Below are 72089 nucleotides of genomic sequence, written 5' to 3'. Positions count from 1 at the left end.
AGAGCTTCAAGCTACAGGTCCATAAGATCCCCTTGGTAGCTCAATGGATTCAAGTTAAGAATCAGTTTTTGGGTTAGTTTGAAGTGTTCAAATTAACAAGAGGGAATTTGATTATATATGATATAATTAAATTGGTTCAATTATATGTGATATAATTGATTTGATGTATTAGATACGTTAATTAGAGAAATTAATATAAATATGATTTATGTTAAATAAAGGAGAAAAGAACTATGGTTTAAGTATTACATATGATGTGATATTAAAATTATAGATTAAAAATATAATATGATAAATTAGTTATTATATTTATTTATAATAAAAACAATGATGAGATAATTGTTAGTTGGTTATTTTCTTTTCTCCATTAACCGTGCAAGTGGGATGTTATTTTTAGTTTTAATAATTGAAGAATAAAATGAAAAGAGTTTTCATTTTTTGAATAATCGCATCATTATTGCATACCAATCGATCGAGTGAAAGAAAGCTATACAATAGCCCTTTCGAGAGAGTAAACGACCATGCGAGTTTGCTAGATGATTGCTCCTTGTTTCTAGACAATCGAGTACCCAGTGTCTATACGATAGACTAACACTTTCTCCCACTTACTCGATCTTTTAACTCAATCTTATACATCCTCCTTCCCTCAACCAAATTCACACAAAGCCCACACCTCCTAGATTCTCACTCCGAGAATACCAAGATAACCGAGTGGTAGTGTCAAGTGTTGCTGTTTGGGATTGAGGATATGACTGTTCGTGATTTCACTGGTGGTTCGTTGTGTTTGTGCTCGTGATTGAGTTTGCTGGGACGCCTGACCAGTGTATATCGAGGGAATCCTTAAAAAAGTGTTCTTCAAAGGTATGTTATTCCATTCCCTTTGTTTTAGACAAAAAACATGCTGTAACTTTTTCTATAATGCATAACTTGTTGTATATTTGTAAATGCTTTGTTCTTTCACAATGGGCTTGAAAAGATCTTACTTCCGCTCAATGGTGCTTTTGAATAAGAGTTCCTTCAAAGGCTCATCAACATTTTGATCAAAGCTATAAGATTTGATTGTAGTATCAAATCTTATATTCCAAGATCGAGAAGCTTGTTTCAATCCATAGATGGACCGATTAAGCCTGCAAACCTTTTGCTCTTGACTTTGGGTTATGAATCCCTCAGGTTGCTGTATATAAATGGTCTTCTCAAGATTGCGATTTAGAAAAGCAATCTTGACGTCCATTTGCCAAAATTCATAGTCATAAAAAGAGGCAATGGACAGGAGAATTCAGATAAACTTTAACATGGCAACAGGTGAGAAAGTCTCCTTATAGTCGACTCCCTTAACTTGGGTATAACCCTTTGCTACGAGTCTAGCCTTAAAAGTTTGCACCTTCCCATCAGCACCTCGATTTCTCTTATAGATCCATTTTCAACCTATAGATTTAACCTCATCAGGTTGATCTACAAGATCCCAAACCAAATTGAAGTACATTGACTCCATTTCGAGATCCATAGCTTTAATCCACTCATCTTTGTCAACATCATCCATTTCCTTCTTGTAAGACAATGGATCCTCAACATTGCTATCAGCTACCATAGCTAGGATTTATGTTCAACTCATATAGTGAATAGAGGGGTTCGCAATCCTCCCACTACGTTGAGGTTCCCTCAACACTTGAGGTGGATTTGACCTACTAGATGATCTAACTTTAACAACTCTTGTTGAAATGTTGGGTTCTTCAACAACTCTTGTTGAAGTTTCAGTAATTTCTTTAGAAATTTCATTCAACACAATTTTACTGTGGGGCATGTGCTCCCTTATGTGGTCTTTTTCTAGAAAAGTAGCGTTTTTCGACACAAACACTTTATTTTCTTTAGGGTCGAAAAAATAACCACCTCTCGTTCCTTTGGTGTAGCCTACAAATAGGCACAGTTTTAAACGATGTTCCAGTTTCTTAGGATTTTCCTCAAACACATGTGTTGGGCAATCTCAGATTATGAAATGATGTAAACTAGCTTTGTGACCATTTCATAACTCCAAAGATGTTCTCGTAACACTCTTGGATGGAACACAATTCAAAATATATGTTGCAATCTGTACTGCAAAATTCCAAAACGAATCAAGTAAGGAAGTGTAACTCATCATAGACCGAACCATATCCAATAGGGTTCAACTTCTCCTTTTTTATACACCTTTTTGTTGAGGTGTACCAGGTGCTGAGAGTTGGGATACAATTCCATGCTTTATTAGATACTTTTGGAATGTAAGATAAAAAAACTCTCCATCTTGATTAGATCGAAATGCCTTAATTGTTCTATTTAATGCAATTTCAACTTCGACCTTAAACTCTTTGAACTTTTCAAATGATTCAAACTTATGTTGCATTAAATAAACATACCCATACCTTGAATAATCATCAATAAAAGTAATGAAATATTCAAACCCTCATCTTACTTTTACATTCATCAGACCACAGAGGTCTGAATGTATTAGCTCTAAGGGTTTTTTGGCCCTATGATGTTTTCCAGTAAAAGATCTTTTAGTCATTTTGCCTTCAAGGCATGACTCATACACATGTAAAGAATTTTCTTTTAAATCACTTAGAAGTCCATTCTTTACCAATCCCTCAACCCTGTTGTTGATGTATCCTAATCTCAGGTGGCAAAGTTAGGTATTTTCTTTAGGAGAAATTCTAAGTCTTTTGTTTTGAGTTACCACAGTTATAAACATTTCAGTGTTAAGGAAGGCTTTAGTTGCTAATGGTCTTAGCACATAAAGATTGTTTTCCAACTTAGCAGAACAAATATTAATACCATTATTTGAAATAAACACTTTATTTACAGAGAAATGAATACAATAATATTGTTCTACCAAACACTTTACATAAATTAAGTTCCTTTTCAAACCAGGAACAATATATACATTTTCAAATAAAATATATTTATTCTGTAAAGCCAGCTAGAGACCTCCATCTGCCACAGCTGAGACGATGTGTCCAGTTCCACCCTGCATCGTCATCTACCTAGTTTCTAGTTGCTGCCATGAACTAATTCCATAAAATGAAGAACAAACATGGTTAGTGGCGCCCAAATCAATTATCCAGGCTGAACCATCATTCTCCACTAAACATGTTTCCAAAACAAGTAAATCATATTTACCTTGCTTAGCCTTCTTCTTTTCTGCCAAGTATTTGGAACAGTTCATCTTCCAATGTCTTTCCTGGTTGCAAAAACAGATTTTCCTTTACAACCTTAGCCTTCTTGGCCATCTGGGCAGCAACTGGTGAGTTAGCTTTTCCCTTTATACCATTCTTCTTCTTTTAATTTTTGGTGTCAGAAGAATAAGGCACATACTTCGTCCCAGAGGTCGAACCTCTGAAGAACTTCTTAGAGGATGAAACAACATTTGCCTCACCCTTTTGTTCCTTGGCTTTCATCAAGGATTGAAAGGTTTGTAGCTCATTAAGCAAGGTGGTCGGGTTGTAGTCAATCATGTTCGTAATAGCATTGTTATGGAATTGTAGGAAACTTTTAGGTAAAGTTTCTAGGATGAAGCTAACCTAACTGGCTTCATCGATGATGGACCCATTCATCTCCGCCACATTGAAGTGGACCATCATGTTGAGAACATGTTCTCTAACACATGCCCCTTCTTGCTTATGGGCATTAAAGATGTATTTGAGAGTGTCGTGCCTGAGTTGTGTGGACGGTTGTCCGTGTTGGGGTTGATGCCCTAAAGTCTCGTGTCCTGTAGTTTGTAAACAGTTTGTACAAATGCTTGTGATGTATAATATATGATGTTTTACTTCACTTCTTGTTTTTGCTTAGTTGAATGTTTTATTTGCTTTATCACAAACCAATAAACCTAAAATCCTTGGTTATCTTTATGTACCTTAAGCATGTATGTGGTGACATACAAGTGGATCATGTCTTAAGGGATAACGAAAATGGTCTGTAGTATATGGATATAGGAGGGTAACATTATCCTGGTAACGCTACGGATGTGGCCTGCTTTGTGGAATAGTTATAAGTGTTGTAACTTGTCACATATGGTATAGTCCTGATCATTCATGTAGGGGACATGTGAGCGGAGGCATCCTATACAAAGAGTTTGTATAAGACCAGACCATGGAGTGTTAACGTCTCATTATATAGCACCATTCATGACAGAGACTTCACTTCACTAGGATGACCATAGGTAACATGATCTCAATCTTGAGTGAGTTGGGAATTCTTGCCATTGAGGGTAGTCCTTTGATTTGCATGGGTGCGAGCAGGTCGCCAACTCAAACTTAACACTTTGGGGATTCATCTGATTTAGGAGCTGGGAACTCAGCTACACAAGATGGAATTCACTTCTTCCCCGAAGCAGGGGTAAATAGATAGATAGCTCCCTTAAGGGCTGATTCTAGGGCTTGAACGATGTGACGCCACACACCTTCTCTTGGCCCGAGAGGTGTTCACACATAGTTGGACTATGTTGTATTGTTCATTAGAGGGATCAGTGGTACTTAAAGATTGAGATGTAACTATAGGGGCAAAATGGTAATTTGGCCCAGTTGTATTTACGAGCATCTGTAAAGGGTTATTGTACCCATGATTGGTTATATCCGATGGACACAGAAATATATCCATGGTAAGAAAAGTTCAGCTATTGGTCTTTAATGGAATGTCTGGCAGTTAACGGATGGGGGATCTCGTGGTTGAAGGGTTTAGTCTGTTATTCACGTACTGTTGGAGCTTCGAGCCATATGCCCATAAGGTACCCTTGGTAGCTTGGATAAATTTGAGAATCAGTATTTGGGTCAGTTTGAAATGTTCAAATTGACTAGAGGGAGTTCGATTATATATGATATAATTGAACTGGTTAATTATATATGATATGATTAACTAAATGTATGAGATACATTATTTTTTAGGAACTTGGATATAAATATGATTTATATCAAGTAGAGGAGAAAACACTATAGTAGATATATGATATCAAACTATATTTTAAGAATATAGTATGATTATATTCATTATTTAATTAATTAGGCAGTTATGAGATAATTGGTCGAGTATTTCTCTGGAATCGTGCGAAAGTGGGAAGTTCGAATTCAGTTATTGTAACTGAAGTATAAAATAAATTTTTTTTTCATTTTGTTGGACAGGCAAAAAAATCGCTCAGAGTGTGAAAGTATACGATTGCATAGTGTTGAGAGCCTATACGATAGTGCCTATCTTCCTAAACAATTGCACACTCGCGCACTAAACAATCACCCGCGATTTCTAAACGATCGCTTACGTTTACTACACGATTGCTTAGCATGCCAAGCGGAACTAAACGATCGCTTATCATTTGATAGACGATTGCTTAGCTAAACCTACACGATTGTGTACCTTTTTCTAAACGACAAGCACCTGACTATACAATAGTCTTCTACTATCTCCCACTTATTTATTCATTCAACACGATCGTTTTTCCTCCGTCTCTCTCTCTACCAATTCCATCAAAGTCCACTCTTTGGATTCTCACTCCGAGAATACTGAGGGCTTTGAGTGGTGGTGTCGTCCCCGGTTGTTGTTGGTTCGTGCACTGCCGATCGTGTAGACGACCGTGGTGCTGCTAGATGACTGTTTGCTGGGCGATAAGGAGCGTAGAGAAGTTCGCTTCCGCTGGACTGAGTTTGATTGAAGAAAGTCTTCAACTGGTACATTTCTTTCCATCTTTTGTATTTTATTTGTTAAAGCATGTCAGTAATTAGTGTTACAATGCATATCTGTATTAGAATGTATGTGTGGTAATTCTATCACAATGAAATCGGAAAGATCCGTTTATGCTCTTAGATACTCTTGTTTAAGTGTTTCTTCAATTGGTATCAGAGCCAGGTTTCTGATATTCCAATTTCATTGATGCAAAGAATTGCAGATACATTCGCGGTGGGTACAACATATCTACTCTTTGTTTAATTGTTAAATTGTTTGTGGATGTGCATATTAATGGAGTTTTCTAGGATGAAACCTCGGTTTGATTAATTCTTTTACATTTTCGGTTAATTGTAAAGGCCTATGCGTTTTTTGGCATAATTAATTGTTATTGAGTTTGTAATTAAAAGTTAGTTTGAGTCTTGAGTCATTCGTGAAGAAGTTCGGAGCAAGGGTTACTGTTCCTCGAGGAAGAAGATGATCAAGAGTTGATCGGGTCGTGTAGAGGATGGGTAGGCGATTGTTGAGTATCAAATGCTTGGGTGTCATTTAATGCGCACGCATTAGACGATCGTTTAGCTCAGCAAGCTTCATTGCTTAGTACATGACTAAACGATCGTGGAGTAATGCATGGTAAATCGTTTACCTCTTCGCACGTTAAGTGATCGCCTAGACAATCAGGCTTCACAACCTCGTTGTCGTCTAAGCGATTGTTTAGTTTTTTGCGCTATCGTCTAGTGTGCGCCAAGCGATCATTTACCTGCGGTGTTTACTAAACGATGGAGCTTCGCCTAGTGGTTCAAGACAAGGTTCGCCTGTGAACCGATTTGCTTGATGAAAAATGTAATAGATAGAATTTTTTCATTCCGATTTTTTTTAAAGGTTCATCCCGATCCATTAATCTTTGGTTATTACGTGAGATGTATGGTTATTTATATGTCATTTGGTATGCACATATAGGAAAATCCCATTTTAGGTTATGTATTGGTCATGCATCATCTCTTTATTATAAATGTTATAATTTAGAGAAGTGTCATATAATTACGTAAGAGCATGCTCATGCATCATATGATATAAAAGTTATATTTATGTATGTATACAAAGCATTGACGTGCATCATCTTTATATTATAATTGTTATAGTATAAGGGTGTATGGAAAGCATGTTTGCTTGGTTATTACGTGTATATAAAAGTTATGTACAGTAATGACCGGACATTGCATGAAGCATGACACATAGGTTTCTTTATAAGTGTTATAAACACCTAGTTATGCACAATGTTTTTAGTTGTTTCTTTTTAAAGGTTAAAGAGAAATTAGAACTAAAAGTATTAAGAAAGACATGCATGCTCACTTAGGTTTAATTTATGGTTTTAAAATGTTTAAAACTTGGATGACATAGACCAAAGATCACGGTTTTAATATGATTAGCAACCCTTAGGCTTTAATATTTTAATCAGTTTAATAGGATTAAATTGACTAATAAAAGATTAAAGTGTAGCAAATATATCTATAAAGGATCTTTTGTCTAAGGCGGGTTCTAGCTAGGTTGGGGTATTTAAGTTGACGAAAACGTAACACCTCTACCTGGGAACCTACCTGGAAAGGTGAATTAGATAGATTTGATGCATGCGTGCAAGTTAAGAATAGTCCATTAAAGTGTTTAAATGTGACTACTTGAACTTGTTTATTTCATAGACAAACGTTGTTTATGAGCGAACTTAAAAAGATGACTTAGACTAAAATTGGTAGCCGGATTGTCTAGGTTAATAAACTCCTAGGTAGAACATTCAGTGAAAGGTACTTGGGGCATATGATCTTCATTTAAACTTTCATGTTTCTTCGTTATAGTCCACACTGTGAGATCTACCCTGGGCCTCGTGGCACCCTGGGAGTGTCCCCCTAAAGGATGGTGTTTGGGTAGGTCAATATCAAGGTGGATGGAGAGAGTGTTCATAGTAAGTGGGAGCAGAAAGTGTGACAACTTATCCCACGGTCTCCCTCATTAGATTGAATAAAGTTTCTGCGCTCGCCTCGAGGCACCCTGGGAGTGCCCCCTATAGGATGGCAGTTTTGCGTGTTTCTTTATTTGATCTCCTGTAAGAGGATAAAGTTACTTACTCTCTTGTCTTAATCTTTATCTTCCCTACGGTGGGCTCATTAGAGCAGGACTCTGGCCCCGAAAGCGAGGGGTCACACTTACGCGGAATTGTTAAAGTTTAATAGTTCTGGACCAAATAAATGGTGGTTGCTAGGTTCAGTTCCAAGAGTTGGTTCTGCCTAATGGTTGAGAAGGTCTCATCCCAGTGAAAGGGCATCTGATCACCTCACTGGTGACGTTTGTCCTGCCTCGCTGGGGCATCATTGAAAAATAGAAGTCTAACACTTAGGGTACTTGAAACTGTTTTGCTAAAATTAATTGGTTAATGTGGTTTAGCAAAATCTTATATAAGTTTTTTCGTTTTTCAACAACAAGTTTTTGAAAATGGCCATAGCCACAATAGCTTTGGTAAGCGCCGAGAAACTAACTGACGATAATTTTTCAACATGGAAACATATGATCACAACTATTTTAATCATTGAGGATCTAATGTTTGCTCTTACGGAGGCTTGTCCTCCTATTCCAGCTCAAAATGTTCGAGAGGCATATAAGCGGTGGACACGGGCAAATGAGAAGGCCCGAGCCTATATCTTCGCAAGTCTTAATGACGTCTTGGCCAAGAAGCGTGAGCCCATGGTCTCAGCACGTGAGATCATGGAATCCTTATGGGGGATGTTTGGACAATGGTCTAAACAGCTCAAGCACGAGGCATTAAGTATATATTCTAACTCTAAAATGGAAGAAGGCACCTCTACTCGTGAACATGTGCTTAATATGATGGTTCACTTCAATGTGGGGAAGTTGAATAGGTCTACTATCGATGAGGGCAGTCAGGTTAGCATAATCTTGCATTCATTGCCGGAGAGCTTCCTGCACTTTGGTAGCAATGTAATTCTTAACAAAGTAAAACACACCATTACAACTCTCCTCAATGAGATGCAGACATACCAATCTTTACTAAAAAGTAAGGAGAAAAAAAGGGTTGAAGAAAATGTTGCTTCATCCTCTAGGACGTTCCATCGAGATTCGACCTCAGGAACGAAGTCTACACCTTCTACTTCTAACTCTGCAAAGGGGAAGAAGAAAAATGGTGGTAAGGGGAAAAGGAACGTGCCTGCTAACCTGCCACATGTCGCCCCAAGGAGGCGTTCATCGTCGGTTGAAAAAGGAAAATGTTTCCACTACAACCAGGATGAATACTAGAAGAGGAATTGTCCTCGCTGGCTGAAGGAAAGGAAGGCTGCCAAGGCCAAGGCAGATAAAGATAAATATGATTTACTTGTACTAGAAATATGTTTAGTGGAGAATGTTTATTTTTGCCTGGATAATTGATTCGGGCACCACTAATCACGTTTGTTCTTCTTTTCAGGGGATTAGGTCATGGCGATAGTTGGAGGTTGGTTAGATGACGATGCGATAGGCACCGGACACGTCGTCTCAGCTGTGGCAGTGGGAGGGATTCAATTATCTTTACAAAATAGGTTTCTAGTTTTAAAAGATGTATATGTTGTTCCTGAACTAAAGAGGCCTTATTTCTGTAAAGTGTTTGTTACAATGTAAATATTCGTTTTCTTTTAATGTGGATAAAGTGTTTATTCATAAAGATGGTGTTGAAATTTGTACAGCTTATCTGGAAAGTAACTTGTATGTGCTAAGACGTTAGCCATAAATTCCCTCAATAACAGAATTGTTTAAAACTGCCATAACTCAATCCAAACGTCAACGAATTTCTCGAAAAGAAAATGCCCAACTTTGGCACCTTCAATTAGGGTACATCAATCTCAATAGGATTGAGAGATTGGTGAAGAATGGAATTTTAAGTGAGTTAGAAGAAAATTCTTTACTAGTGTGCGAATATTGCCTTGAGGGTAATATAAGTAAAAGTCCTTTTACTGGAAAAAGTTATCAAGCCAAAGAGCCTCTTGAGTTAGTATATTTTAACCTTTGTCGTCCTATGAATGTGCGAGTCTAAGGTGACTATGAGTATTTTATCAGCTCTGAACTCTAGGTATAAGTATCTTATGCAACGAAAGTCTGAATCCTTTGAAAAGTTCAAAGAGTTCAAGGCTGAAGTTGAAAACGCATTGGATAGACGGATTAAAACACTTCGATAGGATTGAGGTGGAGACTTTTTGGACTCGTCATTCTAGAACTATTTGATAGAACATGGAATCGTTTCCCAAATCTCAGCACCATGTACACCTCAACAGAATGGTGTAGGGAAGAGGAGAAATAGAACCTTGTTGGACATGGCTCATTCAATGATGAGTTACGCTTCCTTACCGGACTCGTTTTGGGGTTTCACAGTAGAGACTTCGGTTTACATGCTCAACTGTGTTCCTTCCAAGAGTGTTGTAAGAACACCTCTGAAGTTGTGGAATGGGCGTACATCTAGCTTATGTCACTTCCGCATTTGGAGTTTCCCTGTACATGTGCTTGAGGAAAATCCCAAGAAGTTGGAACCACGATTGAGGCTATGCCTCTTTGTAGGCTACCCCAAAGCTACACGAGAGGGTTATTCTTATGATCCGTCAGAAAATAGGGTGTTTGTTTCCATGAACGCTACTTTTCTTAAGAAGGATCATATTAGGGAGCACAGTCCACGTAGTAAAGTCATGTTGCATGAGCTTTCCAATGAAACTACTGAAACTTCAACAAGAGTTGTTGAAGATCCTATTTCATCAGCAAGAGTTGTTGATGGTAGTTCATCTAGTAGGTCGGTTCCACCTCAAGAGTTGAGGGAAACTCGACGCAGTGGAAGGGTTATTAACCTGCCCATTTGCTATCTGGGTTTCATGGAAATCCTAGCTATGGTAACAGATGGCGACGTTGAGGATCTATTTTCTTATCAGAAGGAAATGACGGATGTTGATCGGATGAATGGGTCAAGGTCATGGATCTCGCGATGGAGTCAATATACTTCAACTCAGTATGAGATCTTGTAGATCAGCCTGATGGGGTAAGACCTATAGGTTATAAATGGATCTACAAGCACAAATGGGGTGCCGATGGGAATGTGCAAACCTTCAAGGCTCGACTTGTGGCAAAGGTTTATACCTAGGTAGAGGGAGTCGACTATGAGGATACTTTCTCGCCTGTTGCCATGTTAAAGTCGATCCGCATCCTTCTGTCCATTGCAGCTTATTGTAATTATGAGATTTGACAAATGGACGTCAAGACGGCCTTTCTGAATGGAAATCTTGAAGAGGCCATTTACATGGTGCAACCCGAGGGATTCATAGCCCAAGGTCAAGAGCAAAATCATATGGCTTTGACCAGAACGTTGATGAACCTTGTGTCTACAAGAAGATCGTCAACGCTTCAGTAGTTTTTTTAGTGTTGTATGTAAACAATATACTACTCATTGGAAATGATGTAGGTCTACTGACTTCAATTATGAACTGGCTAGTGACCCAATTTCAAATGAAATATTTGGGAGCGGCTCAGTTTGTTCTGGGTATACAAATCTTTTGGGATCGTAAGAACAAAGTCCTAGTGCTGTCTCAGGCATCGTACATTAACAAGAGTTACTCAAGTACTCGATGCAGGACTCCAAGAGGGGCCTACTGCCATTCAGGCATGGAGTATCTTTGTCTAAGGACATGTGACTTAAGACATCTCTAAAGGTTGAAGAAATGAGACAGGACCCATATGCGTTTGTCGTTGGCAGTTTGATATATGCGATGCTCTGTACTGGACCAGACATCTGCTATACTGTGGGCATAGTCAGTAGGTATAAGTCTAACCAAGCCAGGGTCACTGGACAGTAGTGAAGAACATCTTCAAGTATCTTCGGAGAACGAAGGACTACATGCTCGTGTATGGATATAGGGATTTGATCCTTACTGGATACACAAATTCTGACTTTTAGACTGATAGGGACTCTCACAAGTCCACTTCAGGGTCAGTCTTTACTCTTAACGGAGGAGTTGTAGTGTGACGAAGCACTAAGCAGGGGTGCATCGCTGACTCCACTATGGAGGCGGAGTACGTAACGACTTACAAAGCTGCTAAGAAGGCAGTCTGGCTCAGGAAGTTCTTGATAGAACTGGAAGTTATTCCAATATGACTAGGCCCATCACCTTCTATTGTGTGCCACGATTTCAGACGAAAAGGAAATAAGTGGGGCTGTGGCGAACTCCAAAGAGCCTAAGAGTCACAGGCGAGACAAAAACATAGAGCGGAAGTATCACCTGATCCGCGAGATAGTACATCGAGGGAACGTGATCGTCACAAAGATCGCTTCGGAGCACAATGTTGCTGACCCGTTTATGAAGGCTCTCACGGCTACAATGTTTAAGGGTCTATAGGTTCGCCCGCGCTGGACTAAGGCAAGTGGGAGATTTTCTTGTACTGGACTTTTATGCCCTAGTTTATTGTTTTGTACTAGTTTTTGTACACCCCACTTCCCTTTAGGACAAGTGGGAGATTGTTGGGGTTGATGCCCTAAAGTCTCGTGTCCTATAGTTTGTAAACAATTTGTACGAATGTTTGTGATGTATAATATATGATATTTTACTTCACTTCTTGTTTTTGCTCAGTTGAATGTTTTATTTGCTTTATCACAAACCAATAAACCTAAAATCCTTGGTTATCTTTATGTACCTTAAGCATGTATGTGGTGACATACAAGTGGATCATGTCTTAAGGGATAACCAAAATGGTCTGTAGAATATGGATATAGGAGGGTAACATTATCCTGGTAACGCTACGGATACGGCCTGCTTTGTGGAATAGTTACAAGTGTTGTAACTTGTCAAATATGGTATAGTCCTGATCATTCATGTAGGGGACATGTGAGCGGAGGCATCCTATACAAAGAGTTTGCATAAGACCAGACCACGGAATGTTAACGTCTTGTTATATAACACCATTTATGACAGAGATTTCACTTCACTAGATGACCATAGGTAACATGATCTCAATCCTGAGTGAGTTGGGAACTCCTGCCATTGAAGGCGGTCCTTTGATTTGCATAGGTGCGAGTGGCCAGGTTGCCGACTGAAACCTACCACTTTGGGGATTCGCCTGATTTGGGAGTTGGGAACTCAGTTACACAAGATGGAATTCACTTCTTCCTCGAAGTAGAGGTAAGTAGATAGATAGCTTCCTTAAGGGCTGATTCCAGGGCTTGAATGATGTGGCGCCACACACCTTCTCTTGGTCCGAGAGGTGTTCACTCATAGTTGGACTATGTTGTATTGTTCATTAGAGGGATCAGTGGTACTTAAGAAGTAAGATGTAACTACAGAGGCAAAACGATAATTTGGCCTAGTTGTACTTATGAGCATCTGTGAATGGTTATCGTACTCATGATTGGTTATATCCGATGGACACAGAAATATATTTATGGTAAGAAGAGTTCAGTTGTTGGTCTTTAGTGGAATGTCTGGCAATTAACGGATGATGGATCTCGTGGCTAAAGGGTTTAGTCTGCTATTCACGTACTGTTGGAGCTTTGAGCCATAGGTTCATAAGGTCCCCTTGGTAGCTTGGATAAAGTTGAGAATTAATTTTTGGGTCAGTTTGAAATGTTTAAATTGACAAGAGGGAGTTCGATTATATGATATAATTGAACTAGTTAATTATATATGATATGATTGACTAAATGTATGACATACATTATTTTCGAGGAAACTGGATATAAATATGATTTATATCAAATAGAGGAGAAAACACTATAGTGTTGAGAGCCTATACGATAGTGACCATCTTTCTAAACGATCACACACCCGCGTATTAAACGATCGCCCGCGTTTTCTAAACGATCGCGTATGTTTACTACACGATCACTTAGCGCGCTGAGCGGAACTAAACGATCGCTTACCATTTGATAGGCGATTGCTTAGCTAAACCTACATGATCGTGTACCTTTTTCTAAACGACAAGCACCCGACTATATGATAGTCTTCTACTATCTCCCACTTGCTTGTTCATTCAACACGATCATTTTTCCTCTGTCTCTCTACCAATTCCTTCAAAGTCCACTCCTTGAATTCTCACTCTGAGAATACTGAGGGCTTCGAGTTGTGGTGTCGTCCCCGGTTGTTGTTGGTTCGTGCGCCGTCGATCGTGTAGATGACCGTGGTGCTGCTAGGCGACTAGTTGTTGGGCGATAAGAAGCATAGAGAAGTTCGCTTTTGCTAGACTGAGTTTGATTGAAGAAAGTCTTCAACTGGTACGTTTCTCCCAGTCTTTTGTATTTTATTTGTTAAAGCATGCCAATAATTAGTGTTACAATGCATATATGTATGTTAGAATGTATGTGTGGTAATTCTGTCACAATGAAATCGGAAAGATCTGCTTCCGCTCATGGATACTCTTGTTTAAGAGTTTCTTTAGTCCAAACATTCCCCTCAGGGACTCTATGATCTAACGAGCCTTGAGCATGGGCTCATGCTTTTTGGCCAAGACTTTAGAAAAACCTGCCAAGATGTATGCTTGAGCCTTCTCGTTTGCTCATGTCCATCGTGTGTATGCTCTTCGAACATTTCGAGCAGTATTTGGAGTAGGAATAGGAGAAAAATTCTCTATTAGGAAAAACCAGAGGTCATCGATGATCAAGATAGTGTTGATTGTGTTTTCCAAGTCCTGTAATTATTGCCCGTTAGTTTGTCAGTCGTGAATAAATTAAGAGTCGCAAAAGTCATAATGAATAAATTTGCTAAAACCATATAAATTATTTATATTTGTACATTTGCATTAAATTGCTTAGAAAAACCAATCAATTTTAGCAAAATAATCTAATGTATTTTAAGAGACATCTATTTTACAATGATACTTCAGTGAGACAGGATAAAAGCCATTGTAGGGTGATTAGGTGCCTCTTCACTGAAATGAGACTATCTCAACCAGTAGACAGAACTTGTTAGGGAAAATAATTTGTTTGTTGATGGTCATGCGATGATCATATGTTGGTCTGAAAAATATGCAGAATGTGTTAATCGTGTATGTGATGATCATGCATTCCTGTCACAAGTTTTCTTGCTCTCTCGCAAAGTATAACAAGATCACAAGTTTCTCGGGATGATCCGAGGTCGAACACGGGGACTTGCAACTAAAAGATGATTGTAAAGTAATGTGTTTGAGGTGGAGAATAAAAAGAAAAAGAAAGAAGCTAATTAATTATGCGCTACTTCTACTCCTAGCTAAACAAACTGAAAAATTGAAGTTTTACTATGAGAATCGGTAGAGATGCAGCAATTGTTAACACATAATGAAATGCATGGAGAAGTAGAGTTGTGGAGGAAATATCACTAAGTCCTTAAGTTTGGTCGCAAGGGTAATCCCAGCTCGCCACACTAATGCATCACACTCCTTTCGGTGATCAGTCACATGCTTTATATCTCTATAACGCATGGTTGCGTTGAGCATAAGGTTACTCATATCTCTAGGAACAATGCTTACTTTGCTTAGTGAGTTTCACTACTTACACTCTCGGGCAGTTGGTTATAGCTATTCTGCTCATAAACAAGCATTGCAATAGCCTAACAGGATTGACTCATTATACTCGCACAACACACACCTCTTGGTGGTTTGCTACATGCGTCATATCTCTATGCCACATTATTGAGTATGCGATAACTCTTGCAATATGCACTTCACTCATTGTGGTGAATAAAAAAAGATGATAAAGTAGAAGAAGATGATGAAATTGGTGTTGAAGGAATAAAAGGGATGCATTGATTACAAAATGTATTAATGTCTTAAGCCAAAATGTAATACAATACAGAGGTGAGAAGAGAGATAGGTGGCTAAATATAGGCAATATTTTGCTTCCATCATATGTATGTCGAGGCTGCTGCTGGTGCAATGGATGGGCAGTGGAGTAGTCCCTCTCAAGATTTATCTTCAGCGAATCTTTGATCATCAATCGAAGGAAGTTGTGCAAGTGAAGAACTCTCAAAGAATTTCTTACTCATGATCTTGTCTGTGATCACAAGAATCTACCCAAGGCAGAAATCTTGGATGCTTGAATTCGGGCTTTAAGGCTCTATTTATTGAGCCAAATGCTGACAACTTTGATAATCCCACTCTGAATCACCTCCATTACTGACGCAGTAGGTGAGAATGTCAGCACTGCATCATGGTCTGACTGCATTCATACTCATTTCTTCTGTAGGATCAGTGCATTCCACCCAATCCTTGCGATCATACTTCTATCATGGCTTGACTCTGTAGTTGTAGCAGTTCATGCGACCAACATAGCTTCATTGAGATCAACGCATGTGATCAACTCCTGCGGTAGCTACAAAATAGACATTTTGACGCAAAATAATGCATGATATGGGGTTAGAGGGGATTTTTAGTGTTGATCAACATAAGTTCATTATTCCACATGAATTCTTAGCAATATTAACGCATATTCTGCTCATCAACCCTCATAATTCTAAGTAAAAGACTACAATAGCTTGTATTTCTGCAAGCTATCAAACTTCTTGTTACTGTAACTATCAGTCACCATTGTTCGGTCTAGAAATAGTTAAACTCGCTTAACATTTCTTGTAAGTGTAATTCCTCATTTTAGATTCTAGAGTTCTTTCCCAATGAGCCAACTGTAGGTAAAAACCAATTAGGGCAAAAACTAAAGTAACCCTTATCCATTTCTGGAGTTTGAATAAAGCGTCATGCAAAAATGTCATCCATATGGGGACACTCAAGGTGCCACAAGGCCGTGCATGAAACTTTACTTCAAACTAATGAGAGAGATCGAGGGATGTGTTGTCACACGTCCCACTCCCACTTACTATAAGCATTCTCTCCATTCACCTAGATCTTGATCTATATAAACACCATCCGTAGAGGGAAATTCAAGGTGCCTCAAGGCTGAGTATAGATCCCAGGTGTGAACTTTTAGGGAGAAACGTCAAGAGGATAAAATGAAGTATATTTCATTTTCCTCCCACTTAGCGTTTTACCTAGAGCTAATTAACATAGGAAAATCCGGCTACTGATTCTGACTAAGTGATTGTTTAATTTGCCCAAAAACAACATTTGTTTTGAATAGTTAAACAATTTTGATTAAGGTTCATTAAACACTTTAACAAATCTATCTAATTCACCTTTCTATGTCAATTCCCAGATTGGGGTGTTACCTTTGCATCAACTTAAATACCCTAACCTAGACAGAACTAGCCTTATACAAAAGGTCCTTTATAGATACATTTATTACAATGTTAATCTTTTAATTAAAACCAATTTAATCTTATTAAACCAATTAAAACAATAAACTAAAATTTGAATCTCATTAGAAATTTGATCTTAAGTTTATATGATTCATATCTTAAAACTATTTTAAAAAATGAATTTAACCTAAGGTTTGCATGCAATTCTGATTTATTGATTTTAATTTCTAATTTCATATTTACGACAATTATAAGTAAATTAAATAAATTAAACCATACAATGCATCCAGTGACATACTTGGTAAATTATAACAATTATAAATTACCAAAGGTAATGTCATGCATCATGCAATTTCATTTCATTACTGTTATACATAACACATATACTAAAGTAATTAAATAATTAATAACATACTTCAAACATACATTCATACTATATATTATAACTCTTATAATATAAATGATGCATGTACATGTTATTACTGCATGCATACATATATTATAACATTTATACTATATGATGCATGAGCATGCTATAAAATTAAATCATGCAACTATATATTATAACATTTATAATATAACATGATGTATGAATAAAATGCATAACCTATGGTGGGATTTTATACTATATGGCATATAATAATAAAAATGTAAATCATACATCACATGCATAATTTAAAGGCAATTAATGGACTGAGATATATGTTATTAATGCATGTATACATATATTATAACATTTATACTATATGATGCATGAGCATGGTATAAAATTAAATCATGCAACTATGTATTATAACATTTATAATATAACATGATGCATGAATAAAATCCATAAACTATGGTAGGATTTTATACTATGTGGCATACATTATGGCATATAATAATAAAAATTTAAATCATACATTACATGCATAATTTAAAGGCAATTAATGGACCGGGATTGGACATCTAAAACAAAATAAATCTAACTATTACAAATTAATAGTCATCCGATTCGAAACAGGTGAACCAGGCCTTGAACCGCTCGAACCAAACCACGAGCTACTTGGACCAACCACAAACCGGTCTAGAAGAACCCAAAAACTCAAAACAGAGAAGCCACAAACCGAACTGGACCAGCAGACCACGAACCGCGGGTGAACCAAAGCTGGACCGCGCATCTTCTCCGTCTCGAAGCGTTGCGACGTTGCAGCGGAAATAAGATCATTCCAAATTACAATCATAGATAAACATTGCAAATTACAGTCGCCTACAAAATAAACAGTTATGCAATTGATACAGAAATTATTGCATGAAAACTCAAATAAACAAAGAGAAAACTGTACGAACATTTGTAGACGCGTCTCCACACTCCTTGCTCACGAACGCTCGAATAACAGCAATCTTGAATGCTCGAACACCACGACCGCAACATTGCACGAACACTTCGCGCTCGTCCTCAGCAATCGCCTCAGCCACGAACTCCTCAGCAACACGAACGACCTTCACAAAACCTCGATGGTGTCGAGTTGAGTAAGACACCACCAAGAAGGTTACCTTGGTATTCTTAGTGTGAGAATTCAGAAGGTGGGCTCTGTTCGGACTTGGTATGAGGCAGACGAAGGAGGAAACATTGATCATGTACAAGACTGGGCAAGTGGGAGATGGCGGAGACCTATCGTATAGGTCGATGCCCAATCGTCTAGCTAAAGTTAAGCGATCGTCTAGCAAAAGCTATGCGATCGTTTAGCTTAGTGTTTGTTGCCTATAAACACTACATGATCATTTACTTTAGGCAAGCTATCGCTTAGTAAATACAACACGATCGTTTAGCTCGCAACCGCATGATTGTTTAGCTCGTCCAAACTGTCGTTTAGTAAATCTATATTTACTTGACAACTACTGTGAGATCCTTTTGGCGAGAGAAAAAACTCAAAATAACTTTTATTAAAAACTTACTAAAATTAGGAAAACCATTTTCTTTTTATCTCACGGTTACCATGAAAACCAATAACCACCCACTCAATTGGTTATTAAAGAAAATAACCAATAAACCATAGTTCTTTTTCTATTCCATGGTACTTAATGTAAATCTCATTTACATCAATCCTCTACTAGATGTATCTCATACATCATATCGATTATATCATATATAATCAAAATACCTCTTGTCAATTTGAACATTTCGAATCAACACCAAGAACTGATCCTCAATTGAATCCATTGAGTTACCAAGGGGACCTTATGGACCTGTAGCTTGAAGCTCTAATGGTACGTGAATAACTGACTAAACTCTTTAGTCATGGATCCAACATCTGTTAACTGCCAGACACTCCACTAAAGATTGACAGTTGAACTCTCCTTACCACAAATATATTATGTGTCCATTTTAACCAATCAACAGTGCGACAACCCTTCATAGATCGTTCGTAAGTATAGTTGGGTCAATAACCGTTATGCCCTTGTAGTTACATTTGTCTCCTTAAGTACCACTGATCCCTCTAATGAACATAAGTCATAGTCCTACTATAACTGAGTCCTATCTTCCAAAGAGAAGCTGTGACCACTATGTTCAAGCCCCAGAATTAGCCATTAAGAAAGCAATCTCTCTACTTATCCCTGCTTCGAGAAAGGAGTGAATTCCATCTTGTGGATTGAGTTCCTAGGTCCCAGATCAGGCAAGTCCCCAAAAAGGTAGGCATGTTGAGTTGGCAATCTGGCCATTCTCACCCATACTAATCAAAAAACTGTCCTCAAAGGTAGGAATTTCCAAAACACTCAGGATTGAGGTCGTGTCATCTATGGTCGTTTAAGTGAGATGAAAGTCTCTAGTATCAATGGCGTTATATACAAAGTCTAATCATCTCGTGGTCTAGGTCTTATACAAACTCTTTGTATAGGACACCCTCGCTCGTACGTCTCCACATGAATGGTCAGGATCAACCATCTGTAGTAGTTTACAACACTTGCAAACCTCTACAAAGCGGGTCGTATCCATAGTGTCACCAGGATCAGGTATCCCACCTTAATCCTTATACTACTGATCTATTTAGGTTATCACTTAAGGTGATCCACTTGTATATCAAATATACATGCGTAAGTTCACAGAAGATAACCAAGGAGCTTTATTTGTTGGATATGAGTAAATGCTAGAATTAAATAACACTTATTTTATTCATTAAACAATGTGTATCTTTACAAAACAATGAGACTTAGGGAGAATTAGGACACCAATCCCAACAGTGCCCTAGCATCGCAACGCTATAGAGAATATTTTCATCCACTGCATCGCAACGTCATGACGCTAAGGCACAACGTTGCGATGCTACTGTACAGTTCTGAATTTCTTCGAAACACATTCGATTTTTGCATCATTTTCTCCAAACATCGATCAGGAACAACAAGAGCGACTTAGGAACAGTAAATACAGACACGATAGCAGTAATGCCAAAAAAACATGGGCCCTTACAAAATAATTTTGTAAAAAGAAAGCGATAAACTAAACGTCCAATCTCGAAAACATCCATAATTGGAAAACAACAATCATCATAATCATCATATGAATATACAGAATACTAAATCCCACCATGAAATTGTAAAATCATTTCAAAATTTTGGAAAATTTTGGCCAAAAACCCCGCTATGATACCAATTGAAGGAACCATTAAGGTCCTTGAGCGGAAATGAAATCGGACCCAAATCCCAAAATTTACAAAATATTTTATTTACAGAGAACAAATAGAATGTTATGCAATTTAATATAATTTATAGCATGCTTGAAGAATTGCAAAAGAGAAGATGTGTTCAAGAAACCCTTACCTTCGAAGACCGAACTTCAATGAAAATCCCTTGAACAGAACGAACATTACCATGAAAGTTACCTCAGTATTCTTTAGATGAGAATCCAGAAGTGTGTGGGCTCTAGCTATTTTAGAAGAGAGAATTTTTTAAAGAAGAAAGGAGAAATATGATGGGAAAAAAATCTCAAAACACTTCTATCATTAGTTGTGTTATGTTCTATTGATTTCTGTGAAAACCAGAGGGAGAAGATGAAGTACAACTCTCCATTCTCCATTATCACGTAGAAGAGAGAAAATAGGGGGATAAATTGAATTCAATTAATTTTTTTAATAAAAACAATTAATATATATTTATATGATAACTACCTTATCATATAATATATATTAAACTACATGTGATATCAAATATAACATTAACCTATAGTTTCTATATTGTATCAAATACAATATAACCTATAGTTTCTATTCTCTCACCAATGATATTTAATATAAATCTCATTTATATTAAATTTTAGTTACATAAATCCAATTCATATAATTAACATTTGAATCATATTCAAATATTTATTTCCTCTCATAAATACTTTATATTATAATGTACAAAATATATTATAGTAATTATACCATATATAATTAGATTAAATGAATTATATAACAAATAATTAATTCCCTCCATTAATTTGAATAATTCAAATTAATTCAAAAATTGATTCTCATTAATTTTTGTTGAGTTACAGAGGGGACCTTATGGACTTGTATATTGAAGTTCCAACGGTACGTGAATAATTAATTAAACTCTTTAATTAAATTATTCACCATCTGTTAACTGTTGGACACTCCACTAAAGACCGACAGCTGCACTCTTCGCACTACAGATATATTTCTGTAGGATCAAAAGGCAACACGAGGGGGGGGGGGGGAGGTGAATAGGGTTGACTACCAATTTTTTAAAAAATAATTTTATCTTCAAACAATGTTCAATAAAGTTAACCCACTAATTTGATTAAAGAAAATTTATGCAAGACAAAACTTAAATCATGCAAGCTATGATAACTTCAAATTTAAAGACAATTTAATCAATGATAAATTTAAATAACACACTAAAAATTAAATCATGCAATTAGGAAAGATTAAAAATAACTCAGACAAGAAGCAAAAAGTTTGAAAACAAGAAATAAAAGAGAGAGATGAAGAGAAAACATCGAGAATTATAGTAGTTCGGCAAATTGTCTACTCCACTCTCCAAGACTCCTTCTTGGGTATTTCACTAAGTGATCTTCTTGCAGGTGAGGACCAAATCAACACACGACCCTTTTTTTCCTAAACTAAAGAGAAACCCAAGATCCTTTTTACTGGTTCAGAATCAAACCAATTTTTTTTTTCTCACAATCCAAGGTGTACCCACACCTTAATACAATTCCCAAAAAAATAAAAGAAAACCTCACAATATTACCTCTTGAAGACTAAATACACAAGTTGAGCACTAAAAAAAAAAAAAAAACTCACAAAAATAACTCTAGGCCAATTTAATTTGAGAGTAGAGAGAATTGAGAGCTTAAGACTTGATAGCTTTTGGTGTGTCGATGAAGAGTAAAATAAAATCGAATTTATAGGCGAGGAGGATAAATTGGATATGATTGCAAATGAAGGGGGAGATTGAATAAAAATAGAAAAGGAATTCTGAAAGATTAGAATAATTGAGGTTTGGAGAATAAAAAGGATTTGAAAAGAAATTTTGAAAGATTGGAATTATTGAGATTTGGAGAATAAAAAGGATTTGAAGGATGAAAATTTAGGAAGAAAATCAAATTTGAAAAGGCTGAAATTTGGTGAGAATTTGGAGAAAATTGGATCAGGAAATTAAAGGAAAATAAGAGAATAAAAATGAAAATAAAAAATAGCCGGATGATATGAGCACCATGCGCATAGGGGAGAAGATTGAGCGTCACACGCCACATACTGTGAAGAAACCGCAGGCACATGCGGCGCATGCGAGCGTCCACGCGTGAAGCTAGGTGACCACCACTTTTTATTATCTCATTCGTCCACGATTGCCACATCACTGCCACATCATGTGCCACGTCAGTAAAAAGTGGCCGGTTGGAGCGTCACGTCATCCGTCACATCAACTTCCACGTCATCAATATTTGACCGTTTGTGTGCCACGTCGGATGCCACGTCAGGAAGGTGCCACGTGTCACTGCCACGTTGGATTTCCTCTCCAATCTTCTTTTACTTATCACTTTCTCATTTGAACGATTCAAATTGCATTGGAATCGTCTTTCTGAGCTCTACAAGATAGTGACTCTGAAACACTGAAAATGTTAGTACAAAAAATCTGAGTTTGTTATGATCAAAATACTTGGTTTGATTGAAGCCCTAAAGCTAACAGACCTTTCACAAATTAGACCAAAATTACCATTTTGCCCTATAGTTACATCTAACTTCTTAAATACTACTGATCCCTCTAATGAACAATAAATCACGATCCAACTATGACCAAAACCTTCTCGGGCCAGGAGTGGGTATGACGCCGCCTTCTTCAAGTCCTGGAATTAGCTCTTAAGGGAGTAATTTATCTACTTACCCCGACAATGGGGAATGAGTGAATTCCTTCTTGTGTAGCTATGTTCCCAACTCCCCAGTCAGATGAATCCCCGAAATGGTAGGTTTATTGAGTCGACAATTTGGCGAATTTCACCCATACAAATCAAAGGACCGCCTTCATAAGTAGGAGTTCACAACTCACTCAGGATTCAGGTCATGTTACCTATGGTCATCCTGGTGAAATGTAAGTCTCAATTATGAACGACGTTATATAATGAGACTAATCATTTCATGGTACGGTCTTATACAAATTCCTTTGCATGGAATACTCCCGCTCACATGTCTACACATGAATGATCAGGATCAGATCATTTATAGCACTTTACAACAATTGTAACATCTAAAAAGTGGGTCATACTCGTAGTGTCACAAGGATAGGATAAGGTATCTAGTCTTATCCATCTACTATAGACCATTTAGATTATCATTTAAATATGATCCACCCGTATGTCTCTACATACACGTGTAAGCTACCAGATAACCTTGGATGTTAGTTTATTGGTTTGTGTGTTTAATGCAACTAAATTTCAAATAAAACATTACATATTTTATTAGATAAATACGATGTTTGTACAATACAATTACAAACTATAGAACCCTACGAGATTTAGGGCATCAAGCCCAACAGTTATAAAAATGTATATAAGATTTATCTATCACTTAGGGGTCATTTGTTTCACAGGCATCTTATCACTTAGAGGTCGGCTACTCTTAAGCTTTTAAATGTCTATTTTTTATATATTTTTTATTTTATGTTTATGTGCAATATATCATTCATTAAATTTAAAAGTAATTACAAATCTATTAGAATAAAACCAAAATTTGTGTTTAGTAGCATATTTAACTTTTAATTTTGTATCTCATAATTGTGAATTTTAAAAAATGTCAAAATAAGGTAATAATTTATTAGACACAAAATTGAAAAAAATAGAAGCTTATTAGATATAAAATAGAAAGCAAAAAATTTTAATACACTTTTTAAAATTCATCTGCATATTAGACACGAAATGAAAACTATTAGACACTTTCTAAAGTTTAAGAAATCTCTTTGACTTATCAAAGTGAGTATAGTTGAAACTTAAAAGAAAAAAGTGAGTACAGTTGAAGATAATTAAAGTGTACTTCTCTTAAGGTTAATAGTTCAAATCTTCATACTCTTCCTGTTGTACTAAAAAGAGGAAAAGAAAAAAAAAACTATTTGACATAGAACAAAAAATTAAGGCTCTTTACTAAAGGAGTCTATAGTGCACATCTCAAATACCAACAATTGTTTGCCTCAAATTTTGTGAAACTAATTTATTATTATTATTATTGTTGTTGTTATTATGTTTTTTTCCCTATCTGTTAGTTCGGACCAACTAAACCCATAGATATTAAATCCTAGGTAGGTGGCCACCATGAATTAAACTCATGACCACTTAGCCATTTATCAAGTTCAAGCCCCCTATTTACCACTAGGCAAATCCATTATGGTTTATTATGTAGTTGTTGTTATAAAAATATATCTATGATTTATCGATCACTTAGGGGTCATTTGTTTAGCGGGCATACGAAGTGGACATCTTAATTACCACGCTTGCTTTATAATGTAAGATGCCCTTGCATCTAGAGATTCTTGGGTGATATGAAAACCCTTGAACATCGGATCAAAGAATCATGTTGCACAACAAGACTAAAAAAACTCAGCTCCAAAAACCCCCTAAACCAATTTGATCTCAACCCTTAAGATAGGTTAATCACATATTATTTAAGCTCTGTATGGTAACCATATTAGTTCTTGAAAATTAAGCTTATAGACACTACTTCCACATCTAAATTTCATCCTTTGTGTTATCTACTTTTTACCAATAGTTTAAAAAACCAAGCCAAATTTTGAAGACTAAAAAAGTAGCATTTTATTACTTATTTTTGTTTTTGAAAGTTGGCTAAGAATTCAACCATTGTACTTAATAAAGATGAAAATCATTGTAAGAAGTATGGAGGAAAGAGGCTTAATTTTCAAAAATAAAAAATAAAAAACGAAATGGTTATTAAAAGAAGTCTTTTACCAGACAAAGCGTAAACCTCTCATCAACCCCTGATCTTCAAAGCATTCAACAAGCAAGATAGATCAATCCTCATTTGAATACTCCAAGTATTCATGTATTCTATCACAAGAACACATAAAGACACAAAGCTTAAAAGACTTTCAAGGTTTAAAACCCAAAATTCTACATTTCTAAATGTTTCATGTCTCAATACAAATTAAATAGCTTCGTATAGCCTCAATATAAAACCCTAGATATTCTATGAGACATTTCAATGGTTGTAATTGTAGGGTTGAAATCCCTAACGCAGCGGAACACACAAAACTATTACTCGTTATTTGGTTTAGGTATTTTAAAATACCCATACACTGAGAAAAGCTAGATATAATACAGAGACAATAATAAATCAGCCTATTGTAAATCCTAAGTTAAACATGCAATTCAATAATTCTACAGAAAAAGAGATAGAAATCTTACCTCTATAGAAACCTCGATTGAATTCGTCAATTCTCCAATTAATTGAAATCAACACCACCACAAGAGTTACCAACCTATCCTCTGAGAATTCTTGACGTAAAATTGGTTTGTGGGAACCAAAATTGATTGAGAAGAGAAGGGGAGAATTTTGTTTTCTTAAAAGGAAAAATTCACAGAACCTTTCTGTATTTTTCAAAATTAGTCCTAATGGACTTGCAAAACTTACGTTTTGCAGGTCTCTTAACCAACATGAGAGAGAGTATTTAAATAATTAAATAATTAATTTGATTTGATTTAATTAATGATGTCATTTAAATCATATTTAAATGAAATATCTCTCACATAACATATAGTTTTAATTCAATTAGTTAAATTAAATAATTACCAAATTAAATATCAAATATTTAACTTAATCTACAAATGAATCAAATTTATTTGTATTTATCTCATAACCTATAGTTTTAATGTGCATCAAATACATATTAATTTTAATATATTGTTTTAATATCTCATAACCTATAGTTTTAATGTGAATCATATCCAAAATTAAATTTATTTTATAAAGTTTAATTAAAAAATAAACTTTATATTATAATGTATCATTATACATTATATTATTTTCATAAGTGAATTTGAACATTTCAAACTCTATTCAATATATAGTTACCTCAATTCCCTTTACGAACTAGGAAGGGGACCTCATAGACTTACAGATTAGAAGTTTCAATGATATGAGATTAATTGGCTAAACTCGTTAACCAAATTAATCGATATTTATTAACTTTAGGTACACTCCATAAAGACCCACATCTGCACTATTCTCACTATAGATATATTTCTATGTCCACAGATATATGATAGCAAGTTAGTCCTTCACGAAAGTTCATAACACCAGCTGGGTTAAATTACCAGTTTACTCCTGGGTTACCTTTATATCCTTGAGTACCAGTGCTCCTCTAATGAATAACTTGTTTATGGTCCAACCATTAAACAGAAACCCTCTCGGGCCAGTGAGAGGGTAGGGCCCTTTGTTCAAGTCCCAGAGACACCACTTAAGGAAACACTCATCTACTTACCCTAAAGTCGAGAAGAAGTGGAATCCATCTTCAACTCCTCATTCGATTTTGTTCCTAAAATGGTAGACTTATTGAGTCAATAAACTGGCCACTCTCACCCATACAAATCAAAGGACATTCCTTCGTGAATAGGAGTTCATAATATACTTAAGATTAAGACTAAGTTGTCTAGGCCATCCTATTGAAATAAAAACCTAACTAGTCAATGATGTTACATCTAGTGTTACTATTTTGCAGTTCGGTCTTATGCAAACTCATTGCATAGGATATCTTCACTCACATGTCACCTACATGAATGCGTTGGATCATTGCGTTTGTATCAAATACAAGGTGGATCATATCCATAGTGTCACCAAGATAAGGTACGCAGTCTTACCCTTATACTATAGACCCTTTAGGTTGTATCTTGAACATTGATCCCTGTATGTTTCACATACAGCTCAAGATTAATAAGACAGCCTAGGATGTTAGTTTCTTGGATTTAGGGTTATTAAGAAAAATTATACAATATAATAACACTTATGGAAATAACATCGATAATAGTCAATTACTTACATTTACTATTTACGAGTTTTAGGGTATAAAACCCAACAAACTCCCACTTGAACTAAAACTTTAGTCAGTGAGATGTACATAATATCAAAACCTAAAATAGCGAGAACGGTAAATAAATATAATAAACTAGAGCATCCATATATCCATTACACACCTCCTACTTGACCTAAATTATACAATGTCTATGTCTCACAGACCTAAACTCTCTAAATGACTCTCAAATACTTTAGCCGAGAGAGCCTTTGTAAATGGATCAGCAATGTTGTGCTCCAAAGCGATCCTTGTGATGATCACGTCTTCTTGTGCACAATTTTCCGTATCAGGTGATACTTCCTCTCAATATGTTCTTCTCATTTTTGGCTGCAAGGCTCCTTAAAGTTGGCTTCTGTCCCACTGTTGTCATAGTATAAGGGATAAGCAAGTCTATGTTTGGAATTACTTCCAAATCACTTAGGAACTTCCTAAGCTAAACTGCTTCCATTGATGCTTCACAAGCAGCTACATATTCAACCTCCATAGTGGAGTTTAAAACGCATCTTTGCTTGATACTAAGCCATATTACAGCACCCCGTTCAGGGTGAACACTGATTCTGGCGTGGATTTCCTAAAATCCTTGTCAGTTTGGAAATCAGAATCAGTGTATCCTACAAGGATCAAATTCTTACCTCCATACATCAGCTTGAAGTCCCTCATTCTCCTAAGATACTTGAGAATGCTCTTAACCGCAATCCAGTGGTCTAACTCTGAATTAGACTGATACCTACTGACTATTCCCACTGCATAACAAATGTGTGGCCTAGTGTAAAGAATAACATATATTAAGCTACCCACAGCTAAGGCATAGGGAATACATCACATATCCTGAATTTCTTGAGGTGTCTTAGGACACTGTTCCTCTGATAAGTGAAACTCGTATTCGAAAGGTAATAAACCCTTCTTAGAGTTGTGCATCGAACATCGAGTCAACATTTTGTTGATATAAGTTGCTTGAGACAGAGTCAACATTCTATTCTTGCCATCCTTAATAATTTGGATCCTAAGCACATACTTGCTCCTCTCCCAAATATTTCATTTGGAATTGGGTTGCCAGCCATTTCTTAATATCAGTAAGGTACCCAACATCATTCCCAATGAGTAGAATATCGTCCACATAAAGTACGAAGAAAGCTACTTTACTGTTGATGATTTTCTTGTAGACACAAGGTTCATCAATGTTCTGATCAAAACCAAAAGATTGATCTTAGTATCAAATCTAATGTTCCAAGATCTGGATGCTTGTTTCAACCCATAAATAGATCGATTCAGCTTGCAAACTTTTTACTCATGACCTTGGGTTGCAAGCCCCTTGGGCTGAGACATAAAAATGCTCTCTTAAAGATTGCCATTCAGAAAGGCAGTCTTGACATCTATTTTTCATATCTCATAGTCATAATATGTGGTTATGAATAAGAAAATTCTTATAGATTTAAGCATAGAAACAGGGGAAAAGTTCCCTCATAGTCAACCCCTTCCCTTTGGGTACAACCCTTTTCTATAAGTCTAGCTTTGAAGGTCTTTACCTTTCCAACTATATCTCCATTTCTTTTATAGTTTTATTTATACACTATGAATTTAACCCCTTCAGATAGATCTACAAGTTTCCATACTGAATTGAAGTACATAGACTTCATTTCAAAATCCATGGCATTGACACATTGGTCTTTGTCTATGACATTCATTGCTTGCTTATAGGACAATGGATCGTCAACGCCATCATTTGGTACAACAACCTAAGTTTCAGTTTAACTCAAATAATGGTCAGGTTGTGATATAATCCTCCCACTGCGTTGAGGCACTCTCAATGATTGAGAAGGACGAGATTGACCTAAAGTGTTGGCTTCTTCATTAACTCTTGATGAAAGACCAACTACATCAACAATACTTACTGATTCTTCTGTAGCTTCATTTAATGATAATTTACTCTGTGGTTTATGATCTCTCATGTGGTATTCCTCCAAGAATGTAATGTTTATCGATACAAATACCTTGTTTTCTTGAGGGTCATAAAGCAAGCCACCTATCTTTTCCTTAGGGTAACTAACAAATTAGCATAACCCTGAACGAGGTTCTTGATGGGAATATCCTAAAACTTGTAGTTTGTAAACATTAAGCATATTCTATTCATAATAAATTTATTATTGAAATTTTCTATCAATAAAGGTGTTATTGAATTTCATTCTTTTATAAATCCAATAAACTAACCTATGGCTATAATATGAATACCCAAACATTATGTAGAGACATAAAAGAGGATCAAGTTTTAGTATATCGTCAAAAAGGTCTATAAGTTTATGGATAGGGTTAGATACTTTATCCTGGGGACACTATGGATGTGACCCTCTTTGTATATTGATACAAACGATGGATCCCAAAATCGTTTATTTAGAGACATGTGAGTGGGATCATCCTAAGAAAAAGACGTTTGCATAAGATCAAACCACGAAATAGTCACTTTTCTTTTATAATAACTGTTTATTGTTAAAACTGACTGTTTCAAAATCGATAACCTAAGGTAACTCGATCTTAATCCTAAGCTAACTACGAACTCCTATCTATCCAGGATTATCCTTTAATTTACATAGGTGAGAGTGGTTCAACATCACTGCTTAATAAGCCTCTCGTTTTAGGGGTAAGACCGGATAGATAGCCGGGGACGTAGTCTTGCAAGACGGAATTCACTCCTCCTCGTCTTAAGGTCAGTAGATAGGTTCTCTCCTTAAGTACAGACTTCCGGTCTTGAACTATGGGGCCCCGCCCTCTTATGGCAAAGAGCGATTCGATTTATTGGTTGGACCATAAACTAATTGTTTAATAGAGGTTCAGTGGAGGCTAAAGGAGCAAGATGTATTACTAGAGTAAAACAATAATCTTAACCTATCTGTAAATACGAATGATCTGTGAAGGATCGACTTATTGATTATGGTTAAATTAGGTGAACAAAAGCATATCTACAATGAGAATAGTGCAACTACTGAGCTATAGTGATATGTCTCGGTAGTTAACAAATAGTGATTAACTCGGTTTAAAGAGTTTAGCAAACTAATCTCAAATCGTTGGAGCTCATGATCTGTAGGTTCATTAAGTCTCTCTACTAGCTCATGAAAGGATTAAACCTTAGAATAACGTGTTGAGAGAATTTGAAATATTCAAACATGGTTTAAGGTTTGGAGAATTATATTTGATATAATTAATGTTTAATCAACGAATTAAACATTTCGGTTTTAAAGAGTTGATACTATTTAAATATGGTCTAAATATTTAATGAAGTGTTATATTTAATATTTGATATTAAATTAAATTAATTAAATTAGTTTAATTAATTATTCAAATTTTGAATTTATGAAAAAAAATTATTATGAATTTGGTTGATTGATTTTTGAATTTATGAAATTCAAATTTATAAAATTTATTTAATTTAAATTCAATTTAAAATTTGAAATTTCAATTCATAAATAAATTTTATATTAATAAATTTTCATAATATTAATTAATAATAGAAATTTAATGGAAAGTCGGTTTATCCCACAAATTCCATTAAATTCCACACCTCATGTCACTTTCCTAATCGGAATTTGAAGTGACAACTTCAAATTTGATCTGATTTGCATAGATTGAGGCTATATAAGAAGGGTTAAAGATCAGATTAAAGGTCATGCAACCATAATTCTGAGATTCAAAAACCAGAAAATATAATTTTTCTTCCTTCTTCAAATTCTCAAAAAAACCTCATCAAATTCATCTCAATTTAAGTTCCACCATTCAATCTAAGATCTGGGAATAGTAGAGAAGACTTTGATGGTGGTCTACTACTTTGTGTGAAGAAGAAATTGGAGAAGAATCAAGTAATTAGGTGGAATCTACAAAGGTTACACCCTGTAAACGCTATTTATGTTTTTTCCCATAAACATGCATGCTGTCCTTCAAAATTGATATAGTTAGAGTGCTTAGATCCATAATAGCTTTTGTATATTGATTGTCAACTCCATCAATTTTAACTTCTTAGGATTTGTCACTAGCACATGTGTAGGACAACCCCAAATTTTGACGTAACGTAAACTATGTTTATGCCTCCTTCATAACTCGAAAGGTATTTCAAAAATATTATTCGAGGGATCATTATTCAAGATATGAACTGTAGTCTCTACTACATCCCCAAAATGAGTTAGGAAATTGAGCATAACTCATCATAGAACAAATCATGTCTAACAAGGTTCTGTTTTTCTTTCTAATACAACATTCTGCTGAGATGTACCAGGTGCTGAAAGTTGATATTGAAATTTCATGTTATATCATATAGTCTTGAAATGCTAAATCCATGTACTTTTCACCCTAATCCGATCGAAATATTTTGATTGTTATACCTAACAGGTTTTCAACTTCAGCCTTGTACTCCTTGAACCTTTCAAAGGCTTCAGACTTATGTTCGATTAGGTATAAGTAACCATACCTTGAGTAATCATCTATAAAAGAGATGAAGTATTCGTACTCTCCTCAAGTTTTACATTCATTGGACCACAAAGATCTAAATGTATGAGCTCTAAGGGCTCTTTGACTTTATATTCTTTTCCACTAAAAGGTCTTTTAGTCATTTTTTCTTCAAGGCAAGATTCACATGGAGTTAATGAATCATCTTCTAACTCGCTTAGAAGTCCATTCTTTACAAGTCTCCCGATCCTATTGAAATTTACGTGACCTAATCTCAAATGCCAAAGATGTGTATTATTGTTATGTGGAGAAATTCTTTGCTTTTTAGTTTGAGTATTTGTAGTTTTAAACATCTCATGACTTAAAAGTGTTTTTGATTCAGTTGGTCTTCACACATATAAGTTGTTTTCTAATTTAGCTGAACAAATAGTCACACCATTTTTCATAATGAACACTTCATTGATTAAAAAGGAAACCGAATATGATTGTTCAATTAAACAAGAAATAGATACAAGGCTCCTCTTAATTTTGGGAACTATATACAAAGTTTCCAAAATTAAGTATCTATTTCGAAAACATAACTTATGGTCATTTTGAGCATCATTTCACCCTCCACGAGTTACTAGAAGAAACTAATTCCCTATAAAGAAGAACAAACGTGATTAATGACCCCCGAATCAAGTTTCCAGGCATTATGGTCATTTTCCACTAAACAAGTTTCTAGAACTAGTAAATCATATTCATCTTCCTTCTCTTTCTTCTTCTTGGCAAGGTACTTGGGGCAATTGTGTTTCCAGTGACCATCCACATTGCAATGGAAGCACTTGTGCTTCTCGACCACCTTGGCCTTGGCCTTGCCTTTTCCAGCAGTGAGAGCCTTTCCTTTTCCTCCATTCTTTTTCTTAATCTTCTTAGAACCAGAAGATAAGGGAATAGACTTAGTTTCAGAGGATTAACCCTTGTCGAACTTCTTGGAATGGACAACATTTGCCTCTCCTTCTATTGGTCCCTGACATTTCATAAGAGATTGATAAGTCTGTAACTCATTCAGGAGGGTAGTCATGGTGTACTCTTTTTTATTCATAAATGCATTGTTGTGGAGTTGGAGGAAACTCTTCGAAAGATATTCCAAAATAAAGGACACCAAACTTTGCTCGTCGATGACCGCATCGTTCATCTCGCGACATTGAAGTGGACCATCAGGTCGAGAACATATTCTCTCACTGACTGGACATCCTTCATGCGTGCATTATATACGTACTTGAAGGCCTCTGTTGGATCTAAGAGGACGATTGTTCAAACATCTCTAAAGGGACTTCATGATCTGACGTGCAGTGATCATGGCCTTGTGTTTCTTGGTAAGAATGTTAGACAACTTGCCAAGATATAGACTCGGGCCTTGTCATTGAATTTTGTCCAGTGGTTATAAGCATCCCTTAATGCTTGGGATATATTACGAGCAGGGATTGGGGGACATTCCTCCATTAAGACGAACCGTAGATCATCTATAACTAGAATTATGTTCAAGTTAGATTTCCACGTTGCATAAATTTCACCGGTTAGTTTTTCGTTCTTAAGCAAGGAAATTATTACAGAAGACATGCTAAAACGAATAACAAATAATTGACCATATTAGTTATATTTACCTTAACCCATTACACAAAAACAAGTATCCAATCAATTCAGTAAATTACAAGCAAACACATAACCCTAATTAAACTATTGATTTAGTTTTTGCAGTGATACTTCAGATGTTTAGAGCAACAACCATCGAAGGATGATCAACTACCCATTCCCTGAATTGAGACAATCTCAGTTAATTACTAATACCAGAATAACTCTTATTCCTATAATTCTTAGCTACTGTTCTTTGGTCAAGGATTCATTAACTAGCTTAATTCATCCTATGACTATGACTCTACCATTTTCGGATCCTAGAGGTATGCTTCAACAGGCTACCCTAAGGAAAGACAACTGTTGAAGATTAACTTAAGAAACCCTATCCATTACTGGAGTTTGCATTGTTCCGAATCCTATGATCAAATCCTTCGAAGGGATGGTCACTCCAGGACGTCACACAAGCAGACTATAGGAATCTCATGGTGTAACCTAATGGAAGAGATCGTAGGATACGTTGACACGCGCCTTCTCCCACTTACTATAAAAACTTTCCCTATTCACCTTGGTATTAACCTATGCAAACACTTTCTGAAGGGAGGTCGTGCCCAGGGTGACCCAAAACCGATCATGGGTCTCACGGTGTGAACTCTCAGGGACGTGAGAGCTAAAATTTGATATATTCCATATACTATTTTTCTCCCACTAAAGTGTTTTATTAATATAGGGTTTTTATTATACTTAGTTAAATTCCAGGTAATGAATATATCTAAGTCTATGCTTATTATAACTCTTATAATAAGGTCTTTACTCTAATGTTCTAGGTGAATTAAACCATTTAATTAACCTAGTGACATTGCATGCTAATAGGATTAAGGTCAATTCAACTCAAGTTCCAGGCCACTTTCCAGGTAGGAGGTATTCTATAAACCATCATCTTAAGAACCCCCAACCTAGACTAAATTTCACTGGTAGAATTCCCTTATAACCTAAAGTCCCGTTTGTCCTATTAGTCATATTTTAAAACTATTAAAACAAAATAGGACTTAATTATAATCTTATTAAAATTTATATGATCTAAGGTCTAGATTAATTTTAAACATTTTAAAATTAAATCCAATTCCCTAAGATTCTAAGTTTGCATGCAACTTTTTATTATAGGTTGACGGTTAATAAACATTAATTTTATAACTATTACAAAATTAATTATTACTCCTATAATCATGTTTTCTATGGTTTACTTGACGAACAATCAAATTCTAATTAACAAGAAAACCATATTACATACATTTCATGACTTTAATATAACAATTATATTAAACTATGGATTTTTCATGCTCAATGGAAATTGATTTTCAAATTTATTAACATAACATTTATATTAAACAACTCATGAAAACCCACCAAGCATATACTACACATTAATAAATATTACTTTTTATATTTACCTAAGTAATGTCATGCATCATGTTTTTTCAGTTTCATATATTTAAGAAATCAAAATATATTAAATAAATCATGAAATCATATCTACATCATTATTAAAACCATACATTATAACACTTGTAACATATAAAAATGCATCAACATGCTTAACCTATGGTAGGATTTATCTAAATGACATCCATGAAGCATTTAAATAGCTAATGAACTGGTAATTTGATCTCTAGGATAAAATAAATTACAATAATTATGCTAATTTTATCCTAAAATAAGCTTTTGCGGCTCCAAAACCAGACCAGACCAACTCGAACTGCTTTGAACCGGACCCTGAACTGAATCAACCCAGTGGAAAATCGGATAAAACCACTTTGAACTAGCCAAACCGGACTGAACCTCCTTGGACAGCTATGAACCACGTGCAACGCAGCCCTGACATCCCATTGTTGTAGCGTTGCAACACTGTGAGCGGCGTTGCAATGCTACGACACCAGAATGCGTTTCTAGAGAATTTCTTCGATTGTTCTTTGTTTTGGCCAAAATTGGTCTCAATCTTCATCAATTACAGTCCTAATTCTAGGCACGAAGTTATAGAAAACTTCGACTTTCCTGATTAAATGCCCAAAAAATGTAAGGGCCTTTACAAATTGATCAAATAAAAAACATGAAAATCTATGGCCATAAACAACTGTAAACATTCATTCACAAAAATTTATATTCACAATGAAATTAATCCCACAAAAAATCTAGTGTAAATTTCATCAACCTAAATTAATTCTACGAGATGGCTCTAATACCAATTATAAGGTTGAATCCCTCACGTAGCGAAAGACGCAAAAACATTACTCGTTATTTGGTTTAGGTATTCTAAAATACTCATACATTGGGAAAAACCAGATACAATATAGAGACAATATTAAATCAACCTACTATAAAAATATCCTAGGTTGAGTATGCAATTCAATAATTCTACAGAAAAAGAGATAGAAATCTTACCTTTGTTGAAACCTCAATTGAATTCGCCAATTCTCCAATTGATCGAAATCAACACCACCACAAGAGTTACCTCCCTATCCTCTAAGAATTCTTGAGGTAAAATTGATTTTTGGGAATCAAAATTGATTGAGAAGAGAAGGGGAGATTTTTTTTTTTTTTTGGAGAGAAAAAATTCATAGAGCCTTTCTATGTTTTTCAAAATCAATCGCAATTGACCTACAAAACTTACTTTGACTAAATAGATTAATATTTCATAAGATGATCATATATAACTCGGTCTCAATCCTGAGTGAGTTATGGACTCCTGTCTATGAGGGTTGTCCTTTTATTTATATGGGTGAGTGTAGCCCGAGTCATCAACTCAATTATTAAGTCTACCATTTTGGAGATTTGTCCAAGTGAGGAGCTGGGAACATAACTACACAAGATGAAATTCATTCTTTCCCGCCTTTAGGATAAATAGATGAGTAGTTCCCTTAAGTGCTAGCTCCAAGTCTTGAACAAAGGGTACTCACCCTCTCATTAGCCTGAGAATGACTTGGTTAATGGTAGGACCATAAATAAATTATTCATTAGAGGGATCGGTGGTACTTAAGAAGTAAGAGGTAATTACAAGAGTAGAACGGTAATTTAACCTAGCTGTAATTACGAACAACTCTTGAAGGATCGACTTACTTGTAATGGTTAAATCCATGCATGCAAAAATATTCTACAATGCGAAGAGTGCAGTTGTGAATCTTTAATGGAGTGAGCTACAGTTAATGAATGTTGATTAACGTAATTAAAGAGTTTAATTAGTTAATTTCATATCATTGGAGCTTCTAATTTGTAGGTTCATTAGGTTCTTCTGCTAGCTCATAACGAGTAAATAAAGACCACTAGTTTTGAAAGAATCTGAAATGTTCAAATTTATTAAAGGGATATTCATTAATCGCATATGATACAATTAATATAATGTAAATAAATTATAATGTAAAGTTTATTTGGATAAGATTCAAAATGAAACTTTATAATAAAAGGAGATTTATTATATTTGAATAAGATTAAAATAATAACTGATATGAATTAGATTCATATTAAAACTATAGGTTTAAAATTAATATGAATGAGATTCACATTAAAAACTACATGTTATGAGGGATATATTTGAATAAGATTCAAATATTTAAATTAAATATTAGATACTTAATTTTGTAAATTTATTAATTTAAGTTAGTTATTAATTATTTTTATTAATAATTAATTAAATTAAATTAAATTAGTTTAATTTAATTTAAATGGAGAAAATGTGAAGTGGGTGATTTTTTAGGGAAAGTTTTTTCTTATGTTGTTGGTTATTGTAGATAAAACTCCTCATTATCTCATTCTCCTCTCTCTCAATGAATTTTACAGAGAAAGTGAATTCTCCATGAAAAGATCTTCCAAAATTCAACTCCCTATTCTCTTTCAAAAGAAGGTTCCCACCAACCAATCTCTAGCTAGAGTATAGCATGGAAGATTCTATGGTTTGTCGGTTCGTTGAGGAAGAAAAAGTTGTTGAAATTCTTGAAGACGGTCTTCGAAGGTGAGTTCTTTCTTTCTTTCTTTTTATTTTTTATTTTTTTGTAATTTTTCTTGACTTGAGAATGCTATTAATCTTGTTTACTGTATTTTCTTCTTTTTTGTATTTTGATTTTGAAAATAAAATTGAAAGCAAAGCGATCACTCGCTTTCGCCGTGGGATTCGATCCATTTGTAAGTATCTCCATATGAACTTAATAAGTTTATTAAGTGAAGTCAAGTTGTCCTAAAATAAAAAAAATAAATGTGAAGTGAATTGGAAATTAAGAAAAAAAAAAAAGTGGAATTTAAGATGCCAAGAATAAACATAAGCATCGCCAAACAAACATAGACTCATAAATTAAATTGTTCTATTTTTTTATAAATGATTTAAAAGAAAATAAGTCAAATTTTGAAAAAAAAAAATTAAAAACTTGTTTTTGTTTTTAGAATTTGACTAAGATCTCAGCCATTATATTTAAGAAAAATACAAATCATTGTAAGAAATAGGGAGAAACTAAATTTTCTTATTCTTAAATTTAGTTTACCTTGAAGATTGTCTCTCTAAAGCTTTTACTACTTTATCTAAACTTGGATCATATGAAATCATTGTTTAAGATTTTAAACAAACATGTGTTTTTTAATTATTATTATACATGCATCTCACCTATAAGTAAAAGAATGCACTAATTTGATATATAACCATCTCAACCTTGAATAGTCACAATCCATTTCTATCAATCTTGTCCATTGGACTCAACATACACTTACATTCAAAGAATCATGCCTCATTTTGAAGAGTTGCAACTAGTTGACATCACTTGCACTTATTACACTCAATAGACACCTACACTTGAAGATTTATATCTTATATAGAAAGGGAAACACATGAAATTAGAAATTAAAAAAAATAAGGGCAAAACAGAAATAGAGGATTCTTCTACATTGCCCCTATATATGTACACAAACCAAATAAAAAACACGTGTGATACACGTGGTCAAAATTTTTATAACATAAATTTTTAGGGCGAAATTTGAATACTGAACGAAATATTTTTCATTTATTTTAAGTAGTAATATTTAACATGATTTTACGAAAAAGTGAATGAAATAGATGAAATTGGAATGCTAAATGACATGAGTTTATCTTATCCATCTCAAGATCAAAGGATCAATTCTTCCATCCCATAAATTGTTTAAAAAAAAAAATCATAAATAGTTAAAAAAAATATGAAATGTGTTGAACATAGTTGAAAATATCTGTAACATAAATTGTATAGTAAAGTATAAACTTTGAATGAATATACCTTTCATTAAGTTTAAATTGCAAATATTTGACATTAAATTTTAAAGTAAGGAAAATGATTCAAAAAGAAGAAGAAAAGATAGATGAGTCTAGTAAAAATACATATAGATAATGTAATTAAACTAAAAGTTATATATTAGCTTGTGTAAATTAAAGTGACATAACAAGATATCTTACCTCTCATGAGTAATGATTTTGTGATTTCTTCTAATGAATTGACTTATGGAGGGAAAAAAAACAAATAAATAAGCATTTTTGTTAAAGAATCAAATAAGTATTTTATTAAGGAAAAAAAGTGTTAACAAATTTAAACATTCATTTAAAAAAAAATACAACATGAAAATAAATATAATTGTTGCCAAATTTTGGCTAAGGGAAAACACACCTGATTTCTACGTGACAACAACGGTAAATTTGTAATTCAGGGAAGAGAGGACTCAAAAACAAAGAAAAATGGCTCTAATGTCTAAGTCGGTAAGAGAATTGTAGAATAGAGAATAAGTTCAAAGTTTTTAGTACCTTTGATGGAGCCATTATGGTGTATTTATAGGGAATTTGATCTTGAATTCATCTTAAATTGACTAGGATTAGGATATGAGTTTTCCTAATCCTAAGAAAGTCTAAATTTTATCCTATTTTATTTTATCTTATTTTATATTATATCTTATTATTTTGATTTATCTTATATTATCTTTCTTCTAAGCTTTATTTCGTTCAACCAAAACTCATTCCTCAATATTAACCCCCACTCCCAAGTTGGGACATTGTAGATCAACTGTTTGTAAGTTGGGCCTCTTGATACAAATTCGAGAGTATAGCTCTGACTCTCAATGTTTCGTTGACATCTTTAGATCCTATTATATGAACTACTAGCCTTGTTATTGCTGGTATAGTCATATCGCACTTGGCTCCTCTGAGATCATTCCTGGATCTGTGGCTCTACCTAAAATATCTAACCAAATCTTATTTTGAAAACCTATCTAGGTTCCTAACATGCGTCCACCACAATTAATCAATGTTAAGCATAGAATTTACACCATGCCCATTTTTTTTTTCCGAGAGGCATAAGTGTACGATATTGGCTTTTGTTGTCAATTTGGGATCTAACTCTTCGAAACAAGCCTCATCAAGAATATTGACTAGATCGTCATTGTATCTAACCAGTTCCTTAAACAAGATTCTGTACATGTGTTTAGTTTGACCCAAGTTGGTCCCCATATTTTGGACTTTGAATTTGGTTAGTTGACTTTAGGGTGGCTAGCTCCCAATTTTTCACCAAATATTTTTACTCAGAAAATTGTTTGAGTCCCAATTAGGTTCCTCATGGAAATTTTCCCTTTAGTGAATAATTACATCTCCAACTTCTGGTCGTCGTAGAACATTTTATAATATCCTGCATCCAAATACTTTATCACATAAGCAATTATGTTACTTCCAAAAGTTTTTACAACGAATATTCTTTACGTATTGGAGTTAATGAATAATATAAGATACATATGAAAAATGACTTGTGGTATATCAAAGTACTTATCTCGCAATTTTGGAGAGGTGTTTGTTGGGTTGTATATCTTAAAACTCGTAGTTTGTAATCTTTAAACTTATTCTATTAACAATAAAGTTGTTATTAAGGTTTATTCAATAAAGTTGTTATTGAACATGTAAATTACACTTGTAATAGCCTAAATCCAATAAATTAATGAACCCCTGGCTATAGCTTGAAACTTGAACTTTATATGGAGACATAAAAGATGATCAAGTTTGAGTATATAGCCAAAATGGTCTATAAGTATAAGAATAAGGTTGGGTACCTTATCCTAGGGACACTTGGATGTAGCCCACTTTGTATTTGTTACAAATGATGTGATCCTAGAATCGTTCATGTAGAGACATGTGAGTGGAGGCATCTTACGTAAAAGATGTTTTTATAAGATCGAACCACGAAATAATCACTTTTCTTTATAACACTGTCTACTATTAAAACTGACTATTTCAACTTGATGACCTAAGGTAACTCGATCTCAATCCTGAGCTAATTATGAACTCTTGTTTATTCGAGACTATCTTTAATCTGCAATGGTGAGAGTGGCTTAACATCGCCGTTTAATAAGTTTCCCATTTTAGGGGTCAGACCGGATAGATAATTGGGGACATAGTCTTATAAGATGACATTCACTCCTACCCGTTTTCAGGGATAGTAGATAGGTTATTCACTTAAGTGCTAACTCCTAGTCTTGAACAAGGGGTCCCACCCTCTCTATGGCTGAGAGGGACTCGATTTATTGGTAGGACTATAAACCAAGTGTTCAATAATGGATTAGTGAAACTTAAGGAGCAAGATGTATTACAAGGGTAAAATGATAATTTTGATACTGATCATGGTTAAATAAAGTGGATTGAAATATATCTACAGTGAGGAGAATGCAGTTACTAAACTTTAGTAAAGTGACCCCATAATCAAGGAATGTTGGTTAATTCTGTTAAAAGAGTTTAGCCAATTAATCTCGAATCGTTGGAGCTCATGATCTATAGGTCCATTAGGTCCCCTTACTAGCTCATAAATGGACTAAACCTTAGAATAATGCGATGAGAGAATTTAAAACGTTCAAATATAGTTTGAAAGAATTTTTCAATTATATATGATATAAGTAAACGTTTAATTATCGAATTAAACGAAATTGAAGAGTTAGAAAATATTTAAATATCATTTAAATATTTTATATATGAATAAAGATTCATATTAGGAATTGGCGGTTTAATAATTTAATATTAGATATTTAATTATTTTATTTATTTATTTAAAATTAATTGAATTAATTTTAAAATCAATTTCTGATTTTATCATTTCAAAATTAAAATTGATTTACAAAATTTGAAATGTTTTGTAAAAATCAATTTTAAATTTTGAAATTTAGTAAAAGTGGATTTTCCCACTAAATTGCCACCTCACTTCTCCTTTAATGGTGTCAAGCTCACATAAAATGTGATTGCATGTTGTTTTTTAATAAAAACAATCTTAATTTTCCAAGAAAAGATGTTTAAGCAACTGATTTTCTAGAGAAATGTTCTTTCTCTTAGTTCTTGATAATAAGCACAAAAACCTCCAAAATCCCTCTAATTGATACTCATTTTGGATCCCACAACCTAATCTAAAGCCAAAAAATAATAGAAAAGACTCTTATAGTGGTCAACAAGCCATTGGAAAGGAGATTTCAGTTGGGGATTGGATCAATTGAAGAGATCTACAAAGGTTATATTCTAAGAAACCCTATTTCTACTTTTTCTGAACATGCATGCTTGTTTGCTTAAATTAATGTAGTTAGAGCGCTTAAAGATCATGTTTCTTCTACATGTTGATTGTCAACACCATCAATATTTGGGGTTGAGACTTTGAGATTTTCTCAAATGATAATCGTCTCAGATTAATTGTGATCTTGAATTCTAAATGAGTTATCATTCTCTCTCCCATGTTTGAGTCTTGTATCATGCTTATTATGACCTTCACTTCATCAAGGTAGATTTAAGAGATGCACTGACTTTCCCTTTCGATTTCTTATGACAAATTTCTAGTAATCTCCATTTTGTATTATCTTTATCAACAAATATAGAACTTCCAAACTAAAACTTCATAGATTGGCATAATTTTAAGATCAGATTATAAAATATTTGTCAGTCTTCAACTTGCTTTGAGTAGGTGCAATATAGATTTCCTCAAACATCTTCCATGGAAATTGCTAAATGTTGTCATGGTAAACTCTCAATCCACATTGTGTCAAAGGAAAACTCGAGTTGTCTACTGCTCGAGGAATGCCTTTGTTGTTGTGTTTGTTAGAGGCTAAGGAAAGAGAGAGTTTCCTTAGTTTCCTCTTCAATATGGGTGAATTTAAACAAATCGAGAACTTTAGATCTGGTAGTGTTGGGTGAAATTTTATTTTTCAAAAATAAGAGGGAACCAACCTTTGGTTGGAGAATCCCACATTGGAGAATTTTGAAATGAAAGCCTCCCTTTTGTACTCCAACCTTGGGCTATAGGTTTGGGCCCCAAGAGGCATCCATGTTTTAGTGGGAGTGAGAAGATAGACCAGAGTGGGTTCGGTGGATGTCCTACACACACGACGTGTGTGTGATTATTTTTCTTTAATAAAAATATTTATTTATTTATTTTATTATTATTATTTATTTATCTCTTTTAATAAATGAAATCTAAGAAAAACAAATTCCCAGTGGTCTTCCGCACGTGCGTCTTCCGGCCGCGTCATCCAGCCACTTTTTCTAGCCCGCCCTTGCACATTCAGAGGTTGCCCACTTCTCTCTCACGCGACAATTCCACTCTGAAGACCTATAAAAGACGTGGACTTCAACAGTTCATAAACACACAATTACAATTCCTTCCATTCTACCATCAAAGGCTCTCCTCTGTCTACTTTCTTTTCCGTTTTTCGTTTTTCGAGCAGTCAGTCAGAAAGGGTGTGTATTCTGGCCGATACCCATTTTCGATCGGATCTTTTTTTTTTTTGGTTGTTTTATCCTGGGGATGACGTGACAGTATTCCTAGCCTGCTTGCACACTTGGGCAGAGCCGCAAAACATCTTAAAGAGAGCGCGCTCTGCGACTCAGCCTATAACGAGCTTATGTTTTGCAGGTTCCGTTCTTTGCTCGACCATCATGACCTGACTGTTTGCTATTATCCTGTTCGTCGTCTGAGGGTCTTGCCATTAATAACAAGTTTAAGATGCTTCTCTGACATATCACTAATGGCCCTCACGAGCAACAATGACGTTATGACGTCTGACCTCAACCGTCCATTCCGGTTCGAAGGAGCGAACTTCAAATGATGGAAGTAAAAGATGTTGTTCCTTCTTACCAAAGAAAGTTTCCGACACATGTACCAGAGATAAGCTGATCGTTCCTCTAGAAGAACCAACTGAACAACAGATAAAAACAGTTACTAATTGGGAGGAGAAGACAGGGAAGGAGGTTTGGGATGCCCTACAAAATAAGTACGACACCGAGGAGGCCGGGTTGAAGAAATATGCTGTCAGCCATTATCTTAAGTGCCAAATGACGGATGACAAATCCGTGGAGGCCCAGTCCCATGAACTCTAGAAGATACCCCATGAGATAAATACTAAAGGTATGCCTCTAGACGAACAATTCCAAGTTGTTGTTATTATTGATAAATTGCCCGCTATGTGGAAGGATTTTAAGAACTTTGAAGATAAGACCAAGGAGTTCTTCTTTGAGTCTTATCACCCAGCTAAGGATTGAGAAGGAAACCTGGATGCAGAACCAGAGGGAAGAGGTGAACGCCATACCTGGGAGACCCACCTCTGCCATGGTAAAACTTGATAAAAAATCAAAGGGGACAAAGAGAAAAAGTAAAACCATGGCTCTAGCAACCAGAACCAACAGAAATCCCCTTCAGGAAAAACAGTACACGTGGCTCGAAACTGTAGGAATAGGCATCGTCTTGTTGATTAGGCGAACCTAACAGAAGAACCGTTAGTTGCCATGATCACAAAAGTAAATGTGTTCGGTGGTTGTGAAGGGTGGTGGATAGACATTGGCACTACGCATCATGTCTATCACGACCTTAGTCTCTTTAAAACTTATACTGAAACTAAGGATAAGAATATTTTGTTGGAGGATCACCACACCACGAAAGTTGTTGGAACCGGCAAGGTGGAACTGAAGTTTACCTCTAAGAAGACCCTTACGTTGAAGAACGTCCTACACACTCCGAAGATAAGAAAGAATTTGGTCTCGGGTTATCTCCTTAACAAAGTCGGGTTTACTCAAACTATAGGGGTAGACTTATATATCCTTACCAAAAATAATGTATTCGTAGGGAAAGGATATGCAACTGAGGGAATGTTCGAATTAAATTTAGACCTTATTAAAATGAAATCTTCTGTGTATATGATGTGCCCTATGAATGTTTGGTATGCTAGACTCTGTCATGTGAATAAGAATTTAATTAGTAATACGATTAGGCTGTAAATGATACCTAAGTTATCCACGAATGATTTTGATAAATGCGAGTATTGTAGTTAGGCTAAAATTACTAAAACTCCGTATAAATCTGTACTTAGAATTTATGAGCCTATAGATTTAATTCATTATGATTTATGTGAATTTGATGGCATCTTGACTAGGAACAGTAAAAGATATTTCATTACTTTATTGATGACTTCTCTGATTTTACTTTTGTATATTTGCTGAATAACAAAAGTGATGCTTTTGATGCCTTCAAATTATTTATTTCTAAAGTAGAGAATCAATTTAATAGAAAGGTTTAAAAGACTTCGTAGTGATAAGGGAACTGAGTACGTCTCGGACAGTTTTAATGAGTTCTTTAACTCACATAGAATAATATGCAAAAAAAAGCCACACCTTACTCTCCTGAAACGAACAAAAAGGCCGAAAGAAAAAATAGAACTTTAGCTGAGCTAGTAGTTGCTGTTTTACTTAGTTTAGGAGCCGCGTCTTATTGGTGAGGTAAAATCATTCTTACCGTGTGCTATGTCCTAAATAGAATCCCAATGTCTAAAAATAAAACTTCATCTTACGAAATTCTCAAGGACAAGAAACCAAACTTGTCTTATTTTAGAACATTGGGTTGTCTAACCTTTGTAAGGATTCCAGACCCGAAAAGGAGAAAGCTAGCTAGTAGAACTTATGAGTGCGTCTTTATAGGTCGTGCCTTAAATAGTAAAGCCTATAGGTTCTATGATCTAGTAAACCAAATGATCATTGAGTTAAATGATGCTGACTTCTTTGAGGATAGAATTCCTTTTAAATAAAGGAATAGTGGGGCTCGGGATCCAGTGGTCTAACCCCAGTTAGAAATCCTATCTTTATAAAGGAAACGGACCTAGAACCTAGAAGAAGCAAAAGGGCTAGAACCACTAAGGATTTCGGGGATGACTTCTTGACATATAATGTAGAAGAAGATCCTAAAGTTCTAAAAGTTGCCCTGTCCTCAATAGATGCTAACCTATGGCAAGAAGCCATAAATGATGATATGGACTCACTTGAGTCAAATAGAACTTAGTACTTAGTAGATCTACCCCCAAGTTGCAAAGTAATCGGGTGCAAATGGATCTTAAGGAAGAAACTTAGACCATATGGAACTGTTGACAAATTTAAACCTAGGTTAGTGGCAAAGGACTTTAACAAAGAGAAAACGTAGATTTCTTTGGCACCTTCTCCCCTGTCACTAGAACTACCTCAATTTGTATCCTGTTTTCTCTCGTTGGCCTTTAAAACCTCATAGTACATCAGATGGATGTAAAGACCGCTTTCCTAAACAATGAACTTGAAGAAGATATTTATATGGAAATACCTAAGGGCTTTGTAGTCCATGGTCAAGAAAATAAGGTATGTAAATTAGACAAATCTCTCTATGGACTAAAACAAACTCCTAAGCAATGGCATGAAAAATTTGATGACCTTATCCTATTTAAAGATTTCAAGGTTAATGAAAATGATAAATGCTTCTACTATAAGTTTGAAAATAATCTTTGCACTATCTTGTGTTTATATGTAGATGATTTGTTGATCATTAGGTCGAACTTGCAGGTCATAAATGATGTGAAATCAATATTGAGTGAAAACTTCAACATGAAAGACTTAGGAGAAGTTAGTGTAATCTTAGGCATAAAAGTGAATAGGTCTGAAAAGGGAATTTCTTTGTATCAGTCTCACTATATAGAAAAGATTCTAAAGAAATATAATTACTTTGAATGTAAACCAGCCTGTACTCTTTATGACCCTAGTGTTAAGTTGTTCAAGAACACTGGTGACAGTGTTAATCAATCTGAGTATGCAAGCATCATAGGCAGTCTTAGATATGTTGCTGACTGTACTAGGCCTGACATAGCTTATGTTGTAGGATTACTTTGCAGGTTTACAAGTAGACCTAGTAAAGAGCATTGGAATGCTATATAAAGGGTAATGAAGTATTTGAAAAAAACCTAAAACCTAGGATTACATTATCAAAAGTTTCCCGTGTTCCTGGAAGGGTTCAACGATGTTGACTGGAACTCTCTTTCGGGTGATTCAAAGGCTATAAATGGCTATATCTTTAATATAGCAGGCGAAGCTGTCTCTTGGTGTTGGGATGCCCTAAACTCTCGTTGGGTCCTGTAGTTTGTAAACACAGTTTTGAACAAACGTTTGTGATGTATAATATATGATATTTTCTTCATTTTTGTCTATGAACAATGGATGTTTTATTTTCTTTACCACAAACCAATAAACTGAGATTCGTGGTTGTCATTTGTAACTTAAGCATGTATGTGGAGATATGCAGATGAATCATGTCTTAAGTGATAACCAAAATGGTCTGTAGTATATGGATATAGGAGGGAAACCTTATCTTGGTAACACTACGGATGCGGCCCGCTTTGTCGAATAGTTATAAGTGGTATGACTTGCTACAGATGGTCTGATCCTGATCATTCATGTGGAGACATGTGAGCGAGGGTGTCCTATACAAAGGAGTTTGTATAAGATCGGACCATGAAGTGTTATAATCTCGTTATATAATGTCGTTCATGAAAGAAACTTCACTTCACTAGGATGACAATAGGTAACATGACCTCAATCCTGAGTGAGTTGGGAACTCCTGCCTTTAAGGGCGGTCCTTTGATTTGCATGGGTGCGAGTGGCTAGATCTCTGACTCAAACCTACCACTTTGGGGATTCCTCTGATTTGGGAGCTGGGAACTCAACTACACAAGATGAAATTCACTCCTTCCCCAAAACAGGGGTAAGTAGATAGATTGCTCCCTTAAGGGTTGATTCCGGAGCTTGAACGATGTGGCACCACACAACTTCTCATGGCCTGAGAGGTGTCCACACATAGTAAGACTATGTTGTATTGTTCATTAGAGGGATTGGTGGTACTTAAGGAGTTAGATGTAACTATAGGGGCAAAATGGTAAATTGACCCCGTTGTACTTACGAGCATCTATGAAAGGTTATCGTACTGTTGATTGGTTATATCGGATGGATACAGAAATATATCTGTGGTGAGAAGAGTGCAGTTGTCCGTCTTTAGTGGAATGCCTAGCAGTTAACAGATGGTGGATCTCGTGGCTAAAGAGTTTAGTCAGCTATTCACGTACCGTTGGAACTTCGAGCCATAGATCCATAAGGTCCCCTTGGTAGCTTAATGGATTCAAGTTGAGAATCAGTTTTTTGGTCAGTTTGAAGTGTTCAAATTGACAAGAGGGAGTTCGATTATTTATGATATGATTGAACTGGTTAATTATATATGATATGATTGACATTATGTATGAGATACATTAATTGGAGGAAAATGATATAAATATGATTTATATCTAGTGGAGGAGAAAAAGATTATGGTTCATATGTTGCATTTGATGTGATATTAAACCATAGGTTAATGAATATAATATGATTATATTTATTATTTAATTTTGACAATTATAGGATAATTATGCCAGCTTTTTCATCGTAACCGTATGATAATGGGAGGTTGCATTCAGTTTTCGTAACTGAAGGACAAAATGAAAATCATTTTCATTTTGCAGAGAGATCAAACATTCACTCACGAGTGGTGTATACTGCCTATCGCATAGCAAACCGATAGCTCAACGTTTCTAAACAATCGTATACACGCGCGCAATTTACTAAACGATCGCATAGGATTTGCTAAACGATCATCTAGTTTTTTCCTAAACAATTGCACACCCGAGCGTTCACTAAATGATCGTCTATAAGATCACGGCCTTTTTACTAAACGATCATGTACCTCTTCCTAAACGATCAAGCATCGTCTATATGATAGACACCTAATATTTTCCCACTTACTTGGTCGTGGTATACGATCTTCTCTTCCTCCTTCCCTCTACCAAATCCAACAGATCCCACACCTCCTAGATTCTCACACCGAGAATATCGAGGGTTCTAAGTGGTAGTGTCTACCTTTTTGCCAGTTCGTTAGAAGTCCGTTCGTGGGTAGACGATTTGCTTGGACATTCTCAGCGAGAGCGAGAGGAGCAGCCTTTGGACGAGAATGAGCTTTTTGTGAAGAAGGGTTCTTCAACTAGTACGTTTATCGTTCTCTTTTTTGTTTAAGATTCAAAACATTCCTCTAATTTGTTGTATATTGCATAACTAGTCTGTTTGATTGTGAATGCGTTAATTTTGTCACAATGAGTTTGGAACGATCTTGCTTCCGCTCACAAGTACTCTTTGATAAGAGTTTCTTTTTAGCCCAATCTACGATGGAGTCAGAAATGATAGCACTAACGACAGCTAGTGAAGAAGCAGGCTGGCTTAGAGTTCTGCTATCAGAGATTCCCTTATGGGAAAAGCCGGTACCAGTCATATTGATCCATTGCGATAAAACTGCAGCAATCGCAAAAGTTTAAAACCATTACTACAACAGAAAGAGACGAAAAATACGTCGTAAGCACAGTACCATTAGAGAGTTTCTCACTACCGGTGTAGTTAGAGCGGATCATATGTGGATTGATGAAAATTTGGTAGATTCTTTGACAAGAGGACTGACCAGAGAGAAGTTTTTCAGAACCTCAAAATGGATGGGACTCATGCCTATAGAAAGATGAATCATTGTGAGGAAAACCTAACCTGTAGACTAGAGATCATAAGAAACAGGTTCAATGAGTAACAACTTATCACGAGCGATATATAGTGAATCATGCTAAATCAAACACAGAGTTCTATTCCTATGACTTAGAGTCTGAGCATGATATCCTGAAGCGTAAGAAAGGTTAAACTCAATTTTCAATGAGATCTATACTTGATGACAAATGGGGTACCTAGCGATAGGAGTACTCTTGATAGACTCACCTATGTGAATGTGGAAGTGAGGGTCACTTCCTATGGAGTTTTTAGGCAAACTCTCTAGAGCGTTCACTAAACCGGGATACACGTGCTAGGCCTTAAAGCACGGGCTTTCGAACTACACCCTAATGACACTCTGTGTGAGATGCTGTTAGAGATAGAGTTCAAAACCAAGGGTTACTCTAGTATATTTTGAATCATCTATACTACGTAAAGGGTCAAGTCGTAAGACACCTTTGCTTATACACAGTGTTGTATAGACTGAAACTGCTCGATGAAAAACCTTTTTTCTCTCTTTTGTTTAAATTTTCAACTGGAGGATTGTTGGGTGAAATTTTATTTTTCAAAAATAAGAGGGAACCAACCTTTGATTGGAGAATCCCACATTGGAGAATTTTGAAATAGAAGCCTTGCTTTTGTACTCCAACCTTGGGCTATGGGTTTGGGCCCCAAGGGATATCAATGTTTCGGAGAGAGTGAGAAGATAGACCAATGTGGGTTTAGTGGACATCCCACACGTGCGCCATCATCTAGTCAGGCGAGCGTGACGAGGTGCATGTATGTGTGATTATTTTTCTTTAATAAAAAATTTATTTATTTATTTATTATATCTATTATTATTATTTATTTATCTCTTTTAATAAATGATATCCAAGAAAAACAAATTCCCAGTGGTCTTCCACGCGTGTGTCTTCCGGCCACTTTTTCCAGCTCGCCCTCGCATGTTTAGAGGTTGCCCACTTTCTCTCACGCGACAGTTCCACTCTGAAGGCTTATAAAAGGCGTGACCTTCAGTAGTTCATAAACACACCATTACACTTACTTTCATTCTACCATCGAAGGCTCTCCTCTGCCTACTTTCTCTTATGTTTTTCGTTTTCCGAGCTGTCAGTCAGAAAGGGTGTGTATTTCGGTCGATAACGGTGCATTTTCGATCGGATTCTTTTCTTTTTGTTTTATCCTGAGGACGATATGGCAGTATTCCTAACCTGCTTGCACACTTGGGCAAAGTCACAAAATGTCTTAAAGAGAGCGAGCTCCACGACTCATCCTATAACGAGCTTCTGTTTTACAGGTTCCATTCCTCGCTCGACCGTTGTTACCTGACCATATGTTGTTGTCCTATTCGTCATTTGAGGGTCTTGTTGTTGACAACATGTAGAGACGACGATGAAACAACAAACGACAGAAGTGCTTCAAATCTGAGGACAGAGGCATAACAGTATAAGATGACTGGCAATGACATGGATGGGGACCTAGCGGAGCCGAATTTTGTAGCCTTTAGTCGTTACTCTAAACCATCATAGCCGTTTGTCGCTACCGTTGAAGCCATTAATCGTTGCCCGGAGCTACTTACTCAAATCTGTGCGCCACTTGAAATCACTTGCTTTCGCCATTCAAAATCTCTTACCACCATCGTTGACACTCGAAACCGCTTGTTATTGCTGTCAAAACTGCCAACCGAAGTCTGTTTGCCACTGCCTCTCATATGCACTCGTTGTTTGTTGCTACTGCTTGCCGTCGATTGTTTTCATCACTTTCCATTGTTGGAAATATTGCCTAAAAAGGTTAGGATTGTTGAAGACAAGAAGTTTTGGGGGTTGCGGTTAGCTTTATTACACGCAAGAAAGGTAAGAGAAATAGTCAAGGAAAAAGAAAAAACTCTAGGGTGTTTCTTTTTTGTCTTTTTCCCTCATTTCATCTTTTTCTCAATTCTCTCTTCTTTTATTTTTGAATTAAAAAAAAAAAATCTAAGCCCCAATATCTTCACAAAAATATTTTAATTATGATTTGAATTTATTGTCCTTGAATTAGAGACATGGGGGCCTAATTCGTTCATGACTTCCTTCGATTTTAGTAATGGGGATCTGATTCACCCACGACTTCTGCCATAAAAAACTTCTTCCTTAATGGAATCATGAGAACTAAGTTATTGTAGTCTTGATTTTCTTAATTTTGCAAAAAAATCTCTAATTTGCATCGGTAGATACTCTTTGTATCCTACAAATGGCGCCAAATATTGATGCCAAATATTGATGCCAAATATTGGCTAAGAGAAATGCATCTAACCTTCACGTAACAACAACAATAAGTTTGTAATTTGGGGAAGAGATGACCTGCAAAATAAAGAAAAATGACTCTGATATCTAAGTTAGTAAGAGAATTGTAGAATAGATAAGAAGTCAAAAGTATTTAGTTTCCCTTGATAGAGCCATTTTGATGTATTTATAAGAGATTTGATCTAGGATTTATTTTAAATCTACTAGGATTAGGATTAGAGATTTTCCTAATCCTAAGCAAGTTCAAATCTTATCCTATATTATTTTATCTTATTTTATATTAGCTTGTCATCTTGATTTATCTTATATTGTCTTGATTTTAAGCTTTTTCCATTAAGTCAAAATTCATTCCTCATCAATAATAATATTAGGTTATGAAAAGAGAGGAAAAATGATAGTGGGTTGAGATTTTCAAATTAAAAGAAGATTAAACTATCTTTTTACGAAAGATTTCCCTAAAATTTTTATATCCTCCCTTCACATCTTCCCAATCTCTAAAAAAAATATTTTATATGACCATCTTCTCATTTATATGAACATCTTCCTACAAAACAAAATAAACATAATGATTGAACTTTGAAGTTATCGTTAATCAGCCAAAATTGGTTTTGCTCGACTTTTGATTAATATTTCAAGCAAAATTTGCACCAACTACAAGTCAGTTTAATACTCTATTCCTATATTTGCAGAAATGATGGTTGAGAAGGAACATGTGACTCCAGAGATAGTAAAATACTATATCCAATCTGTTTTTGTATCCTACATTCAAACTTAAATCTCACCTTAATTCTTTCATTTCTTTTTCCTTTTCACATCTTCAAGACAAACCTTTCACTTCAAAAAATTTCTCAAACTACTAATTTAGTCATAAGATAAATAACAGTATCTCTCCATCAACTAAAATGAATTTCTGAATTTGCGAGATCTCATTTGGTCAGCTTCAATGTTTTCATTCTGAAGAACAAAATTTCTTAATCCTTACTATTTTAGGAAAGATTTCTTTGATAATAAAACTTTTTGTGGCATCACATCATCTACATGAAAATTGGCAATGAGATTATTAATATTTATATATTTTTATAGGTAGGCATACAATATGATGGAAGCGTTGTGTTGTTTCTATTTAGAGTTGTGTTGTTTTTATTTTGAAGTTGCATTGGGAAGTTAGTTTTTTCCATGCATCTATTTTGTTGTAAAATCCATAAACAATTATGAGGGGAAAATAGGTATTATTTAAAAATGTAAGGGCAGTTTGAAATAATGAAGAAGACAAAGAGAAGCCGCTCAAGAGTTTTTCTCTATTCTTGTGTATTTTCCACACTGATACAGAGGCACATTAATGGTGCTCTTATACAAATAAACCCTTAGGGTTTTAGGCCACAAAAAGTGGAAAAAATAAAGAATAATTATCCTAACAAACAATAGACAATTGTCAATATTATACAGGTTATCAAATATGTTATAAGAACGTATTTGATTGGCTGAAGCTTTTCTCTCCTTTTATATTCCTCGAATCCTAATTGGATTTTGTGACTTGGCAGGGCATTGCTTAGTTGTCTGATTATTTTTATCTAATTGGTCCTTGCATTCTTCTATTCTAACATCCCCCCAAACTCGTGGGGAGTTCAACGACACAAAGTTTACTTCGAATGAGGTGGAATTGGGACTGTGTCAATGGTTTCGTCAGGCAGTCAACAATCTGGTCCGAAGAAGGAATGTACCTAACTTCAAGATTTCCATTGACAACTTGATCACGGACAAAATGTACATCAAGCTCAATGTGTTTTGTTTGAGCATGAAACACCGAGTTTGAAGCTAGAGCTCCAGCACTGATGTTGTCACACCACAGAATTGGTTTGTAGGTTGTTTGAATCTGTAGTTCACTTAGTAGTTGTTTAAGCCAAATGATCTCAGCTGTGGTATGAGCAAGTGCTTGATATTCAAATCTTGTGCTGGATCTTTCAACTGTTGTTTGCTTTTTAGAAGACCAAGAGACCAAATTGTTGCCGACATACACACAATACACTGCAATGAACTTTCTATCATCAATATTGGAGTCCCAATCAGCATCCAAGTAAGCTGTGAGTTGTAAATCAGCGCTTGGTTGAAAGAGAAGTCCATGATGTCTGGTGGCACTAACATACTTGAGTGCCCGCTTAGTTGCTTGCCAATGAACATCTGTAGGTGTCTTCAAGAACTGACTCAAGTGATTAACTATGTATGCTATATCTGGTCTTATGTTTGTCAGGTATTGAAGGGCACCGATGGTGCTTCGAAACAAGTAGGGATTAGACAATAATTGTCCATCAATTAGAAATAGGTGTTTACCTACTGTGCAGAGGGAAGATGCTGGTTTATTATTAGTGAGTCCAAGTTTGTGGAGTAAGTCTTCCACATACTTTGCTTGATTGAGAATGAATCCGGACCTGAGATAGTGTACTTGGATGCCCAAAAAATAGGTGAGACGACCAAGATCCTTCAGTGCAAACTTGCTGTAAAAAAAAGGTTGATGAGTTGAGATATGACATGAGTATTGTTGCCCATTATTATCAGATCATCTACATACACCAGCAGAAATATGACAGCTTCCCGAGTTTGAAATATGAACAATGAGTTGTCTACCTTTGATGCTTTGAACCCCCAGCTAATTAAGGCACTTCCAAGTGTGTTGCTCCATGCCCGAGGGGCTTGTTTCAAGCTATAAATTGCTTTGTTAAATTTGCATACAAGTCCGGATGGTCAGTGCTAACATATCCAGTAGGCTGTCTCATATATATTTCTTCTTGTAGGCTGCCATTTAGGAAGGCGTTATTGAAGTCGAGTTGGTAGATCTCCCATCCTCTTAAGACAGCTATGCTAAGCACAACTCTAATAGTAGAAGCCTTGACAACAGGACTGAACATCTCAAAGAAGTCTATCCCTTGATGCTGATAGAACCCCTTTGCTACTATACGAGCTTTGTATCTGTCAATAGAGCAATCAGGATGTTTCTTTAGCCAGAAGATCCACTTGTTACCTAGAATATTGTACGAGTCAGATGGTGGTACGAGCTGCCAAGTGTTTCTTTAAACTAGTGCTTGATACTCATTATCTATAACTGCTTTCCATTGAGGTGTACTGAGTGCTTCTTTGACTCTTGTTGGTTCTGTGATAGTCCAATCAGTTTTGTTGGTTGTGAGTAGAATTTTGGGCTTGAAAATACCAACCTTTACTCTAGTGATCATCGAATGCATTGGTTGTATTGAAGTTGTGGGCTGCTATTGCTCAGTAAAAGTAGTGGTTTGCTACAGGGGTAGAGGTGAGATGGAATGATCTACGTGTGGAGGGCTAATAGTGGCATGGGACAGTGAGTTGGTCATGTGAGATAGAATACTGATAGGAGGGGAAGTTAGGAAGCTGTAAGGTTGTGGTACAGGAGATATGGATGGTGTGGCATTGGTTAAGGGGTTGGTTGATGGTTCTGCCAAGATAGTATAATTAGTAGAGTTGGGAGACAGATTTGAAGGAGGATTGATGTTGGATGTAGTAGGATTGGTTTGTAACAGTTCATGGAGGGCTTGGACAAGCGGAGTGGGACTTTGGATAGGTAGTGATGGAGAGTTGGCTTTGGAATAGTCACTGATCACCTGAAAACCAGCAGAGAAAGGAAATTCTGTTTCATTAAAAACAACATTTCGAGATATGTATACTTTACCTGACTTTTCTAGGCACCGATGTCCTTTATGAAGTGTACTTGGGCCTAGGTACACACATTTTTCAAAGTGATACTGAAACTTGTGATGCTGATATGGTCGAATACAGGGGAAGCAGGCACACCCAAACGTTTTTAGCTTTGTTATATCAAGTACTCGTTTAAATAACATTTAAGTGGGAGACTGTCCTTGTAATACAGGGGTGGGTAATCCATTGATCAGAATGTTGGCATTAACAAATGCATCCCACCAGTACTGATACGACATGGAGGCTTGTGCTAGAAGGGTGAGTCCTATTTCAACTAAGTGTCTATGCTTTCTCTCTACTCTTCCATTTTGGGCTGAAGTGTATGGACATGAGTATCGACTTATGATCCCAAGGGAGGAGCACAGCTGATGAATCTTTGTAAACTCACTGCCATTGTCTGATTGAAACATCTTAATCGTGGTATCAAACTGATTTTTAATCACTTGAATGAAGTGTTGGAGGGCTGCAAGTGCATCAGACTTTTGCTTAAGAGGGTATGTCCACAGAAACCTGCTATGGTCATCTAAGAATGAAATGTAATAATGAAAGATTGTTGTGGATTGTACTGGAGCTGGTCCCCATACATCAAAATGAATTAAGTCAAAGTTAGTTTTAGCCCTTGATTCAGATTGAGGAAAAGGGAGAGAATGTGATTTGCCCAACTGACATGAGTCACAAAATAAGTGTTTTTCATTAACTTTGATGGACTGTTTACACTGATCTAGTATGGATTTCAAAACTTTGAGGGAGGGATGACCTAATCTTCTATGCCACAGATTGGTTGACTCAACAACATTTACATTGATATTGGATAGGAAAAGTGCTTTTAAGCCATTATTTTTGTCCAAGGATCTAGGGTTGTCTGATCTTCTATGCTTTGAAACATCATATGGTTGAACTGTTGTCTCCTCAAGCTGATAAAGGCCATCCTTAAGTGTGCCTTTCACTAGAGTGTTGCCCGAACGCTTGTCCTTTATCAAACAGCAAATTCCATAAAATTTCACAAATATATTATTGTCTTGAGTTAGTTTAGAGCTGCTTATTAAGTTCTTTGCAATCGATGGTACATAAAAAAACATCTTCTAAACTAAGTACATACTGTTCAGATTTTAGACTTGAGTTACCTACAATAGAGATGTATAACTGATCACCATTACCAACTGTCAAAAGATTAGTACCTGAATAATTAGTTGGATTCGCAATGTGAGTTGGATCTGCTGTGACATGATTAGTAGCACCGCTATCAGCATACCAGTTGACATTAGCTGAGTTCTCAGGTGTAGAAGTGAACGAATTGTTGGAGTATGAGGTCATGAAGGCTAATGGAGTGTTGTTGGGTGGTTGCTGATGTCCAGATCTCCTGCCTTGACTTACATTGGGTACATATTCCCTATTGAAACGTTGATAACACACATCAGCTGAGTGACCATATTTGGAACAGACTTGACATGTTGGGCGATTGCCCCTACCACGACCTCTGCCTCGATTACCTCCTCCATTGTTGGAGTAATTAGGTTTGGAGTTGTTGTGTTGGTACTTCACATTACCTTGGTTTACATTGGGGTCATTAGTTTTGACAGTGCCACTCCCTCTGCCACAGGCTACATTTACTGAGGGATTTTCCTGCAGAGGCAACAAAGGATTTAGCAGAATTTTGATGCTCCAACCTTTTCTCAAAGGAGAGAAGCTCCGATTGCATATCCAACCAGGATATGTCAGGCTTGCTTTGAATCACAACTACAACATGGTTATATTCTTCATCTAAACCAAGTAACATTTGTGAGATTAAGTTTCGAAATGATACCGGACTTCCTGCTTGAGCCAAATTGTCTGAGTGTAGTTTCATGAGTTTGAGGTATTCGTACATGGTTGATTTCCCCTTACGTGTTTGTTGGATTACTTGACAAAGATAGTCCTCCTCAGCTTATGATTGGACACCAAAGAGGGCATGGATGGCATCCCATAGAGCCTTAGCGTTTTCAAATCCCATGAGCTGCATGGAAACCTTTGGTGCCATCGAATTGTAGAGCCACCCTAACAGTAGCTAATCAGATGTGATCCATGCCTCATAGAGAGGATTTAGCATATTCTCCTCCTCCTCCTTTTTCATATTCATGCAAGATAAAAAAAATCCAAACAAAATTAAATGAGTTACTAAAATTTTTTAAAAAAGAAGAAATTATAATAGATGGACTTAAAAGTAACAAAATGGGATTCTAAAAAAGAAAGGAGATATAATTTAAAATTGAGAATTGCGAAATTAGAATTAAAATAAAATAAATCAATTCTATTATGATATTCGCTTAAATTTCTAGTCTCTTACCATATCCCTTTATTCTCTAAAAAGTCTTTTATATAAAATGCAAACATATAATGATAAAATCCTCATCAATAGATCAAAATCTATTTTGTTCGCAAAAGTTTTCATTATCATTTTAAACAAAATTTGTCACAACCTTAGAAGGATATTTATTCGAGGTAAGTATTGCTCTTCTTATATTGTTAAATTTCTCACTTTGGGAATGAACAGGGGACTAAATCTCATCTTAAATCCCATCTTAAATATTCTATTTATTTTTTTTTTTTAATTTAATATCATCTTCAAGACAAACATTTCATTTCAAAAACTTCCTTAAAACAATTTAGGCTGAAAAAAAAATTCTTAAAATAAAGAAAGAAAGAGAAAGAAGTGATAAAAGTATCTCTTTTAATTTGAGAATTTATCCTTTTTTTTTTTTTTTTTTTTTTTGCTTCGGGGATGGAAGACTAAATTTGAAGGATTTGAATTTGAGATAAAATTTGGAACATGACCAAATTTTAACTTTAGATGTTATTTACAATTTAATCTCAAAGTTGAACAATTTAAATTTAAGATAAAATTTGGAATATGCCCAAATTTTAATTTGAAAGAAGTTTTAGATCTCACCCGTAATTTGATTTAGATCTAGTGATAAGAACCTAAATTTAGATGAAATTGAAATAAAATTTGGAATATGCCTAAACTTGAATTTGAGATTTTATTTTCGATTTAATTTGACTTGAGGATACAAGCTTGGACGGTTTGGATTTGAAATAAAATTAGGTACATATAGAGATGTCCATGGGCCGAGACGGTTTTTCTTCTTTTTTTTCGTTTTTTCACCATTTTTCCTTTTTTTAAAAAAAAAATCTTCTTTTTTTGTATTTTTTATTTATTTTCTTTCTTTTTTTTCCTCACCTTTTTTCCTTTTTTTTCTTTTTCCTTTATTTTCTCACATTTATTTATTTAAGAATAACATTTTTGTATACCACTTGTGGATATATCCTTGAATGTTATAAATGTTTGCCCCTTACATTGAGATCGACACAAAAGTTGCTCACAATTGATTTAACTCTAGATACAGCCCCTACGGGTGATTATATGGCCAACTCCACCAACAACGATCTAACTCTTAGTAGACACAACCCCACCCTATGTGGGTGACTGTGTAACCTTCAGGAGTGGTCGCCAGCTCCTCCAACAACGATTTGACTCATGTTAGACACAACTCCTATGTGGGTGACTGTGTAGCCTACAGGGGTGGTCGCCAACTCCGTTGTGTTTATTATATGTTTATTCACTTAAGCAATTTATTAATTCATTCCTTTTTTTTTTTAACACGACAAGTGACCCTTTTTTTTTTTCTTTTTATTTATTATTATTATTATTATTATTATAATTTTATTATTATTTTTTTTTTTTTGCAGAAAAGAATAGAACTGACGATTTGGGGATTCGCTTTTAGCGTTCCTCCTGTAAGCATGATCTTAATCTGCGACTTGAGGATTTCAACGGTTTTAACTTGAGTCCTTGACTTGAACGTTCTGTCGGTTTCAAGCTCATGCTTTACCGGCTTTGATCTCAGCGTTCTGTTGGCTTTGATCTTAGTGCACGACCTGAGGATTCGTTGGATTTGGCTTGAGTCCTCTACTTGAGCGTTTCGTCGATTTCAAGCTTAGTACTCTATCGACTTTGATCTTAGCATTCCATTGGCTTCGATCTTAGTGCACGACCTGAAGATTCCGTTGGATTTGGCTGGAGTTCTTGACTTGAGCGTTTCGTTGGTTTCAAGCTTAATGCTCTATCGGTTTTGATCTCATCGTTCCGTTGGCTTCGATCTTAATGTGCGACTTAAGGATTCTATTGGATTTGGCTTCAATCTTTGACTCAAGTGTACTGTCGATTTCAAGCTCAGAGTTCTACCGGCTTTGATCTCAGCATTCCCCTGGTTTCGATCTTAGTGCGAGACCTTAAGGTTTTGTTGGATTTTGGCTTCAGTCTTCGACTCGAGCGAATGAAGTGAAGTGAGCCACACCAGACTTTGAGGTTGGAATGCCACTTCATATGAGCGAAACCCTAATATTGAAGATAAAGCAATGCCCTAAACTTGAAAATGAAAGAGCAACAATGAAGTCTATGCGCTTAAATTTGATGAAGCATAGACAAATCCTTCAAACTTGAATTTGATGAAGCATCAACGAAGCATTTGATCCTGAATTTTAAGAAGCATTGGCAAAACCTCTGATCTTGATTTTGAAGAACATTTATAGTTGAAGATGAAGAATCGACCTTTATTCGAATGATGCCTCGAACTTGAAGCCAGCAACACCCAACACTGCTTCTTTATTTAAGCGAGCGGAAAGAAGATTGAATTTGTCACACCCCGCCCCAGACCACCTTCTTAGCCTAGAGAAAGGCGTGACTACAGCAGTTACCAACCCTTGGGCTGACACTTACTGCCTAATAACTCTTGCGGAATAACTCTGATACCAATTATAATTCATATGCAACGGGACGTCTTTAGGCCCACAATTTATTAACTTAGAAACATAATATGTTTAGAGTCATTACAACACTAGATTTACAAGTCCCAAAACCCACAAACCTTAGTCCCTATATGAACAATAGTAACATGTGTACAATATTAACAGTAACCACCTAGCAAACGGTTACAAATCTTTTGGTCCTTTAGTGGCAGAGCAGACGCAGAGCTATCTTTAGAGGATTTGACCGCTACCTGTGGGGGAGAAAACAAAACATTTGAAAACGGGGTGAGCTTACGCCCAGTGAGTTACCGAGAAAACATAGTAAATTCTCATGCATGATTTCAGTAATGAGTTTTTAACTGAAACATAAACTTTTACAGTACTTGTACTGCAATATAAATATTTTCCAAGCATAAAACATATAAAGTTGTTTTAATCATAAAACAGTAAAATCATTTCTCAATCCAATGTACCCTACTGTGGGTAAAACAATCCTAACACCAACTACTAGTCCAGAGAGAACCCTTTTGTTCAATCTCTGACTCTATTCACCTGTGGCCACACTAAGTACCCTCACACATTAGGTACTTCTGCTCAGATATCTTCTCAATGTCCTTCAGTATCGAGCTACTAGGATACCTTCTCAAACGTCCTTCAGTACCAATAGATACCTTCTCAAATGTCCTTCAGTATCTAGTTGGGTGGATACCTTCTCAAATGTCCTTCGGTATCACATTTTAGTAAAACTAGTCATAAACGACTTTTCTCTTTAAAGCATGTAAAGTATAACACATATAAAACATGACTTTAAACATGTTAACGCATGCTGGATCAAATCAACACGTATAAATAGTTTTTCAACAATTTCTCACACATGCATGCGTTCAAAACATAATTCACAACTTGCTTGGAAATCACTTCATAAAACTAGTAGGCATGAGAATATTCTTGAAAACATGCTTTCTATAACACTTGTAATCAAAAAGTTTAAGCAAAATGTTCTAGTCAAAACATTTTAGACACTCACCTTGATTTCTTAGGAGCTTTTCACTCTAATGGCTCCTCGGGCTCCTTTTCACCCCTAGAATCCAGATTCAACTTACAGCTTAGATTACTCATAGTTCTGAACCTTATGACAGAAAACTTACCCTAAAATTTCAGCTCAGAAATCCTCGTGGTTTGGCCGGAATCATAGAATCTTCAAGAATGGCCCAAACTGATCCGACAGGCTGACCTTTCTGCCTTCTTTTCAATCTCCAGCCAGGTTCCTTTGAGTTTTTCCCTCCGGCAGACCCACTCTGAAAACTAAACTTCTAGAGCTTTCAGATGGCTTTAGAATCACTCCAAACGCACGAGTAGATTGGGAGATCTCCTCGTCTAAAGTTGATGTGTTCTCCTCAACCCTCACTGCTCTCCCTCTCTTTTACGAAATTGCTGATTTTGTGATTTGAAAATGAAGTTCCAAAGGCTCTATTTATAGGCGTCCAAACTTCCCTTGGTGTTGACACCACCTACTTGGCTGCATGGCCAAGTGTTTACTTCTCCCCTCATCAACGCAAGCTTGCATCATCTTGGCCCAAGGTGTTTTCTCCATATGCGTCCACCACAATTCCTTAGCCCTTAAGAATTTCTCCCAAGATGACACATGGTTTGGCTGACGTTACCCTTGTGATCTCATCCTTATGCGTCCAACTTAGGGATTTCAACGCATAATCCACAATAACACAGCCAAATTCAACGCATAGATGCTTACCCGGCCGGTCGATGCATAAGCGAGGCCCTTCGACGTTTGTGTGGGCGAGGGATTCGAAAATAGCATCGGACGAGGCGTTGTTGCACGCACAGGCTGCTCTCGCTCTCTCCCACTTTCTTACTGGTCTCGCTCTCTCCACTCTCACTCTCTCCCACTTTCTCGCTCAAAATCTCGCTCTCTCCAACTTTCTCACTCAAAATCTCGCTCTCTCCAACAATCTCGCTCTCTCCAATCTTGCTCTCTCCCATTTTCTCTCCAATCTCGCTAATCTTGTTGTTAGCTACTGTGAACCTTGTTTGTCTCCGTGCAACTTCTACACGTTTGCCCACCACTTTGTGCCACTTTTACACGAATTTTTTAGATTTTCCTCAAATAATTTTCCATATTTTTCTCAGTTCTTCAATCCTTTCCTCAGCCATAACGCATTTCACATAAATTTCATACTTAGCCAATTTTTTCCAAATTTTCCAAACTCAATTTCCATATTTTTCTTTTCAAATCCCCATTCCTTCTTCACCATTCCACACTAACTTTCTCATCAACTACTTATTATACAAATTTCATTACAATTTTACCAACTAAAGCTCAACTTAAATTATTCAAGGAAAATCTACTTAACACTTAGAATTTTCCTTCCCTTTAACATAGGATTTAATTTTCACTTAGTTAATTCCTTTTAACACTTGCTTAAGTAAGGAAAATAGAAATCCGGGTTTCACAGAATTTTCTAGCAAAGACCTTATTGTGCGCATCCAACCTGTGTAGTATCAAGCAGACTACATGCATTTTCATTCTTTTGTGTCACATCTTTACTAAGGATGAACATCTTTAATTTATTGTGTTCCCCCCAGTAGGGATGAACAACTTCAATTTATTATATTGCCTTCAGTAGTGATGAACATCTTCAATTTAGAGTTTCACTCCTTAGTGCGAATGAACAACATTAATTTTGTAGTACCACATGTAAGGCGATTATGTCACTCCTTTTTTTGTGAAAGTGTTTGATAAACTGAAGTTAAATTTGTTTAAGTTGCCTACATATCCTTGAAGAAAAGGATCGAGTCATAACGTAGTTCAAATGTTTTTTTTTTTTTTTTACTGAACTTAAAGTTCTCGTTAAGTTTCCTTGTACCCTTTATAATGAACAAGGATCAAGTTATAATGTAGTTCACTATTTTTTTGGTTTTTGGGGTCGTTCATCTTTTAAGCTCATGTGGGACAAGAGCAACATGCAGTTTAGACTCTTGCAATGAGGAGCTTCTTCATTTAAACTTTAGAAGCTCTTATTTCATCCTGACTTTGATCATCCTCTTCATTTGTAGGATTCGTCAGTATGATGAGTTTTGGTTTCACCATCAAGAAATCTTCTATATTTATATCAACAGACAACTTCCTCTTCATGCATGAAGAGACACGACCGTGAATCTTTTTGTCATTGTTTTTTTTCATAAAATTATTTTGTCGTCAAGATTTTCATCCTTCCTTTATGTTGATTGCTTGTTATCTTGAGATGATCAAAAGCAGATGTTGAAGGTTTGATATGATCGAAGACAGAAGCTCTTTGCTTGGTTTCTTTTGAATCATCAACTTCTTCAATGGTTTTATGATTATTGTTAACTTCCACCATGCTGACAGCATGACATGCAATAACTTATAATACCTCCTCTAGATGATTATCGAGGAAGTTTCTTGGGAAGAATTCTGCCAAAGTCACTAGTCGTTGAAGTTGAGGGAAGTCTTCGTCTTCTTCCTTACCAAGCTTAGGCTTCCACGCACTCTTTTTTCTTTCTTTTTCTGAGTTTTGCCTCATTTTCTATAATTTTGACGGAAGCGCAACTTCTTTTGGAAGAAACTTGACTTTCCTTTATCTTGTCGAATCACAAGGATCCACCTTTCGTTGTCATCTTCAATAGGATCATCTTTGCTTTGGGTATCTGTTGTTAAAATCTCTTGTTGGAACCGAACGACTATAGGCTCGAAAGTCCCAAACTGGATGAAGCTTTCTCTTTGATCAAAAGATGCAAACGGTATTGGAACACTTGAAGTCGCCGCTATTGTAGCATAATTTGTTTGATCTATTTCATCAAGGTCCAGCTCAATCTTCTTTTCACGAGCCAATATTAGAATTAGCTCCTTTAGCATAAAGCACTTTTCTACTAGGTGGCTAATGACCCGGTGATATTGGCAGTAGTTAGGATCTCCTTCTTTTTCTAACTGCTCTAGTCGCTTGCATTCTGGCAGCTGAATGAGTTATTCTCTAATAATTGCTCCAACATGTCTGCAACATCATAGTCAGGGAATGGATGAACTTTTTTCTGCCTTTCTTTAATAGTCGTGCGACACTTTTCACCCTCATTGTATTTTTCGTCTTTTTTTTCCTTTAGAGGAAAATTTGATTGGGGTTGCATGAATGACCATAGATTCTCTTATGGCACTGTTCACGATCTTTTCAGTGCCCTTGGTTTTATTCTTATATTTTCTCCCTTCAGGGACTAATAGATCTTTAATTCCTCTGTTAACGATGCTCAGTTCCAACTCCATGTCATGAGCGCGTGTCGCCAACTCCTCAAATGTATGAAGTTTTATTCCTCGTAGGATGTAGAAAAGCTCCCAATGCATGTCTTAGGCACACATCTCCACTGTGGATAATTCAGTGAGCCTATCTTTGTAATCCAAACTTAGAGCTCTCCATCTGTTAACGTATCGATGACCAGCTTTTCCTTACACTACTTGGTGCTTGTCATCTTCATCATTCTGACGATACGTCTAGTGCTATAAAAGCTGTTAAGAACTCTTTTTCTAACTGCTCCCAACTGTTAATCACTTCTGGCTCTAAATCAGTCTACTAATCGAAAGCATTTTCTTTTAAGGTAAGAACAAACTGCTTGAATAGCAGGTCTCCTCTGGTCCCTGCATTTTCACACGTTTCAATGAAGTGAGCAACATGTTGTTTTGGATTCCCCCTTCTATCAAACTGCTGGAACTTTGGAGATTGGTACCCAGTTGGCATTCTCAGATTGTCGATCATCTTAGTATACGGCTTGGAGTATATAAAATAAGTTTGCAACGGTTCTCCATATTGAGCCCTTATGGAGTTTGTAATCATATCTTGCAATTGTTGAACTGACAGGAAGGCAATAGAGGTAGATTGTTGCAGCTGAATTTCCTATAGGACAAGCTTTCCTTTTTCATTGGCTTTGATAGCTGAAGTTTGACTCATCTCAGCAGTTTCTCGAGCCTATATTTGATCTCTTAAGGCAGTGATTTCATGGTCTAGCTCCTTAACAACTTTCAATAAGAGATTTATCTTCCTCTCCATCTCTGCCATGGCCGACTCAGCCGTTACGTCAGCCATCATACAAACACTATATCAAAGTGTGATTTTTTCTCTGGTCGATCAGAAGCAGGAGTAGAATTTTCGAACAAGGGATTTTCTCTGTGACGATCCCACCTTTAGGAAATTCCATCAATTGGTCCATATTTTTTCCACGATGACAGAGTCTTGTTCTTGATCATGCGGGATCTTCTTTGAGTGACTCGGGGTGACATGTCCTGTATAGGAGTTGCTTGCAGTAGTTGCCTTGGATGCAGTTTTCTTCGATACCATTTGTTCATTGTTGATTTGGATGACAAGAGAGATGAGCAGTAGAGATGTCCCACTAGGCGTGCCAATTTGTTCATGCGAGGTTTCTAAAGAAACTTCATTTCGTGGAGTTGAACTTGTTATTTGTATTAATTTTAGTATAGCATGTACAATCTCTAATACATAATTTTTTTATGCTTTCAAAATAAACTTTAATCTTTGATTGATCTTCTTGGATGATTGGCCTTTGGGCTTGTTGATCTTCTTAAGTAGTCAATCGTTGGGCTTGATGATCTTCTTGGATGATCGACCTTTGGGCTTGTTGATCTTCTTGGATGATTGACTTTTGGGTTTAATGATATTCTTGGATGATTGACCTTCTTCAAGGATCAATGTTCGTACGAGACTTTTAGAGAAATGTATTTCGTGGAGTTAAACTTATGTTAATGTAGATTTTATGTGCATATGGTTCGATCTCTAGTACTTGATCCTTTGATTCTCTCTCTGTTAAATGTTTATGGGAGTCTTCTGATTGTAGAGAATTCCCTCTAATGTAGAATTGTCGACCCTTGCCAATAAAGAGAACTCCTCTATTTATAGAGTTCTTTGGTGGCATTTGTGGGTTTGGGCTTGGTTTGTCCATGGACCTGGCCTTTAAGTCCAACTAATTGGATTTGGGCCTTATTTGATATTTTGGTCAAATTAAACGTATTTTTTTTGGCTCAATTGAACTTTAGCTCAAACTTTAATATTTAATTGGATCAAAATAATTAAGTTGATCCAACGGTCAAGAAAAAAACACATGTCATCATCGGGATTCGCCAATTTATGTCTTCAATTTCAATTTGGGACACATGTCATCCTTTAATTGGACTAATTGGATGATTTGGCAATTTTGTCATTAATTGGAGGAATGACGTGGTAATTTCTAATTGGTCCAAAATTTCTCTTTCAACAAGGGGTAATAAGAGAAATATTAAAATATGTGAGGGCAAAAAGGGAAGGGGAAAAATCTCCCCTTTTGGCCCATTTCAATTAAATAATTCAACTCTACCAACTTCAATAGGGTTCACTCTTGAAGTTTGCAATTTATCAAGAAACTCCATCTTCTTCTCTTTCTCTCTCCTCCCTCTAATGTCTCCAATGACTCCAATCACCGGCCACCATCGACAATCAACTCCAGCAATAATCATCTCAGCGACATGCTCCAATACCCACCTCCAACGCCCCAATTCTAGCAACAATTACTATCAACAACTATTGTCGCCTCACACCGTCGACATGCTTTGACGACCACCTCCAACAGTCTAACTCCGACGACCAACTTCAACAGTCTAACTCCGACAACTACCTCTGACGAAGACTGCCTCCGACAGCCAACTTCGACGACCACCTTTGTTAACCAACTATGACTTCCAACTCTATCGCTCATCTCTAATAACTAACTCTAACAACCTACTCAAATCATATACTTTAAAAAAAATTTAAAAAAAAAAAAAAAAAAAAAAAAAAAAGACTTGGCAATGAAAGTGTTTTTTAATTCAAAATTGAAATTATTAATTTATAGTGTTTAATAATCGCCATATATAATAATTTAACATTAGTAGAAACACTTTAGGTATACAATCAAACTAAACAAACTTGTGTATGTGGGGAAAAAAAATATTGAGAAAATGTAACCAAGCACATTTGTATTTTTATTTTAAACGGTTTTTATAAAAATTGTTTAAATGTAAACACTTCTTGAAAAATATTTCACTATTTGTCTGAAAGCTCAACCACGAATGGATACCACCATAACTGCATCTTCTGAAACTCTCCACTTCTTTGTTCAGCACTTGAGGATTCTACAAGCATGGCTAAGTCAAGGTTTATCACCGCTCTAATACCATTTGGTAGGAACAATAGACTTTTAGATATCTCCTGATGGTATAATATTATCCACTTCGGACATAAACTCCATGGATATCTTTTAGTTTCACCTAAATGGCCTCATACTAATAGTGATAATTGTCCTCCCTTATATAACAATGATCATCATTTTATCTAGCCAATCCAACTTTGATTGCAATCCCAAAACCTACATGCACACTAAACTTAACCTACAATTCTACATAAGATTCCATAGGCTCTAAATCTCTTGAGGCCTACATTTTTTTTTTTTTTTTTTTTGTGCATATTACACTTCTATTCCATTCATGTGAAAGTATATTGTAACTTCATTGCATGTATTGAAACAAGAGTATTTTATCTACTTCAAGTATAATGGTTACATGCAAAAAATTGTAAAATATATGTAGAGGTTTTAAGTCGACATTTCAATTGAGTGCTTAAATTTTGAGAAAAATCATGTGCAATTAAAGGGTAAACAAAAAGTTAAGCAAACAAAAAATAACCACAAAAAAATTATACTTTTTTAAAATTATAAAAACTACACCAAATACCTTTAACCTAATAATTCAACTTTGCATTCCAAACACATACTTCCCAACTCTAAACTCTACATTCTAAACACAGACATTAATTTCAAACTTTAGCTCAACATCCAAAAAGTCATTTACCGAATCACCGATGGTGATTCTTATTCTTGAAAAGAAAAAAGAGAAAAAAAAAATCCCCATACCTCATTTTTACCCTATAGTAAGAAAAATAATTTAATGAAGAAAAGTAGATCCACCAAAATTTGACACATCAATGAGAACAAACCGGTTTCTTCTATTTATATTCCTAATGACTAAGTACATAAAAACTATATGCCAACAAAAGAGACAAAATAACCATACACCATTCTTTCGTTCAATAATTTCTCTCTGTAACACTATGGTATTTGGAAACCAAAAAACTAAAACGACTTGTAATCTCTTTCTGTAGCTCAATCAGTGTCAGTGTTATCACCTGGTTTTGCATTCTTTTGCCTGCTTGATTGTAACAAAATTAGGTTTACAGAAAAACTAAACTGTTCTTTTTTCTTGTAAACTCTACAAGCACAACCGTTCAATATTTCTACTGATATCTAGCCCCTTACTCTCTGAAATGCCAAAATTTCTTCCTGTACCACTATGTTTTCCTACGTTTTAACAACATATTCTCCTCTCCGAGTATCTTCTTCCCTGCTTAAATTTAAGAAATAAATTTTGGAACGAAGATTTCAGTTGTTTTGACTACGTATTTGGATGAATTAATCAATTTTGATCTCTCATGCGGTATGAGAATCATAATGCTTTTAAAGATATATTACAGTATAAAGATACAAGACACAACTATCTTACAGATATAATGCATACAGGTTCGTTTAATGGGGAGAGTGACACATACATCAACTTTCTTTGAATTTTCTTGATTCCTGTCTCTGTCTTTCATCCGAGACTGAGTTCTCAGTTGAAGCGTCCAACCCCAGGCACCTGAGAAAAGCTGATTTAGCAAGCCTGAAATAACTACAAGGGTGAAGATCTAACTTGGTTTCTTGAGAGCCTTCCCCTCCTACTACAGTGCCTTCTCCCACTTGTGTGATTCTTCTGCTCGTACTACTTGTTATCTCCCCCCTGATGCTTTGCTCATTCGTGACCTGCATATTATTTTGTTACAATTTCAGACATTATGAATCTAGAAATTCAGTGCACTTGAATGGTAAATCCTTGGTTCCAATACATACAACAAATGTAGAATATATAGAATTGATGATATGATATGCAAGAAGCCAACTTGAGTTCAATTCAACCCTTGTCTTATTGTACTGAATTGGAAATTTAGGATCTTTCGTGGACAATATTTTAAATGCACAATACACAACCAACGAAGACAAACTTCTTGCTTATTAGTAGTAGGCTAAAGATATATATAAAACTACTCTCAAGTGAAATTAGGCTCATTATGTAAATCAATTTAGCGATTTATTAATAGCAAAGAAATATCTGACCCGCACTAGAACGACGGATAATTTAACAAAAGTATAATAGAGGATCCACTCATTCAGTTTCACCATCTAATAGTTGAAAGGCTGATACTTATTGGGCATCAACACATTCTTACCTGGATAGTAAATACTCCGTTGGTAAATAAAAAAACAAACTCTTGTTACAAAAATGTTGGCTTACGAGGGGGTGATCTAAGGGGGGTCAGGAACAGGAAGAATCTAGTAGAGAGAGATTCAATCCTCACGAAATGCTAACACCATTCCTCTGAAAGCATTTATAAAACACTCTATTCGTATTTGTGATCTTCATTGAGATAAGGATCCCATCCACGGTATTGAAGTCATCCATTACCATCTTTCAGGGGGGCTGGCTAGTTAGTTACAAGGGATGGGAATGCACGAGGGGGTGATCTACCGTAATACTCACCAAAGGCTAACACCATTGCTCTGAATTATAGCTTTCGAGCATTAATAAGATCACCTTATTCATAATTATTTTCTTCTTTGAGATCAGAATTGCATCCGTGACATAGAAGCCATCAATCCATTACCATTGCATAGAAGGAGATGGAGTAAAGTGTCGTGTCTACTTGGTTGGAGAGATCCATAAAGCGTTTGGTTCAGAATGAAGTGAAGTTAACAAATGTATGGATTCCAAGCCCTTTGGAGGAAGGTCTGGCAGATTGCTGATGTCAATTTTGTCATTTGCACCATCTATTTATTACTCACTCTATGGCCGGCGTCTTCATTCAGTAAAATCACAAGGCCGCTTACATGGGTTTTCCTTCTCCATCATCTCAGATACAATTTTTCTGAGCCATTTCTAGATATTCCTAGTAGAACTTTGGTGTAATGCCACTTTCCACAATTTCACCAGGAATCCCTTTCTTCATTGTCTATGGAAGACATCCCCCCTATACTGTGCTATGGACAAGTTCCAATTGTAAATTCTGTTATTGACCAATAGCTGCAAGATTCTGATGCAATGCAATTTTGGGTGAGCTTCAGCAACATCCAGCTCGAGCACATAGCACGATCAAAGTTATTAAAGAAATTCAGTTCCAAAATTTTTAGCTACCTGTTGGCAACATGGTCTGTATCTCAACCTCCATGCCTAGTGTTCACTTGCAGCGTGCCTCAATGAGAAACTCACCTGACACAATTTCTGACCTAATTTTTCATATTGCATCCTTTCGAATAGGTAGAAGAAGCAAGTAAGAGCTTCCAGCAGAAATCTCCACCCACCCAATTGTGCAAATATTACAGTTTCGCAGGGCCTTAGAGCAGGTTTTTCGTTCTTTGTCCTACTACCCAAGAAGTTTGGCTTTACGTTGGAGAATGTAGTTGAATCAAAGTAAATTTTGGGCACTAGACAGATGGCAAAGCTCGCACGGGTAACCAACTCTTTATAAAATTGAAAAACCTCCCTAATTTCCAAGCATCACAGGAGACCTCTTGACACTATCAACACGAATTTTCCTATGTAATCTAAACGAAATATTCAATGCCATATATTCTCGCCCATTAGCCAGCAAAAAGCTGATAAATCTAGGTGGAAACAACCATGCAATTGATGCCGTAGCTATGGCGGAATCTAGAAATCCAAAATTGGAAAGTAGAGTGAAAAAAACACCAACAGATTTGACTGAATTCTGCATAAGAGAACTCCTAGACCCTAATTCTCGACATAATCGAAAAATTTCTTACACCAGCTACACATAACAAAGATTCTTACACTGGTCGTTAAAAAAGACAAGCCGAGAAACGGCATACCTGCGCATTCCGCGGTGGATTAGGGTCAATTCCGATGTTGTGGTTAGGATGAATGTTCTTCCCGTTGTGAGAAAGGAAGCGAGTAGTGGAAGAGGAGGCAATGGCGGCAGTGGAGTTGATATCAGTAGTATTGGTTTTGGAGAAATCAATAGCGAAGATGGTAAGACAACAAAGGATGAAGATGAGGAGAATAACAAGAAGCTGAATCCAGATTAACCATGAAAATCCTGGTTCAATTATGAGTTCATCTTCAAAATTGAACATATTGGGGGAAAGTAGAATTTCATAGAGAGATTGAATTTGGGAATAAAATTGGTTGGTGATTGTTGGGAAAAGAAGAAAGTGGAAGGAAGGTATGAGTAAAGGAAGAGAAAAGGCAACAAAAATGTAGAATTGAGGAGCTTCAAACTCAACAGCTTCCCTGTTACAGCCCTTGAAGGGGTGCGGAAGCTGGACCCATCGCATTCACCCCTTCACGTTTACACCATTTTTTTTCCTCTTCTTTTTTCCCCCTTCTTCTTCTTTTAAGACTTTAGTGATGTAATTGTTTTTTTTTTTTTTTTTCGAGGCTATTCTTAATGTAGTTTTGCCACGTTTACTCATTCTTAAAGAAAATTAGTATAATGGTAATAGAATCTCACTGGTAGATCAATCGTAATAGACTATGATTACAAATCTAATTAGATTGTTTTTTATCATGTTTACTTAGAATTATGAATTTACATTTATGTCGTTACATCAAACAACAACAGTAATGAAAAAACAAATTTGGAATTTTTATGTTGTAACAACAGTAATGAAAAAACATAATTTGGACATAATTTTTATGTTGTAACAGTGACAGTAACAATATCTGACATAACTTTTAAATACAATTGG

The 72089-nt window shown here is 35.8% G+C and overlaps 2 protein-coding genes across 5 annotated transcripts; both read right to left on the bottom strand.

The window, feature by feature from the left end:
* Window positions 1–55967: 55967 nt before the first annotated feature.
* Window positions 55968–57498, bottom strand: LOC150033520 (uncharacterized). Its single transcript, XM_090305685.1, has 3 exons — window positions 57208–57498; window positions 56582–57026; window positions 55968–56374 (listed from the first exon to the last, which is right to left on the bottom strand). The coding sequence occupies exons 1-3, from the start codon at window positions 57268–57270 to the stop codon at window positions 56334–56336; spliced, it is 549 nt and encodes a 182-aa protein (XP_090161811.1). The 5' UTR covers window positions 57271–57498; the 3' UTR covers window positions 55968–56333.
* Window positions 57499–60298: 2800 nt separating this feature from the next.
* LOC150033519 (uncharacterized) lies at window positions 60299–71718 on the bottom strand. 4 transcript variants are annotated; one of them, XM_090305681.1, is made up of 3 exons: window positions 71211–71718; window positions 68840–69089; window positions 60299–60439 (listed from the first exon to the last, which is right to left on the bottom strand). In XM_090305681.1, the coding sequence occupies exons 1-2, from the start codon at window positions 71673–71675 to the stop codon at window positions 68841–68843; spliced, it is 714 nt and encodes a 237-aa protein (XP_090161807.1). In that variant the 5' UTR covers window positions 71676–71718; the 3' UTR covers window positions 60299–60439; window position 68840. The 4 variants fall into 4 exon arrangements, with proteins under 4 accessions (XP_090161807.1, XP_090161809.1, XP_090161810.1 ...); XM_090305683.1 differs by lacking the exon at window positions 60299–60439 and adding an exon at window positions 68220–68634; XM_090305684.1 differs by lacking the exon at window positions 60299–60439 and adding an exon at window positions 68220–68439.
* Window positions 71719–72089: the final 371 nt, after the last annotated feature.

The sequence above is a fragment of the Benincasa hispida genome, chromosome 10 (assembly GCF_027475165.1).
Source record: "Benincasa hispida cultivar pf3 chromosome 10, pf3_genome.v1.1, whole genome shotgun sequence".
NCBI classification, from domain to species: domain Eukaryota; kingdom Viridiplantae; phylum Streptophyta; class Magnoliopsida; order Cucurbitales; family Cucurbitaceae; genus Benincasa; species Benincasa hispida.
This window is presented reverse-complemented; position numbering and strand designations above follow the sequence as displayed.

What these genes read in the sequence shown, in the direction of transcription:
- LOC150033520 (XM_090305685.1), bottom strand. Translation starts at nt 57,270, where the DNA reads ATGTACGAATACCTCAAACTCATGAAACTACACTCAGACAATTTGGCT. An exon ending in TGGCTCAAGCAGGAAGTCCG is followed by an intron (nt 57,027 to 57,207) that starts GTATCATTTCGA and finishes TTGCCTCTGCAG; the next exon opens with GAAAATCCCTCAGTAAATGT. An exon ending in GAATCCAACTAATTATTCAG is followed by an intron (nt 56,375 to 56,581) that starts GTACTAATCTTT and finishes TGTTTGATAAAG; the next exon opens with GACAAGCGTTCGGGCAACAC.
- LOC150033519 (XM_090305681.1), bottom strand. Translation starts at nt 71,675, where the DNA reads ATGCGATGGGTCCAGCTTCCGCACCCCTTCAAGGGCTGTAACAGGGAA. An exon ending in ATCCACCGCGGAATGCGCAG is followed by an intron (nt 69,090 to 71,210) that starts GTATGCCGTTTC and finishes AATAATATGCAG; the next exon opens with GTCACGAATGAGCAAAGCAT.